Source organism: Lissotriton vulgaris, chromosome 2_1, assembly GCF_964263255.1.
Source record: "Lissotriton vulgaris chromosome 2_1, aLisVul1.2, whole genome shotgun sequence".
Classification (NCBI taxonomy): domain Eukaryota; kingdom Metazoa; phylum Chordata; class Amphibia; order Caudata; family Salamandridae; genus Lissotriton; species Lissotriton vulgaris.
The window spans coordinates 1,197,725,380-1,197,797,468 of record NC_141687.1 but is presented as its reverse complement, the minus strand read 5'-3'; positions in this window follow the sequence as shown (position 1 = coordinate 1,197,797,468).

Genomic DNA, 72,089 nt, shown 5'->3' with positions numbered 1-72,089 from the left:
CGTTTTTATCTACAATTAAAAATAAATACAGACAAGAAAATACTTGGTTTTCTGTCTGTATTTCTCTATAAAAACCAGTAAAAATGGAAAACAGTGAGCCTTAATTATATTAGATCAGGCTTCTCCAACATGTAGTTTATGAACTACGGGTAGCTTTCCAGCAACCAGTAAGTGCTCTATGCAGCCCAACTTATTACATTTTAAAACTTTTGTATATACATCCATGGAAACTTTGAACAAGCATTTACAATGCAATGGTTTCGCCTTTGGAAAAGTTAGAGCTATTGGCATTGTAAATGATGAAATTTGTATTTATGTGTTAGTTTTGAAAACAGATAAATAAATGGCATTGTCATTTACATTGCCATTAGCTTAATCTCTGCAGTCACTCTGCAGTCCCTAGCACTCCATAGCACTCCCTAGTCACTCTGCACTCCCTATCACTCTGCAGTCACTCTGCACTCCCTAGCACTCTGCAGTCACTCTGCACTCCCGAGCAATCCCTAGCACTCTGCAGTCACTCTGCACTCCCTATCACACCCTTGCACTCTGCAGTCACTCTGCAGTCACTCTGCTCTCCCTAGCTCTCCCTAGTCACTCTGCACTCCCTAGCACTCCCTAGGCACTCTGCACTCCCTAGCACTCTGCACTCCCTGGCACTCCCTAGTCACTCTGCACTCCCTAGTCACTCTGCACTCCCTAGCACTCCCTAGTTCTCCCTAGCACTCTGCAGTCACTCTGCACTCCCTAGCACTCCCTAGTCACTCTGCACTCCCTAGTACTCCCTAGTCACTCTGCACTCCCTAGCACTCCCTAGTCACTCTGCACTCCCTAGCACTCTGCAGTCACTCTGCAGTCACTCTGCACTCCCTAGCACTCTGCAGTCACTCTGCACTCCCTAGCACTCCCTAGCACTCTGCAGTCACTCTGCACTCCCTAGCACTCCCTAGTCACTCTGCACTCCCTAGTTCAAGTTCAAGTTCTGATATTTGTATAGCGCGCTACTCACCCAGAGGGTCTCAAGGCCCTTGAGGGTGGGTGGTGATTTACTTATCGAATATCCAGGTTTTTAGTTGCTTTCTGAAAGAGAGGTGGTTCTGAGTGAGGCGGAGGTGGGAGGGGAGAGAATTCCAGGTCTTAGCCGCCAAGTAGGAGAAGGATCTTCCCCCCATGGTGGATCTGTGGATGCGCAGAATTTCGGCGAGGGCTTGATTGGACGATCGTAGTTGGTGGGAGAGGGTGTAGAAGGATAGACGCGTGTTGAGGCATTCGGGTCCCAGGTCGTAGAGGGCTTTGTGTGCGTGGGTGAGGAGACGGAATGTTATTCTCTTGCTGACAGGGAGCCAGTGGAGGTCTTTCAGGTGGTCGGAGATGTGAGCTTGCCGAGGGATGTCTGAAATGAGTCTGGAAGAGGCGTTTTGGATGCGTTGAAGTTTTTTCTGTAGTTTGGCTGTGGTTCCGGCGTAAAGGGTGTTGCCGTAGTCCAATCGGCTTGTGACCAGCGCGTGGGTGACTGTCTTTCTTGTTTTGGTGGGGATCCAACTGAAGATTTTTTTGAGCATTCGTAGGATGTTGAAGCAGGATGATGAGACGGAGTTGACTTGTCTTGTCATCGAGAGGGAGGAGTCCAGCATGAAGCCCAGGTTGCGTGCGTGGTCTGTAGGTGTGGGTGCGGTTCCGAGGGCCGGTGGCCACCATGAGTCGTCCCAGGCGGAGGGGGAAGATCCTAAGATGAGGACCTCTGTTTTGTCTGAGTTTAGTTTTAGACGGCTGTTCTCCATCCATTCGGCTACTTCTTTCATTCCTTCGTGTAAGTTGGTTTTGGCGGTGTTTGGGTCTTTGGTGAGGGAGAGGATCAGCTGGGTGTCGTCTGCGTAGGAGATGATGTTGAGGTTGTGTTGGCGTGCGATGGATGCGAGGGGACTCATGTATACGTTGAAGAGGGTGGGACTGAGAGATGATCCTTGTGGTACACCGCAGATGACTTTGGTGGCCTCTGATTTGAATGGGGGGAGGCGGACTCTCTGGGTTCTTCCGGCGAGGAACGATATGATCCAGTCCAATGCCTTTCCTTGCACACCGGTGTTGCTGAGGCGTTGTATGAGGGTGCTATGACAGACAGTGTCGAAGGCTGCGGAGAGGTCAAGTAAGATGAGAGCAACTGCTTCTCCCTTGTCCAGTAGTGTTTGGATGTCGTCTGTAGCAGCGATGAGGGCGGTTTCGGTGCAGTGTTTGGCTCGGAAGCCTGATTGAGAGGAGTCGAGGGATTTGTTGGATTCGAGGAAGTTGGCGAGCTGACTGTTGACGGCTTTCTCGATGACTTTGGCGGGGAAAGGGAGGAGCGAGATGTGGCGGTAGTTCTTAAGCTCGGTTGGGTCAGCCGTGGGTTTCTTCAGAAGGGCGCTGAGTTCGGCATGTTTCCAGTTTTCCGGGAAGGTGGCGGAGTTGAGGTAAATGGTTGATGACGTCTCGGTGGTGGGGTGCGATGATGAAGTCTGCTTTGTTGAAGATGTAGTGGGTACAGGGGTCGGTTGGCGATCCTGAGTGGATGGAATTCATCAGGTGGATGGTGTCTTCAGTGGTGATTGGGTTCCAGGTGCGGAGGTTGATAGAGTGGAGTTTTGGTTCGGAGGTGGGCGGAGTGGGTTGGCCTTCGGACTGGTTTTGAAAGCTGTTATGTATATCGGCGATTTTGTTGTGGAAGAAAGAGGCTAGAGAGTCGCAGAGGTCGTGGGAGGGGGTGATGTTGTTAGTGCCTGCGGAGGGGTTAGTGAATTCTTTGACGATGTTGAATAGTTCCTTGCTGTTTTGGGCGTTGTTGTCAAGTCGATCCTTAAATGCTGATTTCTTGGTGGATCGGATGAGTTGGTGGTGTTTGCGGGTGGCGTTCTTGAAGGAGGTCAGGTTGTCAGTGGTAGGGTTTTTTCTCCAGGTTTTCTCGAGAGTGCGACAGAGCTTCTTGGATTTCTTGAGGTCATCGTTGAACCAGGGGGCTTTTTTGTTACCTTGCTTGATTTGATGGTTTTTCAAGGGTGCCAATTTGTCTGCGCTGTGTGTGATCCGTTGTGTGAGGTTGGTGGCTGCTTGGTTAGGGTCCGATGAATTGGTAGGGGGTTTTGTTGAAGCGACGAGAAGAGCTGGTCGGTGGTGATTTTGTTCCAGTTTCTTCGGGGAATTGGTTTTAGGGGGTTATGGGTCTTAAATTTTTTGTAGTGGAAGTGAACGCAGCTCTGGTCCGTCCAATGGAGAGTTGTGGTGTGATCGAAGGAGATGTACTTGCTGGAGGTGAAGATGGGGTCGAGCGTGTGTCTGGCAGAGTGGGTGGGGGTGTCAATGAGTTGTTTGAGTCCGAGATTGGCCAGGTTGTCCAGAAGGGTGGTGGTGTTGTTGTTGTTTTTTTTGTCCAGGTGGAAGTTGAGATCTTGTTGACTAAAGAATCGCGCTGGATCTATAATGAGAAAACTGATAGGGTTGGGCTCAACGAAATCATTGAATGGAACAGGATTAAACTGTGAACCTGGGTCTTATGTTGCTCCACACTGGGACCCCTTCCATGCTTTGGGGTCATGCATCCTGGCCATACTTGGGTTCACTATCTCCCAGTCGAATCAGGGAGTGGTTCCATGTACATTTGCCCTCCCTGTGCCCAGAACCTAGACTCCCCATATTGGATGCCCCTTGAGGGTCAGTTCCTATCCAGCTCAACTCTCCCTGACTCTGTGTTACTCTGGAGTGACTTTGGATCTCATTACATTACATTACTTTCAATGGGCTCAAGGGGGTGAATTTCATACAATTTGATCTATTGTGACAGGTCTATATCCATCATATCATTCACTGGCTTGATGACTATTTGAAGTAACCAGTGTGTCCTTTTTCACTTTTTACAGATGAGTGAGAAGTTCTGACATTTAGGAGCATTATGTCCCTGCCCTCCTAATTTTAATTTTAATACCTAGTACATCTGCCAGGGCAGCGTTGCAATGGTGAAGTAATCAGTGTGTCCCTTTTCACTTCTTACACATGGGGGTGAAGTTTTGACATCTAGGAATATTATGCCCCTACCCTCCTAGTTTTAATACCCAGTACAGTTATCAGGGCAGCGTTGCAGTGGTATAGCATCTTTCCCACTAGATAGGGCTGTATCAGTGTATATCGCTATTGTGATTCAAGCCCATTGACTAGGCTAAGATGGCCGCCACACATGGAGTCGCGATCACGTGATGTGACGCGAGGGGCGTGGTCGCACCGGCGCAGCGTTCTTCAGTGATCCTGGCGCGGGCGTCCGACACGGCTGAGGAAAGGCACCATCCCAGATCGTCACGGTGAGACGGATTTTAATCTAGCGCCAGGGAAGTATGCTATCGATTTTCACTCCTCGGGTTAAATGTCATTTGCTCGAGCCCGCCGGCCCCGCGTAGCCTCACAGGTTCAGATGGAAGTTGGTCACGATCGTGAATGTTAAGTCCCAGTTCGCTTTGGCTGCATTATTGTTGACGTGGGGGTCGCTGAGATGGGTGCGCTGCACAATGGTATTTACAACTGGCACCCTAGTGATGGAACTGCACTAGTTAGAACAACCCTTGTTAGCAGTGTGTAATAGCAGCGTTAAGCGTGTATGTCACTTGTTGCTCATTCTCGAGTATAGGTGTATTTCCAATCAGGTGCTACATGGCATAACAGCACAAGGAAAACTACAACTTTGTATTTGTTTCTTCCATTTTGCAGATATAATAGTTTTATTACAAATCAAGGGGCACACTCACGCTTGGAGTATCTAGGGTCCCAGTTTGATACCGGAGTGGCTGGTATGCAAAGCTTTGCTGCTCCTGGGTAAATATTCCTCACACTACCACTTGGTACATACCTTCAGAGTACACCTCTGGCCAGCCTGAGTCTACATGTTTTTAACTACGTACCTGTTCTCCATTGACAGCAGGTTACAGAACTGAGTGTCCAAAAAGAGTGAAGTGGCAGCACTTGAGTGCAGCCCTGATGAAACTGCTCTACGCTATACAGCAGTGAAACATGTCGGCACTGTAGGTAATGGTATGCATGACTAGCTACCAGCCTTTTTAATACTCAAGAGCACGCAATCACCACCCTACGAATAAAAGTGGATAAGGGATTGGTGTGTTGTGTGTGGTTTTAGGCACTCTATCATTATGTTTGTGTGTGTTTGCCACTAGCAGAATTTTCTGCACTTCACTGTAGCACTTTATATGTTGTTTGTTTTGGACACGTCTTCTTTTCTATCACCTTTATTTTCCCGAGGAGCGAGTGACCACCGATGATGAGACAGGGGCCTGTCTGGAAATTGCATACCAGTTACCCCGCTTGGTGGTGTTTCCGTGAGGGGTCACTTGCTTCTCGCACATTTTTCCTCTATTTAGAATAAGGTCCAATGTGTGGTGTGGACTGTTGTGAACAACCAAGATTGGGGTCACTCTGAGAGCTTTGCTCTGTTGGGTTGTCTTGGAGAACAGATATTTTAAACAAGGCAGAGCACAGTGCATATTCTCATTATAATGTGGATAAGAGAGTAGTGGGGAGTGGGATGTATTGGACCCCCCATATGTCACTGATAGATTTACTCGCCATTTGGATTGGGTCTCATTGTATATTATTGACTGTGAGTGGAGGGCGACCCTTTCCGTATTCCCTCTAAGCTCCATTGTTTTTTGAGAGGAAGTTGAGGTCTCCCAGTAGAATGTAGTTCTCGGATGGAAGGGCATGTGGGCTGATGAAGTCTGCGATGTCTTCACTGAATTGTGAGCATGATCCTGGGGGTCTGTCGATAAGGGTGCCTCTGAGTGTGGTTTTGGGGTCAGTGTGAATCTGGAAGTGAAGGTGTTCGGCGGTAGCGAGGTTATCGCCGGAACTGGTTGTGATGTGGATGGTGTTCTTATGGACGATGGCGATGCCTCCTCCAGTTTGGTTGATGCGGTCCTTTCTGATGATCTTGTAGGTGTCCGGGATGGCTATGGCGATGTCGGGGGCTGATGAGGCGTTCATCCATGTTTCTGTAAGGAAGGCGACGTCCGGCGATGTGGAATCGAGTAGGTTCCAGAGTTCGATGGAGTGTCTGTGGACTGAGCGGGTGTTGAGCAGTACGCACTTTAGGTGGTTGGATTCAGAGCTCTGTTTGGAAATTGTGGATTTGGTGTGGTTCCTGATGCAGTCGAATTTGCAGGATTGGCAGGTCAAGGGTCCATGGGTGTGTCCTGGAGCGGCTTGGTAGCAGTTTGGAAGTGGTCCGGGGTTAAGGGCTAAGAGCATTGAGGCGTCGTATGTTATACGGGTGGAATGGGATTTGCGAGGACCAGGGGGTCTGGCGCTGGGCGCGGTCCAGGCGCAGACGGGCGTAGACAGGCTTACCTTTGGCACACCTTCGGCGTGAATGGGGCGCGACCGCTGCGCGTAAATGCTGCGCGCAAAGGCATCAGTCATATGTAGATAGTGGAGGGGGAGGGGCGAGGCAGGGTCAGCTGGGAGGCGGGAGCGGGGTGGAGCTACGGGCTAAGAAGCACAATCACAGAATCACTCTGAACTCCCTAGCACTCTGCAGTCACCCTGCACTCCCTAGCACTCTGCAGTCACTCTGCACTCCCTAGCACTCTGCAGTCACTCTGCACTCCCTACTGTGCTCTCTGCACTCACTACTCTGCACTCTGCACTCACCACTCTGCACTCTGCACTCTGCACTCTGAACTCACCACTCTGCACTCACCACTCTGCACTCACCACCCTGCACTCTCTACTCGGCACTCTCTACTCTGCACTTTCTACTCTGCACTCTCTACTCTGCACACACACACACCCAGAGCCGCAAACACCCACCCAGAGCCACACACACTCAGGGGGGAAAAGTGCCGTCCTCATTACAGCACTTTGATGCTGCAGAAAGACTTGTTGCCAATGACAGCCGATTTTTTTTCAACCTATTCACAAAAACAGGTTTGACAGACGTCACTTTCCAACAAGCTCGATGTTTTGCTGCATTTCTTGGCTGTGGCGGCGTTGAAAGCTGCGCACGCACCTTGGTAGTTGTAAGAGGCGGACACCATTCGAAACATTCCTTAATTTACATTTATTAGAATAATTTGTAAATCGGTTTCAGTCTGCCATTTCATTTGAGTCTATGAAGCGTACTTTAAACAACGTGACATGGCAATTTTGCTGACTTTTTTGGGCCGATTATAACCCTCGTTTCATCGCACGCATAAGGTTGATTTACTAAGCCAGCTAGGGTTGATTCTAAGAGGTGATCGCAGAAATATCCGAAGCCCTCCCGCAGTGGGCTATCCTGTGGACACATTAGGTGCCCTCACCAATGCGTGCCAGGGATACTGGGGGGCGAGTTAGTCCGCAGCAGTGGCCTGCAGGACAGTAGGTGTTCACGCATCACTAGCACCTGGTGCTGCTCCCACCATCAGGAGCCTCTAGTAAGGGTGGTGTGAGCGCAGCCAGCAGGCTGCCACTCCTCGGAGTGGAAGCACCGGCCCACGAGCAAGCTTTGCGCTATGTTGTAATCTATACTGGACTACAAGTGTGATCCAGGGCAAGCCCCCCAAGGCTTGCCTGATCAGCAGACCGAACAAAATGAACTTCACAGCAGGATAGGAACCATGAGGCTTACAAAACTAAATATTCACACCTGGACACAACAAAACAAGTCTCCTATTCTCCAACAACTGTGAGGTCTTAGCCGCATATAAGGTGCGGCAGTAGATGCCATCTAAACAGTGGATGGGGGAGAAGTGTCCAGGAGCCTGCGTAGTGCCAGTCACGGTGGGAAAGGGCACTCCTGGCCCCATCCACCATCCCGCCGTCAGCTGGCTCAGATTCCCAAACATTTCTCGCATACTCGTCTCCCCCGCCTCCACCTGGCTCCTCTGCTACCAGGAGGGGGCGCTGTCGTCCAGCCAGAAACGTCTCAGCATATGTTGTTCCTCCTTGGGAAATACTTGCGTTATCTGCCGACTCTGCAGCTGGAAATGTTTTCCATTCAGGGGAGGGGACAAAATAGAGGTGCATCTTTTCCACTGGGTGAGAGGGAAGGCGACCACCACTTCCATTGGCACAGCAATCTCGATTCGTAAGAGGCAGCCAGTCTGGCAACCCGGGATCACGTGAAGAAACACGGACGTCAGTTACATCAAGTTGTAAAGTGTATATGTAAAGAGTTTCAAGTGCATTATTAGATCCACCGCCCTTCCTTCCAGCCAGAAGCAGGAAAAAGAATGAAATTGCAAATGTAACATCCCGGGCTCTTGGCATGCGTGGCTCACATACCGACACAGCTTTCTTCTCCTCCCGCCGCTGCAGTAGGATAAAACAAGCAGAGGCAGCATGGCCGCTGGAGAGGGAGGGAGGGGAGGGGTGGGGGCCCGGGGGAGCGGCAGAGTGGGACTGAGGAGGGCAGAGAGAAGGGGGGGGAGGCCAGCGGAGCCGAGCAGCTCCTGAAAGCAGCCACGCACAACATAACACAGAGACCACAGGCACAAAGACGACAGCCACGCACGAAAACCAGAGCAGACATACCGGGCAAAGACGTGCACAACATAACTCGGAGACCACAGGCACAAAGATGACAGCCACGCATGAAAACCGGAGCATACATACCGGGCAAAGACGGAAGACGGAGACCACAGCCACGAGCCAAGCATGACATAACACGGAGACCACAGGCAACAGAAATAGAGCAGCTCATCCGTGCAACAGACACCTACCAAATGACAAAAACATGGCTTGAGAAAAAAAAAAACAACGCCCACCGCCGCATGACGTAGGAAAAGGGGTGGGATGAATAAAAATCGCGGGAACGCCCACGAATCTGCTCCGGCAATGACGGGCAGATCGCTCTTCCAATGGCTAGCCTCTATTTATGGAGCTAGCCAATGGAAGAGCAGGCGGCACCAAAGCCAGTACTGTTCTAACATTAGATTTCGCCTGCACCAAAAAGCTGCGCGGCGCAGCTTTCGACGAGGCGAAACCTAAAAATGAGTGTATCTTCAGAACTAATAAGCTGATGTTTGGAGAAAAATTATTTAAATTTCAAAATGTATAAAAACAACATATTTGAACGTTAAATCAGACTGCACTCAGGATACTTATTACTAATATTATTACCTTGATGCCAGGCAATGTAGCGATGCCTGTTGTGTTACCAATATTTAAGAATTCCAAATCGATAAAGCATTTTTTGACATTACTACTAATGCTCCAAGGACCTCACTACTACTACTATTGCACAGAGTGACAACTAAGGCTATGTTGTTTCATGCGGTCACTATTATAACACCGATACTATTTGTTAGTAGCTCGGGATGGTTTTTATTACATATAGGTGCCTCCTATTAAAGAAAAGGTTAGAGACACTTGAATAAGATAATGAGCCTTGACTGCTGTTGCAAGTCTCTCTTCTTGTTCAAAGGCGCGCTATTAATCCTTTAGAACACTCTCGGAATTAATTTGAAGAGCTGTTTGGAAACAAGAAATGTGATTATATTTCACTTTGAGGACTTAATTTCATAACAGCAATGTACCACGAGCTTCCAGAAGCCGTGGCTACAAAATAAGCACATCTCAGATGTGGCGATGACAGAATGGACAATGCAAGGGCTAGAGTATTCAGTGCTTCTCATTGGGGGCCAGATCCATGACAGATTGTCAGAATAAGCACTGACATTGTAAAATCAAATTTTGATTATTAATCACACCCCATGCGGGAAAATCTGACTTTGATCAAACCCAGGGAACCAACCCCTGGTGAGGGACTGTAGTCAATTCCTTGCTGCTTATTTGTAATTATAATTGTAAATGTATTCATATAGCGCTTACTTATGTGACCTTTGGCAGGGTGCAGCGAAGCTGGGGTGTTTTAGCATAGCCTACATGGGGTGAGATGCACTGGGGAACCATTCTTCAATGGAAATTGTCTCCTTTGTACGGATGGATGTTCTAATAGAGCTACCAGGTGACTTTAATGACCCACAAGCATAGTGCTTCAGGTGCTGGGATTCTGTCAACAAACTGGGGCACTTCAAAGGGGTAGCTGGTCTTTTGGTTAATTTAAATTGCGAATCAAAGCAAAGGGCTGGAAAATTGTGTCTGGTGGCATTCACTCATCTAGAAACGTGGGGGCTGAAGATGGGGCTGAGAAAATATCTTAGTATCAAGAAAACAGTCTCTCAACAAAAACGGTGTATGTGTCTTTGCAGGTGTAGACAGAAGCCAAAAAGGATACTGATATCAGGAGAATATCTATTTGTTTTACAAACTATTTACATTAACAACGAGTGACGACTGTGGCAAGATTTTCCACCAGGGTCAGATTGGGAAGGCTGGCAGTGACCGATGAACCGGTGCCAAAGTGTCACTTGAGGACCATTTTTTAAGCACTCTGTCACCCGGTCCACAGAACCACACTATCTTCGCCAGCCCCCAAGTCAGGCCCCTAGATTGTAAGTCAGGCTGACTGTCAGGGCAAGGACCTGCGTCATGGGCCTGCCGTCGGAAACTTCAGCTTACCGCCTGTGGGGAAAGCAGTGTTCCTTCTCCCTTGCCGGGCTGTCAAACAGAGGCGGGGACGGGAAGAGTAAAGCAGCCTTGCCGGGGTATTCAGTGTCAGGTGATAAGACCATTGGCCCATCTCCACTTCAGCCCCCGTTGCCTCCCCCCACCGCCGGCCGGCCCAGAAGCTGTGTTCTTTGCTTCCTTCCACGTCTGCCAGGTCATAGCCCTGAGGCTATAAAGAGGGTCTGGGAGGAGGGAGTGGAAGCGGCCTCCCTGGGGCCCAGCTGTTGCTCTGTCTCCCACTTTGTTATTTATTTATTTATTTATGCGTTTTTATATAGAGCGGACTTTACCCGAAGACGTCAGAGCGCTTCACAATAGGAACAGGAAATTACAAGTAAGCAAATTACAAAAGCAGACGTTAACTTACATGAGGTAAAAGTGGAAATTGTGAGCAAACAAAATACATGAGGGAGCAAACAATGCATTACAGGAGGAAAGAATGACAAGTGTGCAGGTTACAAGAGAAAACAAAGTACAATTAGAGGTAAGATACTGCAATATATGCTAGACACTCAGGCACAAGAACAAACGTTACGTAGGCAATGGTGGCACTTGTGCAAGTATCAAAAGCAAACAAAATATGAGAGGTAGCAAACAGTGTGTTACAAGAGAAAAGTGGCGTGTGCATGTTACAAAAGAGTACCAAACACAGGTACAAGGATAATACTGCAATAAATGGCAAACACTCCAACCACAAGAACACACTGGGAAGGCACTTCCATAGTCATGGAGAATAGAGTTTTCAATAGGGAGTTTGAATTTGTATGGTATATGAAAACCCATTTTCAATCCGGATGGCTTGCAGCACCATAATAAAGATTGAGAGCTAGCAACCCTTACCATAAATCATTTTAATCCAGCTTAGGTTGCACTGTAAATATTGGTTTATTTAATTTTTTGGGGTTAGATGTGCACTGGTACACTTTTCTGTGTATTTTGGTATTAGCTAATTTTTACATACCACTATTTACACACTTGGTTGTTGTTATTTGTTGGTCATCTTTATACACTGCACACAGAGAGAGTGACCGATGATGAGAAGAGGGTATACTGGACTCTGCTAACCAGGAACCCCCTCGGGAGTTACGTCCGTGAGGCACTCTCTCTGTTTCCACACAATTTATCCTGGTGGTTGGGGGAACCTGTATCTATTCTTTCTTTAAAGCCACATCCTTGACCTATGAGATTAGTGTTATTTAACACATTTAGGATGATCTAGATGGCACATCAGATTATCCCTGTTGGTCTGTAATGGTGGATGTATTGATTATAGGTAAGGCGCATTTTGTTTACAGTGGTTTGAGTGGGGGGTGGCCTTACCTTTCTCTTTCCCCCATACTCCTATTGATTAATCTAGCTGTGAGACTACCTTGGCCAGAGCTGCCAACTTTGGAAATCAGGAACTATGTTGGAGTGCTTCGTTAGGTCAACATCTTGTGATTCTGGGAAAATCACTTAAACTCCTGAGGCAGAAAAATAAAAACACATTTGATCTCCTCTAACAGCAACTGGAGCTTATGTAAATAGATACAATGCCCTTGGGACCAATTCAACAAGGTTACACTATATAAAACTACATAAACCATTTTTTAAAAATAATCAGCCTTTGTTCATGTTTTGAAATTCTGCAAACGGCATAGATTGAAAATTAAAGACGAATTTTTATATGTAATAAAAACCTAATTCCTTTTTAACAAGGATTTTTCTGCCCTTGTTAATTTGACGATCAGTCACGGATCATTAAGGGAACTTTAGAAATCAATATAAAGTGCTTTTGCCTTATGTTTACTATTTAAAATACTGGATTTGTGTGATTTTTGGCATTTTCGTAGAGGCCAGAGTATTAAAATACCCATCAGAGTAGGTGTTGTGGCTTTTGGACCATTCTATTTCACCGTGATCCCTGGCCAAAACTCATTGCTTCATAATTTACCCACATTACTGGCTCTATAAGTTATAAAATGTTAAAATTACCAAACATTTCTTCAAACATGCGTCCTATGAGACTAATCAATTGGTGTGGGCCATTTTTTTTTAGGAATGCCCGGGCCTAATTGTGAAGCCAATCCGACCCCTTTTTCAACCCAAGTGGAGTGCTCTTATATCAAGAGTTATCACTAATAAATGTGTGTGCTACATCTTTTATGTAGCCAACAACCTCATGAGAATCTATTGCAGTGTGTCTGTGGGATGCTCCATTGAGGTTTGACTAAGCTTTTAAAGTCGAGGATAGTTTTGGCTAAGTGTTTAAACATCGATCGAAGTCAACAACCTGGCACAGCATAAGTCGAGTGGCATCCCTAGAAAACAAGATTAGGTATATGTTTATTTGCTGACCCGTACCTTGTAGGTGATAGGGTGTGTATGTTAAACTTTTAGTAAAATTCTAGACATCTAATGAAAAGTGGGTGGCATGTGTATTTATGGGCGCCATGTGCGCTTAGGTACAGTCTTACAATTTAGCTATAAATTTTACGGGCGTTATGCAGGGTTGCACCACCCCGAAAAAGAACTATAAGACCACTCCAAGATGGCGGCCTATTTCGGTATTGTTTTGGAAGCGGTAACATACTTCTGAAATTGTGATATGGCCAAGGGTGGGCGTTTAAACTCCAGATATAGAGGAATATACAGAGCTAATGCTGCAAGTGACTAATAGAAATAGAAATAGAACAATCTCTGTGGCAATAGCCAAAAGAACGATTCCTACCAAAATAGGTTGGGTTTTCAAGGTGATTTATAATATCAAATGTTGCCTTTTCCAACAGTATCGAGTGATCTCGAAAAACAGTATGACTCACCTGTAATTCAAAAAGTGAAGATAAGGCCCCTTTACGCACTTCTCGAAATATTTGCAGGTAAAAACTGAGCATATAGATATGTGATGTATAGTAGTTAATTGTACAACGGCTGAAAAAAACAAACAAAGAGAAGCAATGAGCCTCAGTTACGACTAATGTGCCATTATGTTTTGTAATAGACAGGTGCTGTGATAGGACGAAGAAAGGGCCTTTAAATTTGAAGAATTTAGCTCTCTACATTGGATTTTAAGGTTTTCTGATTCAGGTATATATCCTTGATGTAGCCATCTCTTGATTTGATCCGTGATGGATGGTATGTCAGAAGCCACTGATTGAAAATATCATTTGTTGTCGTGGCAGATACTGATTTTACCGAATACAGAACAGATTAAGCACCAAGTGGAACTACTGGCGTGGAGGCATTCATAAGCCCCAAAAATACAGGTATTACCTACTGGCGGTCGCGAGTTGGTAGCTATAGTTAGGACCTAGCTACCATAGGAAATCCGCAACTTTCTATTGGTAATATCTTTGGAGCTGGTTGAGGAATTTGCATGTAATTTTCCAGAATTTTGGCCAGCTTCGCTGCGCTCCTTCCCTGAAAGTTTCAGGTGGATTCGTGAAGTGGGGGCTGAGAAAAAAGGGGGGTCTCATAACGTGTGTTCGCCATGTTAATTTCCATAGGACGGTCTGACAAGTCTACAGCCCGAATCTCTGAACGGAATGGCACCAAACTTGGTAGAAAAGTAGGGACTGGTACGCAGATGTGCCTTTGCTATGTTTGGTGAAAATTGCTCAAGTGGTTTTAATGAAAATTATCTTCAAAAACACATATATATCTAAAGGCGCGCTCCGAGCGCTCACCGGTACGCGTACCGGGTCGCGCACTCGGCGCGCTACGGGAGTGCGCAAGCGGAAAGCTGATTGGCTGTCAGATGTCTGTCAACATTCTAAACAGTCCGGAGAGTCCGCCATCTTGTGTCTCGGTAAAATCGAGACATTTGAGGAGAAAATAAAAAGGGGGAAATGATTAAAAGAGGGCAGGGTAGACACCCCCTGACCCCCTAGGTATTGTGAGGGGGTCTAGAAGGACCCTGAAGGGCAAAAAAACGATAATTTTTTTTTTTAATTTTCGCGGGGTAAGCGCTGGGTGCGTTCTCAGGTGCGCTCTCCGGTATGCGCACCCTGAGCGCACCAAGGGGAAAACAGTGATAGAAAATAGTTTTAAAAAAGAGTTGGGGTGAGGGGCACTCTACCCTGCACTCTTTTCAAATTTTGAAGTATTACATTTCACTCTTTTCTGAAACTACACAAAATGGTGGCGATAGGGTGTATCAGAGACAGATAGTGAGAGAAAGGAGGCAGGAGATGAAGAAGAGATATCAAATATACATTGGTAAAAATATAGTGGGAGAAGGGCAGTAAATATGAGTAAACTTATATGTAACAAAAAATTGTGCACTCTATACTATAAGTATTTCATTATACTACAATCACTTCGCTTTTACCTCATAAATTAGAAATAAAAATGAATAATATGTAAACTAATTTTTAATTTGTAAATAATATTTTATTGTTCAGATTTCTCATAATTTAGTAGAACTTGTAGCATGTCCTCATCTGGTATTTCATAATTATTTATATATTTAATGTCCTCATGAAAATTGTTCATTGATTCTATTTCATCCAAACATTGAATTAATTCTTCATCTATTGAGGTTCCGTGACGATTGTAAGTGGTGTTTTCGACTCGTTTGAATATGGACGAGTTTGGTATCTATGAACCGCAAATGACGAGTTTAGTGGGTGTATGCGTTTTCGCTATACTGACCTAAACCGTTCGTCTGTTTCGTGGGTTTCTTCATCTGAACCCACGGGTTCCATTTTAGATACGGCATCCATTTTGTTTCTTGCCCTCAAGTAGCCAGCAAACGGACACTGTCCGCTTCGTGACCCTGGGACTCTCAAACTCTTACGGAAGACACGTGTTCCTTTGAGGATGTCTTTATGACGAGGGGGATGATACTGCAAAGGCAGATGGCCCCGCTTGAGGCTCATCTTGCCGTGCCGGTCTATTGTTTCAGCCGTGCATTCATTAGGCATGTCTTCTTTGATCCTGCAATCGTGTTTTCCGATATCACCCCCTTACACTCTTTTCAATCTGTTGACTATCTTTGTCTTCCTCTGCACCTGTTTCTGACTCTTCCTTAACTCGTTTACAGCCGGAATGGAATGCACTAATGATGGGAAGATGTACTTTTACAGTTGGGAACCGGCGATGTTACTGTAATTATGTTCCGGGACCCTGTATACATGAAAGCGACCCCCTATGAAATTTACTGTGGGAACTGGGTTGTAACCTTTTGTTTGCCATGTTGTTCTATGACGAAAAACTGTATAAAAGGAGCGATCCACAGATGCAATTTGAAGCAGTCTCCTAGAACCTACATACGTTGTACTTCTTGTGACTTCTGTGTTCCCTGCAGTAAATAAACCTCGATCTTTGACGCCGAAGGAAGTGTCCCGTGTCTCTGTCATTTGTACGCTGGAACAGGTAACCCACGAAGGTTTCAGGTGTTGTCCCCTGGCACCGCTGGGTCTTAGAAAAACCCAGTCCTTCACTATGGATGGATTCAAAAAATCTTTTAAGTCATCTTCAATTTGTGATGAAATGATGCCCTCATTGTCTATGGCATTTTCATTTTGAAGATGTGTTAATGTAATATTAAAAGAAAGTTCCTTGTTGTCCTCCATTTTAATATGAAATTTCTTGCTGTAAATTGCAGAAAAAAGTAATCACTTTCAATTATCGTTTTTAGTAATACATAACATAAAAGTAGCTTAATCAAGTATTAGTTCTTTAAAATTAATTGGGCAGTGTATAGTATCAGACAGGAACTAGAAATATAAAACACTGCATGTGATGAAGCCTATCTTAAACAATAATTATAACAGAAGGACTGTAAATTACTAATGGAAAGCATTTTCCAAATTCTCTTAAAGTGTACAACATAGTTCCCCTTACAAATTAACAACTCACCTTTTTGAAAATAGAAGAGTTAGTACTGTGTTATTCTAAGTCCAGCAATTGAGCACCCAAATTTTCTCTCAGAAGTACTCCAGACTGGGGTATTACAAAATGGCCGTGTTTGCCTCTCATTTAAGATATATACATAACCAATCAAACTTCATCACACACAAAAATTCCAAACTAAAGTAATGTTTGGATTGGTTCTAAATTTCAATACTTTCAAATGTGTTTTCCTCATGCAATTTTACATAGGACAATTTCACACACCTACAGCCTGAATGGATGAATGGAATTACACCAAAGTTGGTAAAATGATAGGTACTGGTATGTAGTAGGGCCTTTTCCATATTTCTTTGAAATTTCTTTTGTGGTTTTTATGAAAGGCAAGTTAAAAAAAAAAATATATATCAATAGGCGCGCTCCGAGCACTCACCGGTACGCGTACCGGGGAGCGCACACGCGCTCCCCACGCGCTACGGGAGTGCGCGAACGGAAAGCTGATTGGCTGTGTGATGTCTGTCAACATTCTAAACAGTCCGGAGAGTCCGCCATCTTGTGTCTCTGGAAAATCGAGACACCTCAGGTAAAAGAAAAGGGGGAAATGATTAAAAGGGGCAGGGTAGACACCCCCTGACCCCCTAGGTTTTCTGAGGGGGGCCTAGAAGGACCCTGAAGGGCACAAAAACTATTTTTTTTAAATTTCACGGGGTAAGCGCTGGGTGCGTTCCCGGGTACGCTCTCTGGTACGCGCACCCTGAGCGCACTACGGGGAAAAACAGTGTAAAAAAATAGAGTTAAAAAAATAATGTAGAGTGTTTAGAGGTAAGCTAGCTCTAAAAAGAGCTGTTGTGTTATGTGGGTGTTTTTTGTACCTACAAGTAGGTACCAATGCAGAGTCTTATATTCAAGAGGAAAACTCTATTCCCCTCGTCTGTAAAATGCACACCATCTCTCTTATAGATGTCTTGCATGTTGTAACGTAAATTGTTGTGGTAAATGGAACCCATACCATAGTCTCTGAGGAACGCAGAAACAGATTTATTCACATGTTTCCTTGCTTTCTCAATCTGTGGACAAAATTGGTTGGACCAGTTCCATTTTTGACTTTGGCATATATAAGAAAATACCAAGGCAGTTTTTGAAAAAAGTGACATTAATTGCCCAAAGATGTCCTTTAAAAGCATTTCCAGACCTACCCCAGTCAAAGTGCCTAGGTCATTTCCACCACAGTGCACAATTATATGGTCAGGGTGTGGTAAATGCATAAAGGATTTTACCAATTGTATCAATTGGTGACTTCTCAATCCTCTCTGTCCAATCCATACAATATCCACATTTGGTAAATCAAGGTTGTAAATACCTCTGTTAGCTGCGTATTTTTGACTACAGTGGACATAGCTATGACCCATAAACCAAATTTTTTGCATCTTGAAGGTGGATGTGCTTTTAGTCAGATGAGTTGTGGAAATGAAATGGCAGTTTGATTATGAAAAAAAGTGGTTGAGAATCAGTGTAGTTGAAAAACCAGAAATGATTGGTGCTTTCTTAAAAATCTCCACTGAAAATTAGGGTGTATGCTTTTTTTTTGTAAAAAGTCATTTCAATGGTTGAGAAAAAGTCATTTAAACAAACATTGCAGTTGATTAGCTAGTAGATTGAGAGGTCAAACACCCTTGATAGATTCTTTTGCAACATAGTATGATGAACTTGTGAACTGTGTGCTGGGTTAGGAGAGAGTTACTATGGTTACAGGGTGAATGAGCACTGGGGGGATGGGTGAATGTTATATGAGTTTCAAAGTCTAGAAATGTACAACCAATTAAAATGTGCAGTTTGGTTTTGAATTTTTGTAGGAACAATTTTGATTGGTTAGGTATGAGAATATGGATCTGAAATGAAAAAGAATCTGTGCCATTATTCTCAGGCTCAAGTGAAAGAAGCATTATTCAGAGATTCTGCCTACGAGTTTCTGTTGAGTGTGACTGACACTGTTTTACATCTTCAAAAGCATTTTTAAAGGTGAGTAATGATTATTTTATAAAAGATAGAGAGCTTAAAGATTTTTGACAAGTATCACAGTGAGTCTCTGTGTGAATTAAGGAATTATATTTTTACCTTTTTCCATAATGTTAGGTGTGTGTGCTTACAGTGTGTATTTTTAAGTTTATAAGGTAGACTTCTTTATAAATTGTTTTTTATTGTTGGATTCAATGCTGGTATAAAGATAGTGTAATGGTTTCATTGGACTTGTAAATATGCTCCTTTTTTAGAAGCGCCTTGTGCAACCTTTAACATGGGTGGAAGCAGTGAATGTTTGGAGAGAGATAGGAATACCAGATAGAAAACCATATGAAATGGTGTGGGAGATGCATAAAGTATTTCAGTAAGGGCATCAATTGAGATGGAAAATAAGATAAAGAGGGGCATATTTACAAGCCCCTTGTGCAATGTTTGAGATTAATGCTGGTACAGAGATAGTGTAATGGTTTCATTGGCATATTTACAAGCCCTTTGCGCAATGTTTGACATTAATGCTGGTATAGAGATTGTGTCATGGTTTCATTGGCATATTTACAAGCCCTTTGCGCAATGTTTGACATTAATGCTGGTATAGAGATAGTGTCATGGTTTCGTTGGCATATTTACAAGCCCCTTGCTCAATGTTTGACATTAATGCTGGTATAGAGATAGTGTCATGGTTTCATTGGCATATTTACAAGCCCCTTGCGCAATGTTTGACATTAATGCTGGTATAGAGATAGTGTCATGGTTTCATTGGTATATTAACAAGCCCCTTGCGCAATGTTAGACATTAATGCTGGTATAGAGATAGTGTCATGGTTTCATTGGCATATTTACAAGCCCCTTGCGCAATGTTTGACAATAATGCTGGTATAGAGACAGTGTCATGGTTTCATTGGCATATTTAAAAGCCCCTTGCACAATGTTTGACATTAATGCTGGTATAGAGATAGTGTCATGGTTTCATTGGCATATTTACAAGCCCCTTGCGCAATGTTTGACATTAATGCTGGTATAGAGATAGTGTAATGGTTTCATTGGCATATTTACAAGCCCCTTGCGCAATATTTTACATTAATGCTGGTATAGAGATAGTGTAATGGTTTCATTGGCATATTTACAAGCCCCTTGCACAATGTTTGACATTAATGCTGGTATAGAGATAATGTAATGGTTTCATTGGCATATTTACAAGCCCCTTGTGCAATGTTTGACATTGCGCAAGGGGCTTGTAAATATGCCAATGAAACCATGACACTATCTCTATACCAGAATTAATGTCAAACATTGCGCAAGGGGCTTTTAAATATGCCAATAAAACCATTACACTATCGCTATACCAGCATTAATGTTAGATATAATGTACCATGTTTGACATTATTGCTGGTATAGAGATAGTGTAATGGTTTCATTGGCATATTTATAAGCCTCTTGTGCAATGTTTGACATTATAATGACTGAAGCTTGATTCACAGTGTGATCTTAGGCACATGATCAGAATGTTACATATAATGTACCATGTCTGTCTCTGGCAACAGTATGTGTGACTCTGCCTAGGATCACACTGATGGGTGAACCAAGCTTCAGTCACAGTGTGATCATCATCTAAGGCACATGATCAGAATGTTAGATATAATGTACTATGTCTGTCTCTGCCAACAGTATGTGTGACTCTGCCTAAGATCACACTGATGGGTGAATCAAGCTTCAGTCATAGTGTAATCTTAGGCACGTGATAAGAATGTTAGATAAAATGTACCATGTCTGTCTCTGCCAACAGTATGTGTGACTCTGCCTAAGATCAGAGTGATGGGTGAATCAAGCTTCAGTCACAATGTGATCTTAGGCACATGATCAGAATGTTAGATATAATGTACCATGTCTGTCTCTGCCAACAGTATGTGTGTTTCTGCTCATATTATTTCACTGTCTCTACAGACCAAAAACAGGCCACCTATATATAAGTAACACATAACATTAATTTCTCATTACATGTAACATCCTGCTAATCTGCCTAAGATCACACTCTGAGTAAAGCTTAATTCACCCATCAGTGTGATCTTAGGCACCTGTCCACAATATTACATGTAATCTACCATCTCTGTGTCTGCAAGCAGTATGTGTGTCTCTGCTCATATTATTTCACTCTATCTACAGGTGAAAAACAGGCCTCCTATATATGGAGCAAGACATAACATTAATTAGTAAATCGTTTTTGACACAGAGCAAAGCAGATGCAATGTAAATCAGCCTATTGTTGTATACTAGTGTTTATATTGTTTACTTATTGTAATTGCTATGTAATATGTTTGTAGTGGTCTATAATATGTTATTTTTTGTTTGCCAACGATTATCTATACAAACAAAGAAAAAAATGCCTTCGAAAGCAAGACATGAAAAAGTTTATAAAAGAAAATTAAGGCCTAAGGAAAAAGAAAATCAAGAACCAACCAAAATAAAATCTTCAGAGAAAAAAAATGCTCCTGGTAAGCAAACTAAATATTTTCTCAGGAACTTATTGAAATGTCAAGAAAAAAAACTTTTTTTGCAAACAAGAATGAAACATCTGTAATTAGAAACAAAACAGGATGTCCTTCTAAAAATGTTAGACCTGTACAAGGAGATGATATTCTGTATAACAAAAGAAGGAGCAACCAATTTACTGACATTTGTAGACGAATGTTTTACAACAGAATAGTATCAAATTTATAAAAAAAAAGTAAAGAGGTATCAAAAAAAGACTGCTTTTTACAAGAAAAAAAACCATAGTTAAGATTGTGGATGAAGCATTTAAAGTGAAAAATAAATTGTTTAGTTTAGTAATGAATTGAATTCGTACACTTGATAAGGTAATCAATGTGTTCAAATCAAAATGTAAGTGGAGGAGAGTAATTAATCAGACTAATTTCTGTGATGTTTTTTCTGGAGAATGGAAGCATAGTTCAAGTTGTGAGCCATTTTTTAATGAAGAAAGTTACTTTCAGGATAATGATTTGGTGCATGCAGTTGACATCAGTGGTCGAGCATATGAGGTGAAGGACGGTTGTCCGGTTGAAAAAGAAGAGATTGTGCCTAGAAATACAGAAGAGGTGTTAGCTGATGAAGTTTTAGGGAGATGTCCTAAGGCTCCAGTGTATACATGGAATTGTAGTAGTATTTGTAGTGTGCTACAGGAATCAATTGATTTGTTTCGCACTTTCTTATGGACATATACTAAGAAAAGTGTGAAACAAAAATTGAAAATTTTGCAAGAGTTAGATCCTTGTAGAGTGAGAGAAAAAACAGGTTTGCAAGGGCATTCACTGGCTTGTCTTTCAAGAAAAGTATGTCAGAGTGTTTTTCACCATTTTAAGATGTTAGCAGTGCATCATAATAAAGTGAGGACATTAGTGAGAAGGTTGTATTATGCAAAAAGTCCAGCACTTAAACTAAAACAGTTAAACAGTGCTCTTTTGCATGGAACTGAATTAGATGTCAAAAACATTTGTGATGAAATTGAGTTTTGTTACTTTGGTGAAAAAGAGGTCAGTGCAGAAATTGATACAGTAATAGAAGGTAATGTAGAAGAGAATATAGAGATTTTAAGTACAGAAAAAATTGAAAATGAAATTACAAAGTTTAAGGTCAATTCAAGTGAAAGGCCTAATTTTTCTTGTGTTTGTTGTCGACAAACTCATTATAAGCATCAGACTAGATTCGTTGATTTATATGTAAAAAGAGAAAAGATAAATAATAATGAGTGGAGGGATTTTGCAACTTATTTGTTGGTTCAAAATTGTTTTGATTTGGGCTTTGATCAACGTATTTGTAAATATTGTTATAATAAATTAAATGAAAACAGAGTGCCTGCTAGAGCTGTTCATAATAATCTGGAGTTGGTAGACATTCCTTCTATATTGATGGATTTAAATACCTATGAATGTATTCTGATTCAATGTGTACATCCTTTTCAGGCTATTGTTCGCATGGAGCCTAAGACAGGGAAATTGTATCCTTCAGATCTACAGAGAGGATTAAAGGGAAGAGTTGTTTATTTGCCTCTAGATTTTAAGAAAAATATTGATACAATTGGTGTCGAAAAAAGTAGAAGAGGAACCTCTGGTTATTCTATTTAATGGCGTTCCGAGAAAAAGTAAGAAAATCTGGCAAGAATTAGTGGATGTTAGGAAAGTCAAAAAGGCAACATTGTATTTGGTAAAAAATAATCATTACTATAGAAATGTGTATGTTGGAGACGAAGAAACAACTGTAGAAGAGGACACTGATTTCTCAGCTGGGCAAATAGAAAAAGTTGATATCTCTAGAAGTGAAGAGATTTATGAACCATATAGTGTTCATCCATTGCATTCCAAAGAAGTAATGGGGAATGCTATTGACTTGTTTCAGATGAAAAAAGCCAAAGGAAGTCCCATTAGTGTATGGGAAGAAAGTTTGGAAGCTTGTTGTTTTCCACAGTTATTTCCAACAGGTGAAGGTGGACGATATGACGACCGACCTGTTCAAATTCCTGCATCTGAATACCGGACTTCAAGATTATATGCAGAAGATCCAAGGTTTCATCAATGCATTCCATATTTGTTCCATCTACTGTTTGAGAGTGACTTGTCTGGACTTTCCTATGCAGTAATCCATATACTGAAAAGTGGAACACATCTACAAAATGTATCGGCAAGGGATTTTATGGATAAAGTGAAACTACAAGACAGTGCTTTGGAATCTCAGCTAATTAATCTCATGGCATGTCAGCGTGGTACTAACGAGTATTGGTACCGTCGTCATGGGGAATTGAAATGTATGCTACGAAACTTAGGAACTCCTACATGGTTCCTCACTCTTAGCTGTGCTGAGTATGCTTGGGAAGACTTACTTTAATTTCTACGAGAGGCAAATAAAACATTGAAAATATTGAATACAAGACACCTGAAGAACTGTGCTCTTTGGATCCAGTTAATGTATGCAGGTATTTCAATCATAGGTTTGAAGCTATGATGTCTTTTATTACAAACCAAAAAAATCCTCTGCTTGGAGAGGTGTTGGATTTCTTTTGGAGAAAGGAGTATCAAGCAAGAGGTGCTCCTCATATACATATGCTGCTATGGATTAAAGATGCACCAAAATTTGGAACAGATTCAGATGAGAAAGTGATGAGTTTCATTGAGCAGTATTCTACATGTGCTGTTCCAAAAAGTACAGAAAAAAAACAAATTAAGACATCAAGTTTTACGCTTTCAAAGCCATCGTTGTTGGAAATACTGTCGTTGAAAATACAAAACCAAGGACAAGTTCTACACGAAATGTCATTTTGCATTTCCACGTCCATTAACATCGAAAGGAAGAGTCAAAAATGTTATGTCTTCTCTGCGTCAAACTGTGACAAGAAAATCACCCAAAAATACATACAACCTAAGAAGAATTGAGGAATCCAAATTCATAAATGACTACAACCCAGTCATTTTGTCCATGTGGAATGTTAACATGGATATTCAATATGTGGCTGACAACTCTATTGCTGTGGCTCGATATGTGACATCTTACATCACAAAATCAGAAAAGACGGAACTGAAAGAAATGTGGGAGGAAATTTCACATAAAAAGAGTCTAAGCAAGAAATTATACAGTTACAGTCTGAAGATGTTGTCGCATCGAGAAATTGGAGCATATGAATGTTCTGATCGTTTGTCATCAGCAAGTCTATATGCCAAATCTAGAACCATCATTTGGGTGAGTCTAGGTCTTGCTGCAACACGAAACCGAGTTTTGAAATCTGTACAAGAAATAGAGTATTTGGGGGAGAAAGAACCGGACCGTACAGATATGTTGGATTCATACTATCCAAATAGAAGTACTCACCTTGAGAATGTTTGTTTCTATGAAGTTCTGCAAACCTATATTTTTTGAAAGAACGTCACAGAAGACATCAATAAAGGTGTATATGCTGTAATTGAATGTGAAGGCTGTCTAGTGAAACAAAGAAAAGGCCATTTGATTAATCATCGAAAAATAAGTTGTGATTCTCCAGATAAAAGGGAATTTTACTACTTAGCTCTTTTGCAACTCTTTAAGCCTTGGCGTACAGAAGAGGAACTACTTGGAGATTTTCTTACTAATGAAGATTCATTCAATGCAACCAAGGATACGATAGAATGTCCTGTTTTTTCAAATTATCTGCAAATGTGGAACGAGGAAATACAGCAAGAAGCTACAATTGCAGCCGAGATTGCTAGAGAAAGTTCTCAAGATAGAGTTCTGCATCATTGAGTCAGGATCCACTAGGAGGACCAATTATACAAAATGAAGCTGCTACTGCCATGGATGAAGTTGAAAGAGCCATGGAACAAGCTCAGGAGAATGGAATAAACTTAGAAGATTTGGGAAAAGAACTAAACGTTGAGCAGAGACAAATATATGACAAAGTCACAGAACACATTGAGCATGGTTTATCTCATGAGAAAAAAGAGTGCTCATGTACATCATTTGTACCTGTCCGACTATATGTGAGTGGAGAAGCAGGAACTGGGAAACGTTTCCTGATTAAAGCAATTGCAACATATTTGCAGAAAACAACGGAGTCATCGCTCTCTTGTGTTGTTACTGCTCCAACTAGGTTGGCAGCACACAACATTAAAGGGATTACTTTACATCGCTTATTGATTCTGCCAGTGGAGCATGATAACAAATGACAATACTACAAGCTTGTTGTGAAGTTTCAAGAGTCCTAAAGAAAATGAAACTTCTTATCATTGATGAAGTAAGCATGGTATCAAATGTAATGCTTGCTTTTGTGCATTTAAGAATGCAAGAAATTCTTAAAACAGACTATGATGTGTTATTTGGAGGCAAACACATCATTGTTTATGGAGATTTACTGCAACTAACTCCAGTGAAAGGACAGCCAGTGTTTAAAATGCTTACGCATGAAGATACCAGGAAGTGCTTAGGAAGCATTGGAAATGTGAATATCTGGTTATATTTCAAATATGCAGAACTGCTTCAAAATATGCGACAGGCAAAGGATGAAGATTATAAAAATATTCTACAAGATGTAAGAATTGGAAAACTAACTGAGCATGGCAAAGAAGCTTTACATGGACGATTAATTTCAAATTTGTTTCCAAATGAAAATATTCTCCCAGAGAATATTTTTAAGAAAATTCCTGAAAACAAATCTGTCATATGCTTGATGCCAACTTTTCAAGAATGTTCAATCTTCAACAACAAAATGTTAAAGTTAGAAAATCAAGAGATTGTGAAACTGGAAGCTATTGATAACATTGAACATGAACGAGCAACTATTATTTTGTCAGAAAAGTTGAAATCAAAATTGGATTCTTTAGAGAAGACAATATCTAAAACTGCTGGTATGGAAAAGACTCTGTATGCATCTTTAAATTGTCGTATAATTTTACGACGTAATTTACATGTGGAAAGAGGTTTAGTAAATGGAGCAATGGGTCATGTTGTGGATTTTGTGAATTACCGAAATAGAGATGGAATTGAATTTATAAATATTAAATTTGATGGTATTGAAGAAGTACAACAAATCAGTCATTGTTCTGCACGTTTTTTGCTTGTGAAAGATTTATATGTCCACCGAAAACAGTTTCCTGTTTCTTTGGCATATGCAGTAACTATTCATAAATCTTAAAGTTTAAGTGTTGATACTGCTTTGGTGATTATTGGAAATTCTGTGTTCAAGGAGGGTATGGCATATGTTGCTATATCTCGAGTCAGGACTTTATCAGGATTGTACTTGATTGATTTTGATGAGACAAAGATTAATGCAGATCTAAATTGTGTAAAAGAATATAATAGGTTAAGAAGAGAGTATGCTCCAAATTTACCTCAATATCCTCTGTTTGAAAAGCGTGTGGTAGGCCGAAAAAGAAGAAATGACAACAATTGTAGTGAAGTTGTAGCAAAAAGAAAAAAGGTAGATGAACCAGTAATTGTAAGCAGAAAGGAAAAGGATTCAGGTAAAGATGTTGCTGGATTTCAGTTTGAAAACAGTTCTGGTGTCAACTGCTATGCTAATGTAGTGGGTAATGTTGTTTTTTTTCTCCAAACTGTAGAAGAACAGATTGCTGAAAATCGTGATCAAACATTTTGTTCTTTATTAAATTCTGTGTTTGACAAATGTAGCAGTGATAGAACAAAAATACAAAGTGTTTCTGAAATTCGAAATGTTTTAGACATATGTTCTGGTCAAACACAATTTTCACAGAATATTCAGCAAGATTGTCAGGAATTTCTAATGTATATGCTTGTTGTATTGCAAAATGAAGGTGTAGATGTAGAAAATCTTTTTGGCCTTTCTTATAAATGGCAACATGACTGCGACAATTGCTCCTTTTTAAGTAGTACTACAGTAGACACTGAAAGATTTATATATTTGACTTTACCAGACTGCAAATCAGTGTCTTTTAACAATCTAGTTAGAGAAGCAAATCACAACATGGTCTGTACTCAATGTAAATCTGCAATGCTATCAACTTTATTTTTACGAAGATATGGACAGTATGTTATTTTAATGTTCCAACGATGTAGAACTGATGGAACTAAATTGACAACATTATTTAAAAATGTTGTGGCTTCTCAATCATCAATTTCAGGAAGAACCTTTACAACTGCAGCAATTATTTACCATGATGGTCCTTCAACAACATCAGGACATTTCACAGCCTATTTAAAATGTGAAAAAGGCTGGCAGCACTGTAATGATACTCAATTGACTTTCAAACAACGTTTGCCTTCTGACTTACTAAATTCTTACCTAGTGTTCTTACAACCGAAATTTTAGGGAAGGAAATTAGCCTATGAAGATTGCAGCAGTTAATATAACTTAGTTTGCTGTTCAAAATTATTTTCTAAATGAGAGTGATGAAGATAATAAAAAACATGGAGCTGTCATAGAGATAGTATATGTATATCATATAGTGTGTGCTGTGAGTATTATACAAATTATTTATAAAAAGTAAGCTAGAGGTGGAAATAAAACTCTTGTTTCATAATGTAAAAGATGTTGCAGCTTTTCTTTCAGAAAGTCGGGTAAATGAGAAATTAAGAATACTGTGGACTAATTTGCAAACTAAAGGACTTTCCATATACTATTTGGCCTCGTGGAAAAGTGGATGGATCAAAAGAGAGTTTAGATATGTTTTTTCAAAATTTTACATTACTTAAGAAAAGATTTTATGGTTTTTTTAAACACAATCATTTTGATTTTGTTTTTTTTTGCCTGCTGTTATATGATAAGTACTATTGAAGTCACTGTTTTAAGTGAAATTCAATATATTCTGAGAACAGCAAAAATAAGCCAATATAACATGTTGAAATTATTTTGTATTTTCTATTATTAAATATATATTACTTTCCCATTTTCTTTTGCTCACTTACCTATTTCCACCCTTTATTACTCCTCTTAACTCACCCTCACTGGCCTTTTTTCACTCTCCCTTATCTTATTCTCATTAACCACTCCTTCACTGCCCTTTCTCTCTCTCCCATCCACTACTTTCCAGCTGTCAGTCACTCTACTTCACTCCCCTACCCCTTGTTGTCTTTCTTTGTCCCTTCAATAATTCTCCTTCTCTCACTCACCTTATTACACTTCACTCACTCCTTCTCTCACTTCCTCTGTCCTGTCACATTCTCATTCCCTTTCGCTTACTCTCTGTCTCTTAGCTTCAGTCCTCTTACTCTCTCACTCTTCTTCCGTCATCCTTACTCCCTAAAACTCACCCACACTCCCTTACTTATCTTTCTTTGCTCTGTTACTCAGTTTCTGTCTGCCAGTCTTTCCTTCACTACCTCTATGTTCTCACTCTTTCACTTCCTTTGTCACAAGCTCATTTGCTTTTATCCTCTTTTTATTTTCCTTTTTTATCAACCTCACTCTCCTGCACTCACCCTCCCTCACCCTTGTTTCCTTACTTCAGTTCCTTCAGTTATCCTCAATCATCATCTTTAACTACCCTTCTTCTTTCTTTCGTCACATACTCACCTTTTCCCAGTCAGTTTGCTTCACTTTTTTTCCCTTTCTTCCCTTCCTTTGCTCTCTCAGTCATTCTCCTTCCCTTACTCACCTTACTGCCTTTTACTCACTGTTTGTCTTACTCCCTGTATTTTCTCATATTCTCACTTGTCTTCCCTCACTCCCTCTCTGTTACCTTCACTCCCATTGTGTCCTCATTGTCTTACAAGCCTGCATTCACCCTCACTCAAATTCCATGCCTCATTGTCATTAACCCACGGTTATTCACTCCTGCTTCTTTGTTACTCAATCCCCTTTCTTTACTCCCCTTTCTGCCTTTAGTTTTCGTAATGCATATTCCTTTAGGATTTTACACACCTTCAGTTTATTTCTCTCTCCTGCTCTTGTTCACTGTCACTGAATGTATCTATGTCATTATCCTTTTAGCAATTTGCTCTCTCTCTGTTTCTTTTTAACTCTCTCTGACCTTTACCATTCCTTGGTTTTTCGTTCTGATTACTTCACTTCTACTTTATCTCTTACTAACCTTTTATGACTTTTAATGTCCTACTTTGTCTTTTGTATTGTAAAATATATATTATAAGTATTCTAACTTTTTTTGTCTTTCACAGATATAAATTTTAATGGAAATATGAAATTAAGTTTACATTACTTATAAGGTAAGTTTGATGTACAAAATGTATTTTCCCTATACTCTTTTACTTAACCTCACTACTCTTCTTTGATGCTCCCACACCTCTGTTCCCTTATTGCACTTGCCTCACTTATTCTGAATACCCACGTTTACTCCCCTTTTTCACACTCCTCTCTTACACTCACCTTCTTTTAGACCTTATCCTTTACTTTCTTTCCTCTCTCTTCTCTTACTTCATTGTTTTACCCTTTTCCCTTCCCTCACTCTCCTTACTCCACTTTACTTACTCCTTCTCTTTCTTCCTCTGTCCTCTTAGTTCTACACTCCCCTTCCCTCATTCTCGCTCTGTTAGCCTCATTTTCACCGTCCATTTAGTCTCTCACTCCTCTTCTGTCACGCTCCCTCCCTATAACTCTGCCATACTCCCACACTCACCTTCATTCAGACCTTCTCCTTTACTTCCCTTTCTCTCGCTTCCCTTCCTTTACTCCTTCACTGTTTTCCCTTCGCTTACTCTCCTTACTCCACTTCACTAATTCCTTCTCTAACTCCCTCTGTCCTCTTACTTCTACACTCCCCTTTCCTCATTCTCTCTCTGTTAGCCTCATTCTCACCGTCCCTTTAGTCTCTCACTACTCTTCTGTCACGCTCACTCCCTATAACTCTGCCATACTCCCACACTCACCTTCATTCAAACCTTAACCTTTACTTTCCTTCCTCTCTCTTCCCATCCTTCGCTCCTTCACTCTTTTCCCTTCCCTTACTCCTGTTACTCCACTTCAGTAACTCCTTCTCTCAATCCCTCTGTCCTCTAACTTACTCACTCCCCTTTTCTCACTCACTCTCTGTTACTCCCATTCTCTCTGTCCTCTTAGTCTCTCACTTCTATTCTATCACGTCCACTCCCTATAACTGAGCCATACCCCCACACTCACCTTCTTTCAGACCTTCTCCTTTACTTCCCTTCCTCTCACTTCCCTTCCTTTACTCCTTCACTATTTTTCCTTCCCGTACTCTCCTTAATCCACTTCACTAATTCTTTCTCTTACTCCCTCTGTCCTCTTACTTCTACACTCCCCTTCCCTCATTCTCTTTCTGTTAGCCTCATTCTCACCGTCCCTTTAGTCTCTCACTCCTCTTCTGTCATGCTCCCTCCCTATAACTCTGCCATACTCCTACACTCACCTTCAATCAGACCTTCTCCATTACTTCCCTTCCTCTCTCTTCCCATCCTTTGCTCCTTCACTCTTTTCCCTTCCCTTACTCCTGTTACTCCACTTCAGTAACTCCTTCTCTCATTCCCTCTGTCCTCTAACTTACTCACTCCTCTTTTCTCACTCTCTCTCTGTTACTCCCATTCTCTCCATCCTCTTAGTCTCTCACTCCTATTCTATCACGCTCACTCCCTATAACTGAGCCATACTCCCACACTCACCTTCTTTCAGACCTTTTCCTTTACTTTCCTTCCTCTCACTTCCCTTCCTTTACTCCTTCAATGTTTTCCCTTCCCTTACTCTCCTTACTCCACTTCACTAATTCCTTCTCTTACTCCCTCTGTCCTCTTACTTCTACACTCCCCTTTCCTCATTCTCTCTCCGTTAGCCTCAATCTCACCGTCCCTTTAGTCTCTCACTCCTCTTCTGTCACGCTCACTCCCTATAACTTTGCCATACTCCCATACTGACCTTCCTTCAAACCCTAACCTTTACTTTCCTTACTCTCTCTTCCCATCCTTCGATCCTTCACTCTTTTCCCTTCCCTTATTCCTGTTACTCCACTTCAGTAACTCCTTCTCTCAATCCCTCTGTCCTCTAACTTACTCGCTCCTCTTTTCTCACTCTCTCTCTGTTACTCCCATTCTCTCCGTCCTCTTAGTCTCTCACTCCTATTCTATAACGCTCACTCCCTATAACTGAGCCATACTCCCACACTCACCTTCTTTCAGACCTTTTCCTTTACTTCCCTTCCTCTCACTTCCCTTCGTTTACTCCTTCAATGTTTTCCCTTCCCTTACTATCCTTACTCCACTTCACTAATTCCTTCTCTTACTCCCTCTGTCCTCTTACTTTTACACTCCCCTTCCCTCTTTCTCTCTCCGTTAGCCTCATTCTCACCGTCTCTTTAGTCTCTCACTCCTCTTTTGTCACGCTCACTCCATATAACACATCCACACTCCCTCACTTATGTATCTTTCCTCCCTCACTCAGTCTTCTACTCTCACTTGTTCTTTCACTTTCTCTGTCTCTTCACTCCCTTACTCACCTTGTCTCACACTCACTTGCCTTTATCCAGTCTGTATCTCCACTCTTTCCTAAACATCACTGCTCTTTTCTTACCCTTCCACACCCCTGTTCCTTTACTACATTTTCTTCACTCATCCTCATTCCCCATGTTCACTCTCCTTCTCTTCACTCACCTCCCACACTCACCTTCTTTCAGTCCCCCTACTTCACTTTTCTTCCCCTCTCGTCCCTCTTTGCTTTTTCACTCATTTTCCTCTCCTCTCTCACTGCACTCTACTTCAGTTACTCTTTTTGATTTTTTTAACAATACAGCTCTTTTTTGAGAATTGGAGGTAGTTCTAAAAAAACTTTTTTTTCTTCTTTTTTCTTTTTTTCTCAACAAAAACAAAAACAGGGAATGCAAAACTGCTCAACAGGAGCCAAAAAAAAGAATCAAAATTGGGGCTGGGGACGGCAGCGGTGATTTTCTCTGGTGCGGACAATGTTCATAATACTTTGTTCACCATAACAAAGTAATTCATCACAATCTTTGCATTTGATTGTGATTCCGTCGAAAAGTGGCTGAATGTTTGGAATCAGCTGTGCTGGTCGCCCCCTCACCGATGATAGTTGCTCCTCCAGTTGAAGTAGAAGCACCATCTCTTGGAGCATCTCGTGTCAGAGCCCTGACACTCTCCCGGGCATAGTTCTGGGGTTGCCTCCTCTCAACGTGCCGAATCATGGTTGAATTACCAAAACAGTATTTCCTGTTAGGGTCACCCCGTGACAGGACAGTATTACAAATTCGGCACTCCACCTTTGGAGCATTTACTTTTTTTTGATCTTTTGGTATTGAGAAAAACTTCCAAATGAAGTGTTCCTTTACCTTGCGCTGAGGAACCTCTTCATCTATAAAGTAATTCTCATCCTCACTACTACTGGAGGATCTAGCAGCCATTATAATTCCAAAAAGGATGAGCAGCAAAAAACAGGTCTTTCAGTCACAAAAGTGAAAGAAGAAGTGAAGGAAATGGGTGTGGTTTTCATTCTTTAAAAAAAACTGTTAGCAACCAATGAAAAGTGTTAACTTAAGGTCACATGACTTGACACGCTTACACTGCGCGCACCGGAGCACTTCCGGGGTCGCTTACACGGCGCAAACGTAGGCCCTTCCGGGGGTGTTTACGCGGCACGAACGTGGGCGCTGGAGTTCTGGACTTTTATTAAGGTCCAGAGGTGTCAGGGACAACACCCGAAGACCCCTGAGTTCTACCTGTCTCGGTGCACAAATAAACAGAAACACGGGCTTCTCGATGGTGGCGTCAAAGACCAAAGGTTTATTACTGCAGGGACACAGAAGTCACAGAAACTACACACGGGCAGATTCTAGGAGCCTGTTCAATTTGCACTAAGTTGGTTGCTCCTTAAATACAAAATTTTTAGCTGGGGGCAACATTCTCCACATACTAGTGCGTTTCTTAAACTTTATGTCCTAAACAATAAATATTTGGCGTTAAACAGGGATCGTCAACAAATTTCTGATGTCAAAACATTACGAATGAGAGGTTCCCACTGTTCGATCATAATCTCATGTCATCTTTTCATTCAAGAGCCGGACCGCCTCATCGTAAATTTCGTTACCTCCCCCTAATAAAGGCCCAGAAGGAAAGGAGCAGAGCCAGGTGCAGAAGATAGAAAAACAGGATAAGAGATGTTTGTGGGTCGTAAATGGGCAAGGCTACCAGCTTCGGCCGCCTAATCATGATCAGGCCAACGAACACGAGAACCAGTAAAGCAGAACTGGCCTCAGACAGAGGAGGCAGCTTTTGCCGAGTCATGCTGCCACAGCGTTTCTGTCCTAAGGTGCACGTGTCACTAGCAAGGTGAATCGCCGGCTAAAACCTACGTGTCCTTAAGTGAAATGAGGTGATCAGAGGTCACTGCGTGTCCATTGACTATGTGAGGGCAAGAATACAAGATGGATGCCATGATCTAAAATGGATGCCATCGGTGTTTCGGAAATATGGTTATAACAGGAGTGCTCTTGCTCGTAGGATAGCGAAAACACCAGGATATACTAAATGGATCATTTGCGGTTCACCGGTACCAAAATTATGAGTTTACGACAATGTCGAAAACACAGGTTCGAATCGCCACGGAACCTCAGACCCTCCTTTTGCCCTTACATAGGCAATTACTCAGTCTATGTCAGAGTCTATCTCGATGTTCATTAGGCCAGTGATATGTTGTTGCAGCATCATCTTTTCTCGTACTTGGTCTCCGAACACAGGCGGTTTTCTAAAACAGGTTGCAGCACAGAGGCTACACAAAGCAGGACCACATTGGATAATGAGGCAGCACGAGCATAGGAATACTAAGATAATACCAACGACCATCAGAACCTTCCATCCCCACGCTGATAGTAGAGTCCCAAGCCATTCCATTAAGGACCAATTTCCCTTGTCTACATGAATAGATTCGGAAATCTTGTGTAGCTTAGAAATTGCTTCGTATAGGGTCGGAGCATTATTGGGGATATAAACACAGCAGCTCGATTGGATCATTCTGCATACCCCACCTCGATCTGCAAGTATTACATCAAGAACCATACGGTTCTGTAACGTCATGAGACGATCCGCCTGGAGCTCAGCTGTTAAATTACTAAGTTTGAATAACAAAAGAGGGTCTTGACTCAAAACTCAGCAAGGCTGAGCCAACAATGAACTAAGGAAACAACAAACCTGCCTATACTGAGCAGCTATTTTTTAGAGAACAACAATTGTTGAAATGTACATGAAAAAATAGCATGAACACTTGCTTTTAGAATTGCAACATTTACTTTAATTCTTTTTTGGAGACTATTATGATTTTTAGTCTTTTTTTGTTTTTTTAGTGCATGAGAATACAAAAGACATGAAGAAAATATTATACATTTATATACAAGCAAAAAACAAACATTGGTATGTACATAATTCAGACAAACTCACACTCAACACATTCTTGGCCATCCAATCATACCAAAACCACATTCATACTGGTCCCAGTGTCATAAAACAGTTGTGTAAATAAAAAAAAAACAAAAAAAAACAATATCATTTGCTGATTTTTACACGTTAATCAAACTTTTTCAAAATTTTAGGAAAAAGATTACATTTCCCTACACCCCTTGGGGCGAAGCCACACCCATAAGCTACACCGCAGTGAGGCCTCAGTAACCCGCCATTGACTGCAGGGTGAGGAGCGAGGACTTCGAATAATGCTTTGACTTCTAAAAACAAAACCACGGTAAGCACACCTAGGCGCCAGTAAGCGCCGATAACCAGCAATCGGCAATGCGATTACCCTCGCGTGACGGTAACTTACGATCTCCGCCTTTTCATTCCCCAGCCTCAGTGACGCCGGATCCGAACCCCAGGACCGAGCGCCACCCGACTGGGAAGCATCCTTTTGAGCACACACGCGCTGCTTTTAAGGTAAGCGCGCAGACCCACTTTGACTAAAACCAGCCTAGGCACAGTTTGGTGTGAAATGCACAGCGAGATTGAGTATACCTCCTTTCTCTTGCAGCACCTTTCGCTCCCTCTCCACTGGGAATGCATATGTCTCCTTTCGCTTTCTGTGGAGCCTTGACCCACTTGTTGAGGTAGGCTGAGGGGATCTGTACATTGGTTGAGACGTTAATCTCGCAGGTTTCGGTTAGTGACGATTGTTTTCCTCTTTCTTTATAGTTAAACTGTGGTCCTGAAGAGAACCCTCAGAATTATAGGGTTCGAAACGCGTCGACCCGACCCGGTCCCTTGTCATTCTCTTCTATATGGAATGTGTCAATTAACTGAAAGATCACTTTCTTCTTTTTCCTAAAATTTTGAAAAAGTTTGATTAACGTGTAAAAATCAGCACATGATATTGTTTTTTTATTTACACAACTGTTTTATGACACTGGGACCAGTATGAATGTGGTTTTGGTATGATTGGATGGCCAAGAATGTGTTGAGTGTGAGTTTGTCTGAATTATGTACATACCAATGTTTGTTTTTTGCTTGTATATAAATGTATAATATTTTCTTCATGTCTTTTGTATTCTCATGCACTAAAAAAACAAAAAAAGACTAAAAATCATAATAGTCTCCAAAAAAGAATTAAAGTAAATGTTGCAATTCTAAAAGCAAGTGTTCATGCTATTTTTTCATGTACATTTCAACAATTGTTGTTCTCTAAAAAATAGCTGCTCAGTATAGGCAGGTTTGTTGTTTCCTTAGTTAAATTACTAAGGGCACCAGCAGTTTCTGTAATAGTAGACTCAACTACCCGTGTTAGCTGACGTAGATTTCTACTATTGGCCATAGGCCCCCAGAACGGAAGAAAATCTTTGAAAAAGTCTCCGGCTTCCTGACCAGCGGTATCTTCTTTGCTGAAAACACCTCTTGCTACTCTGGTCTTGTGATAATCTGGGGAAGCAGTGTATGTTGGAGGCAACAGTCGAGCAATATAGCATGAACCTGAAAAGTCAGCAGGCAACCATGTATATGCCCTATCTTGACAAATGAAGTAGGTACCCTTAGCAGTTAGGAAGGCAGGGGAAGAGTTTGACGGATACACGTAAGTCTCAACACAGTCACTCTTCCCTAGCCGAGCTCTTGGATTTCTCCCATTACCTTGCAAACAGACTTGACCTCGGTGAGATACGACCCAAACTGGAGTGGAGCTCTTACGCTTGCTTTCACCCACACTAATGCTATACTCCGTAGAATTCCAACTCAGATAGACCCGTAGCTCATCCTTAGGATAAGATGGGGTGTTATTGACGTCTTTAATCATGTCAATGATACCCTTGATCAAGGCTTTATTAGCGGAGTTGTACTTGGTGGAACGTGGAGGACGCGGGGGATAGGTCTCGAGGGCATAAACAAATATAGTCTGAAAGGCCCGAAATGATCCATTATAGCTGAAAGGCAAGACCAGATAGGGAATGCCTTTATCCATAGTGTGTGGTATCAAACCACATACCCAGCAGTCTGTTGTGTTAACTACCAGTTGGTGTTGATGCAAGAGTTGTACAAAAGTGTTATTTATGAATTCTGAGCGTCGAGCTTGCTCATGTTCGGGGAATGAATAAAAGGAATGAAAAGAAGCAACAGTAGGAGTAACAAGATCAGGAGGAGGTACTGTAGTCATTATTGGTGCAAAAATTAAGTGAATCCCAAAGCCTATTCCACCCACCAACGTTATTAAAACAATCAAAAACGTAATTGCACATTGTATCAGAAAACATTTGTTATGTAGAATTTTGGATAATCTGTTTCTGCGAACGTAAATTACATTCTCTCAGTGCAGCTCAGGAAGTTCCATCTTCTACAACCGCTCGCGACCACTGATGATATGTACGTAGTTGAAAATGCCTCTATCAGCCCTGGGAGTTCCCAGAACTAACAGAAAGACCGACCTTGTGTCTGGCCCCCGCAGATTCAACTAGGCACAAAGCCACGACCCTACGGCGACCCAGACGGCAAGGCAATAGGAACAACAAATATACACAGGGGAATACAAAACATGAATAGCAAACTTCCTGGCTGGAGGTAATGTGACAGATCAAATTATAAAAATAGGCAGTTTCCTGCTTTATTTGTCCTTGGAATGAGATCGAAGGTTGTATCTCAATTTTCCTGGCGTAGTTTGATCCGGGAATAGTCTGTTTTCAGCAGGAGTAACAATGTTTGAGTTCGCAGAGGGCAAATGTTCGTTTGATGCAGTTTTCTGGTCAGAGAGCAAAGAAGCAGCTTCAGAAAGAGAGTCAGAGTTCGGTGAATCAGTTATCAGTTCTGCATCACTGAATGGAATGTATTTAGGAACCGGTTCTGTGTCAGAGGCACCAATTCCTTGTCTAACCCAATTATCATAAGGGAGTGGAAGGGGTACGCGCTTAGTATGTGTCGCGTGGACCCAGTTTTTTCTTCCAGCTACACGTACAGCAGTCCTTGTTGCCAACAGCACTTGGAAGGGACCCACGAATTTGGGTTTGAGGTTCCTTGTTCGTCCAAAATTCCTTATGACGATGTAGTCACCGGGTTTCAGCTGATGACCTGGACTTTCCGGAGGCTTTGGCAATGCATCGAAAACTTGTTGGTGAATGAGACTCAATTTAGCAGTCAAGTCAAAAAGGTAATGAATTAGCATTGGGTATTCCAGCTGCTTAAACTCCTTAGGTCTAGGTACCCCCCAAACATTAGCAGGGCGACCAAACACAATCTCGTAGGGGCTGAGCCCTACTCGGGAATACACAGTCGCCCTTGTAGATAACAGGGCCAAAGGTAGTGCGTCTGGCCAGGACAAGCCCGTGGAGGCTTGTATCTTGGCTAGTTTCAGCTTGAGGGTACCATTGTACCCTTCAACCAAACATGCTGACTGGGGGTGATTCGCACTATGAAACTTTTGCTTGATACTCAAGCCTGCACACACACTCTGCATAACTTTCCCTACGAATTCACTTCCATTGTCCGACCATACAATCCGTGGCATACCATACCTGGGGAAGTATTCTTTTAGGAGGATTTTGGCAGTGGACAAGGCTGTATTATCTTTTAGTGGATATGCTTCAATCCATCTTGAAAAAGCACAGACTACCACTAGGACATATTTAAGGTTGTTACATCGATCCATGTGAATGAAATCCAACTGAATCACTTCGAAGGGGCAAGAAGGAGGAGCGAAGTGACCAGCAGGTGTGGGGGTTCCCTTGCCAGGATTATGCATCAGGCATATCATGCAATTTTTCACCACTCTTTCTGCACACTTACTAATTCCATCATTCTTCCAGACTGGAGCCAACATCTTACAAATCCCTTTAGAACTGATGTGCGCTGCTCCATGCGGCATCGTTACCACAGCAAGCACATACGCATCAGGCAACATCCAACGCTGCTGTTCCGACAAATCGATCCAACATCCACTCGAGTCCAATTTACCCGTTTTCTCTTTCCATGCAAGCTTTTCCTCTTCAGTCGCTTCATCCTGAATCATTTTCACACTTTCTACTGTGTCCTCACACATTCCCGATTCAGTAACCCATCTTGCAGACGTTGCAACATACATCCCACTCATCGTATTCCTAGCTGTCTGTTTAGCTATCTCATCAGCAAAGGCATTTCCACGACCAACATCATCCGTGATTGCTCGATGAGCACTGCACTTCACAATCGCAACTTCCATTGGTAAGGTTAGAGCTTCCAACAAGTCATTGACTAGCTGACCATGATGGATCTTAGTCCCATGGGACGTAATAAAACCTCTTTCCTTCCACAATCGGTCAAAACTATGGGCTACGCCGAACGCGTACTGACTATCTGTGAACACATTCACTCTCTTTCCCTTAGCTAAAACACACGCTCTAGTCAATGCAATTAATTCTGCAGCTTGGGCAGAATTCTGACTCACTCTTGCAGTCTCCACAATCGTACTCAAAGTCGTTACTGCATAGGCAGCTGTTACATCACCATTCTCCAATTTAAAACAAGACCCGTCAACATACAACGTGCCATCTGGATCTGACAATGGAGTGTCTTTAAGATCAATCCGTCCTTTTGTCTCTTCCTCAGTTCTAAAACAACAGTCATGTGGTTCAGAATCACTCGACTCCTGACTAGTCGGCAACAATGTTGCTGGATTCAATACATTGCATCTTTTTATCTGAATATGACTTGCTAGCAGTGTCAACTCATAGCCTGATAATCTAGCACTGGTGAGATGCTGTGTCTTTGTTCGGTTCATGAGCGTATCCACGGCATGTGGAACCATGACCACTAGCATGTTGTTCATAACCAAACCAGCAGATTGTCGAATGGACGCTGCAGCTGATGCTGTAGCTCTCAAGCAACTAGGCAACGCTCTGGCTACCGGGTCTAATGTTGATGAAAAATACGCACAAGGGCGTTGTTTATCACCAAATCGTTGCGTCAAGACACTCAACGCGCAACCTTCTCTCTCGTGAACATAGAGTGTAAATGGCTAACTGTAGTCAGGTGTTCCCAACACCGGAGCTGAACATAGTGCATTTCGTAACTCAGAAAAGCTCTGCTGACATTCGTCAGACCATGGCACCGGACTCGGAACACCTTTCCCAGTCAAAGCCACCAACGGTTTTGCCAAAAGTGAAAAATTTGGGATCCATTGCCTACAGTATGAGGTGATACCTAAAAACGCACGCACTTCTCTCTGTGTGTTAGGAACATTCATCTGCGTAATTGCTTTTATTCTCTCTGGGGTCAACCTTCTTCCCTCCTTTGACAAGAGATGACCTAGGTAGGTCACTTCTTGACAACAATATTGCATTTTGGAAGGTGACACCTTGTGATTTAAGTCAGACAAATGACGCAATAGGGAAATTGTAGCTGCTTTGCAAGTCTCCTTGTCATCGGCAGCCACTAGAAGATCATCTACATATTGCACCAAGGCAGAACCAGGAGGAAGTACAAAAGAATCTAACTGACTGTTTTAATGCCTGACTGTAAATGGATGGGCTTTCACAATAGCCTTGTGGACCACGTTTAAACGTGAAGCTTCGGCCTCCTAGAGAGAAGCCGAAAATATCTCTGCTTTCTTCGGCTATCGGAATGCTGAAAAAGGCATTCTTCAAGTCGATCACGGAAAACCATGTTGCTGTGGCAGGAATCAACGTTAACAATGCAGTAATGTCTGGAACCACAGGAAACTGTGGAACCACAATTTTGTTAACCTCTCTAAGGTCACTTACAAATCTGTAGACTGGAGGTTTTGAAGGGTCAGTGCGTTTTAGAATTGGTAGTACAGGACTGTTACAGACGTTTCCTCTAGTTTCTTCTATTACGTCTTTTTGAATCAAATCTTGCACTATCAATAAGAGCGCACGTTCGCCTTCACTAGAGATGTTATATTGTGGGATTCGTGGGAATTTGACATTTGCCTTCAAAGTTACTACATAAGGAGGAATTTCCAAAAGACCTACATCGTTAGGACCAGTTGCCCAAAGAGTATCAGGGAGAGAACGCAGCTCCAGTGGGAGCGCATCCATTGACAAGTACATCGGGGAGATGATTCTCTTACCTAATGTAAGCTGTACTCCTGAAGGAGAACAGTACAATGTCGCATACAGGCGTTTTAACAAGTCGAAACCAAGCAGATTTTCATTACAACCGGTCGTCAAAATCAAAGGTGCTTTCAATTTACAAGGCCCAACAGAAATAGACAAAGGACCGGAAACAGGATTGTGAACAGGGGCGCCTGAAAAACCTACTGAAACATTTGTTAAGCCAGTCAAAGGTGCGCCAGGGAGTTTCGCATGTATGATAGAACTTTTTGCTGCACCAGTATCCAACAGAAATGGTTCGACTACACCTGATGTGGCTACTGCGACATAAGGCCCACTCTGATCTACTGGAACTGATACTACTCCCTCTCTTTGTCCATGGCTGTCCTATTACTCATTTTGCTGAAATTCCTCACCAACTTCACAATAATCCTCAACGTGATACTGTTGAGATCTAGTTGGCTGTACAGATTGTCCATTTCGCTGATCAAAATAATTAGAAGGGCGATCATTCGTTTGGGGAGGCATAGCACCTCGTCCTCGACCTCTAGAATTTTGCGTAGAACCACCACGACCTCTCTGAGCTGCAGCAGCATTATTTTGTGCCAGTACCGGACACTCATTCTTATAATGACCTTCCTTTTTGCAATAAGCACACTGATTCCATTGGTACTGCGGTCTCTGTGAACCATAGTCGGTTCTCTGGTATGGCCCTTGCTGTGAGTTTGTCTGATTCGTGCGGGGCGGATATGCCTGTTGCAAAAGGACTTTAGTTTTTAAATCTTTTGTTTTCTTTTCTGATTTTTCTTTCTCTTCTTTATCCCTATTTTCATAGTACTGGGCAGTTGCAAGTATCTGTGCAGTCGTAGAGACAGCCCACGCACTTTCAGAATCTTTTAATTTATTACTAAGCTCTGGTAGCAAATTGTGCACAAATTTATCAACAAATAATCTCTGACCTCCTTCCGTGCTCATATCCTGACCACTGTGATCTACGAAAGTTTCCTCAAATCTAGTGAAAAAGTCGGAAACGCTTTCGTCTTTCTTCTGCCGGCACGCGGACAATTTGTCCCAATTAACGCGCAATGCTGGCATCAGAGTTTTCATTAAATCGATTATCCTACCAGGCAAATTAGCAATTAGAGGTTCGGGTTTAGAACCACCAATTTGTTGACCATCTGCCGCTATAATAGCCGGCCAATCACCACCTAGAGCAACTGGATGATTTTCTCTGCGAATTTTAGTCCAGATTGGTTGCGGTACTACATTGCCAAATAACATGTCAATGTCCGCTAAATTCATTACGCAAGCTTGAACCGTCTGAGTCAGCTCTTTGTAATATCCAGCGGGATTTTTACGTGGATCTGGCAAGGCCTGTTTTACTGCTAACACTTCAGCTCGTTTCCACGGAATGTGTATCCACACCCTTTGGAATTGCGCTGGAGCGGCCGCAATACCACGCCCTGCATCAGCTTGAACGGCTTCGCGCCATATTGGCGGAACCTCCCTCATAGGATATTGACGACCTTTATTTGCGCTACCTTTCTCTAAGTCCCTTGGTGAACGGAGGGAAGGATCAACCCTAAAACCTAAAATCAATTCCATTGCTTCTTTTATCTCTTGATCGACTATCATACCTGCAGCAAATTTTTGTTGAACATGAATTAATTCATCCGGAACTTGTTCAGATTCGTTCTCCTCCCACTCCTCACGTAAAAGGGAACACATAACATCAAACACATATCGTTGTGTCGGTTCATTCCATTGCATAAATGTATCTAATACATCTTGTACTTCATACCTCCCAACTTTCGAAATCCATCTAAGAGCTGTAGAATCTAATATTCCTCGTTCCTCAACACTAGGAAGCTGACTACGTCTCTGAACGGACCCAGAGGCGGGACTCCTAATCAGAGTTTTGTAAAAGGGAGATAGAATATTAGAGACAGATTCAGTGATTCTCCGACGAACAGAAAGCGGAGTCATATAGCTTGAGGAAGTTTGAAGCAGAGTAGTAGTTGGGACGGAAGAAACAGCGAGAGTAGGAGTAGCAGGCAAAGTAATTTGTGAAACAACAGGTATAAGCGGAGCAGGTAGAGGCAGAGGAGCTGGCAACCCTGGAAGAGGGGGTGCCGGAGGAACATTGTTAACCACAGGGAGTGCAGGAGCTTGATTTAGGGGAGCAGGAGCAGGTATACCAGGCTGTCCAGCAACCGGTAACACAACATTAGGCAAAGGGGGAGCTGTAGCACCCTGTGCATACGGTGGAGGTGACCTTAACAAGTAAGACAACAGGGGATCCTTTTCAGGGTCCTCCACTGTCTTAGCATTACTTGATGGCAAGGCAGGGTAGCACTTGTCTATCGCTAAATTACGCTCTCTATCGGCTACCTCTATCGCTTTCTCAGATTCATTGAGTTGCAGCTGCTTAGCAGACTGTTCTAAAGTCAACTCTTGTTCTTTTTGCTCTTTCTTCAACTTTTTAGTCTCTCTCTGTTTGTATTCTTTTCGCCAACAACGGAAAGAATCAAACATTGCCGGCCGGGCTTTCTTCTTAAACAACTTTATTTCTAAATTATAGAGAATTGCAGGTTCAAAACTACCATGTAGTGGCCAACTAAGGACACCATCTTTCTCCGTGTAACGGATCCATACCTCGTTATAAGATATAGGACCCACACCGTACTTGCAATAAAGATCATAAAGAGGAGTTCCAATCGGAGGAACCGGACACGAGTCCTCCAACTGGGAATCCTTTTTGCAACCAAAACATGAAAACATACAGCTTTTCCGACTTACCATTTTATAAACTGGAACACAGAACAAACACAAACAAAGGTGCGCACTCGAACTAAGAACTTAGGCCTACCAAAGTGAATCGATACCCAAACCAAACCAAAAGATTATCGTAACAAGAACAACCAGTGATAATCTTATGAAACCAAACCAAACCAAGGAACTAAAAGGTTTATCCAAACAGGAGCAAACCCTTACGAAGTAACCAAACAACTAGCAACCACTTAATACTTAACTGAGGCACTGAAGACGTCACCAAGGAGAAACCCGTCACGTCTCGCCGTACTAAGGTCTGCACCTCGGGTCCAAGACAGGGCGACGGTCAAGGCAGCGGACCACTGCAGCCGTCCGAACAGGAACCCTCGTGGAAGAGAACGTCGGGCCACTTTTGCGATATGCCGGGATCGATGAAGTGGGGCGCCTCCCTCTGGAATCTTCACACGAAGCTTCTCGAACTCTTCAGGCTTTTGGACCGGTACCGAATGACGTCGCCCCACATGGGCGCCAATTGGAGTTCTGGACTTTTATTAAGGTCCAGAGGTGTCAGGGACAACACCCGAAGACCCCTGAGTTCTACCTGTCTCGGTGCACAAATAAACAGAAACACGGGCTTCCCGATGGTGGCGTCAAAGACCAAAGGTTTATTACTGCAGGGACACAGAAGTCACAGAAACTACACACGGGCAGATTCTAGGAGCCTGTTCAATTTGCACTAAGTTGGTTGCTCCTTAAATACAAAATTTTTAGCTGGGGGCAACATTCTCCACATACTAGTGCGTTTCTTAAACTTTATGTCCTAAACAATAAATATTTGGCGTTAAACAGGGATCGTCAACAAATTTCTGATGTCAAAACATTACGAATGAGAGGTTCCCACTGTTCGATCATAATCCCATGTCATCTTTTCATTCAAGAGCCGGACCGCCTCATCGTAAATTTCGTTACCTCCCCCTAATAAAGGCCCAGAAGGAAAGGAGCAGAGCCAGGTGCAGAAGATAGAAAAACAGGATAAGAGATGTTTGTGGGTCGTAAATGGGCAAGGCTACCAGCTTCGGCCGCCTAATCATGATCAGGCCAACGAACACGAGAACCAGTAAAGCAGGACTGGCCTCAGGCAGAGGAGGCAGCTTTTGCCGAGTCATGCGGCCACAGCGTTTCTGTCCTAAGGTGCACGTGTCACTAGCAAGGTGAATCGCCGGCTAAAACCTACGTGTCCTTAAGTGAAATGAGGTGATCAGAGGTCACTGCGTGTCCATTGACTATGTGAGGGCAAGAATACAAGATGGATGCCATGATCTAAAATGGATGCCATCGGTGTTTCGGAAATATGGTTATAACAGGAGTGCTCTTGCTCGTAGGATAGCGAAAACACCAGGATGTACTAAATGGATCATTTGCGGTTCACCGGTACCAAAATTATGAGTTTACGACAATGTCGAAAACACGGGTTCGAATCGCCACGGAACCTCAGCGCTTACGCGGCATGTCTAAGTGACGTTTTGATAGCTTTACGGAAATGCAAAATCATATCTATTCTGAAAATCAAAAATACTACTTTTATAAGTCTAGTACTGATTGTCTTTCATTATTATTTAGTTTTCATACATATTTTTTTTTATGAACGCAGAAATAGCGCTCTCGCTGCGCTCTCGGGAGAGCTTACCGGTGCGCGCACCCGGAGCGCTCCAAGGCAAAATGATACGGGTAAGCTCACCGGTGCGCGCACCCTGAGCGCACCAGAAAAAAATTATTACAAAAAAAACATTGAAAAAAATATTTAAAAAAAATAAATTATTAATAATTAATACTTACACAAAACAGCAAATAAAAAAAAACACTAAAAATCGTTGGTTACAAACTCGATATAGAAAGGAATTAGCTTTTAAAAAACCTTTGAAATTCAGTGAAAAAAACATAGTCAGTGATGTCACTGACCATGTCATGAATGATGTAATATGTGACATCATCAGCAGTGGATTGCGGGCGCGCGAGTTATAGTGAGTCCAACTAACTATAACGTGAGAATTTCAATGGTTTTGTATGAGTAAAATCTTCAGCTAACTATAACTGGTGTGAAACCTATGGGTTTTTCTGTGAATTTATATATATGTATACAAATGGATCCCCCATCAAAACAAGCTCTTATTAAACAACAAGATTAGCTGTGAAGAGGGTTCAGTAGCAGGGAGGGGGAGGAGTAACTTTATTAGGATAATCCTTGAAACTCTAGTTTTTATTAAAAAAAAAAATTAAAACTGTAAATATTAAGAAATAAGGAAGAAACTTTTTTTATAAGATTCTGGATGTTGATGCTCTCTATGGGCAATTTATCCAGTTAATGAGGTTTGGTTCAGTGAGTATATGAGTGCCTCAAGGTTTATCACCAGAAGACTGAGATTTTGGACATATAGATGATGTATTGAATGTATGTAATTGTAATTGTGGGTATGTGCAATGTCTTATTTTTTTATTTTTTTTACAGACTTTTTATTGTGATTGGGACATATGTAATTTCCTGAAGAAGGTCATGGCCGTTCATTTATAGGCCCACCGAAATGCGTTGATGCTTTGTGAAGAGGATACTACTTAAAATCTGTTGGGACAATTATATTGTATGATCAATATTGAATTCTTACCCATTGTGGACACAATTGATTACTGACTAGATTTAGTAGTTTCCCTCTAGAATTAGGAACGAGTGTTCTTTTCCCTTGTTCCCAATTTACTGTTTTTGGTCATCAATATTTTGATTTTAATATTTGTGGTGGTTTTTTTATTCTCATGTTTTTAAATTAGCGATATATGTTGTCGTTTAGTCAACTGGAATATAATTTTGTATATATTTTAATAAAATGAATTACTATGTTTAGTTTAGACTTCTGTGGATTCTACTCTTCATGTCCCCTCTCTCAGCACAGGTGTGAGGTAGTGTGGAAGCCTATATGGTTGGTGTACTAGTAGCCACTGGGGCATTTTTTCATGACATAAGTCTATAACGGTACCCCTCCCTTGTGGCTGGTGGGTCTTCTCTTTTTATTTGAAGATGACGGTATAACAGGCACCATTTGCTGACTTTGCATTAGGTCAAGAGGCCCAGGCAAAATTTCAATTATTCCAATATAAATTAGTGAATTTCTCATTACCCTTGTAATGCAAAATTCCCAAATTACGCCATTATAACATTATTACATAATTATTATAGCACAGGAGCATGGGAATTGAGATCGTCAGTGGCTTTTTGCAGCACTTATGTTGTTGGTGATATTATTACTTTACCATTAAAAGCATCCTTGCATTTAAAATTAACATAAGAGTGCATTTTGCACTAAAATATGACTGGCCCTAACAGATGGGTTTGCATTTTGCCCAATTACATGTAATTTAATTTCCAAAATGTTGTAGTGAACGAATTTTGCAGACCCCTATTCGAGTTAAATCCAACTGAAGTAATAAGCTGCATATAGAAATGGCACATGCAGCTGCCACAAGCCATCCCTACATAGTTAAATGTGAAATGAGTAGAGCAGAAGCGATCAATATGGAAGAAGTGGGCAAGAGCTGCCCAAAAGGCTGGGGACAATTCACCGTTATGCAGCAGGCAGGGTAGAGGGGAGGCTGTACTGAAGACTTTATGCACTAGAAAGGCCTGGGGCAGGGCGATGGCGATTGCGCAGAGTGAAGGCATCTTAGGACCCATGCTGCTCATGCTGCACGGTTCCTATAATGCTACCATCTGATCTGATGGAGCTGAAGGCGGCTGGCTCCTTGTGCTTGCAGGTGATGAGATGGGGCCGGCGGGATTGGTGTAATGTCAGGGCTTTAAGTGGGATGAAAAAACTGGGGGGGGGGGGGGTGACTCTCAAAGGGGCATGGCCAATGTAATTAAGGTGCATGGCTTAAAGACACGTAAGCTAAATATCTAGGCTTAGCATAGTGTGCCGCCCAACTTGTATTTTGCTTTTTCTGTCATTGCATCCAGATATATGATACAACAAGTAACATCATACCTACAACAAGTCAGGACTATTGACTTTGTCAATGGTTGTTAGTTGCATAAGCAAATATGGCGTGTATATAATATTGAAAAAGCTTCCACTTAAAGCCCTGGTGACACCACGACGATGTTGCTGCTCAAAGTTTCAAAAAGGGAAGGGAAATCCAGTGAAAAAATAACTCTCTTTAAAGGATTTCCCTTCCCCTACAACGCTCACCTGGCATGACGTCATGTTGTAACTTCTCCACTTGGGCAAGCTAGTAATAGGAGATGCTATGTACATTTTCTACCGTCCCTTGATCTTTCTGGCGTGACAGGCTTATTTTTCGCGTGAATATTGTCAACTCATAATTGATGGCATTTTAGGATGAGCGGAGAGGATCTAGCATATTTTAGGTTCCTCTAACAACCAGATTAGGGCACTTTTTAACCCACTTTGACACCTCTCACAATGAAACGGGTGTAGTCTGTGGCTGTTGGGGCGACGTCATTGGTAAAACTGATCTGCCCGAGTGAGTATCCTTTCTGATTTGTATTTTACAGTAACATACAATTTATTATTTATTTTTTTACAGAGTTTTATATAGCGGGAACTTGACCCAAATCAGGTATCAGAGCACTTTAAATAGCACCAGTTGCATTTCACGAGGACACATTCATTTTTGTTAGGCACAGGTAGATTAATTGATTTGCCCAGAATCACATGATGTTCAGCGCCATTGCTGAGACTCAAACCCAGTTCCCCAGATTCAAGGTCGACCACCCTAGCCATTAGGCCAACTCCTCTCACCTTGCTGTCAGATGAACAGCAGCTGACCTATTCCATCCACATATCTCACACTCTGCTCTTGATATTTAACACTAATCCTTACGGGTGCCAGAGTAGTGTGCTACTCGACAAAAAAGCGCTTCAAAACCCCATCAGGGGTAGCAAGCGCTATATAAATACAAACCTCTTTCCCTCTTCTATCCCGCAGCCTACCCTTCTCTTTCCAAATAACGGAATAACATATCCACCACTCAAAGTACTTCATATTTCACTATAATAATTGTCAACACTAATCCTTTATGGGTTCCGGAGCAGAGCACTACTTGTCAGAAAAGCGCTTCAACACTCATCAGGGGTAACAGGTGCAATATGAATGTAAAACTTCTTTCCCCTTCTATCCCTCCTCTATCCTTCTCACTCCAAATAACTGACTAATATCCACCACTCAAATTACTTTCACATTTCACCATACTAATTTGCCACTAATCCTTCATGGGTTTCTGGAGTAGAGTGCTACTCACCAAAAAAAAAGCACTTTAACACCCTATCAGGGGTAACAAGCGCTATATAAATACAAACCTTTTTTCCTCCTCTATCCTTCTGCATCCAAATAACGGACTAACCTATCCACCACTTAAAATTCCTTTCATATTTCACTGTACTAATTCAACACTAATCCTCTATGGGTCCCGGAGTAGCATGCTACTCGCCAAAAAAGTGCTTCGACACCTCGTCAGGGGTAGTAAGCGCTATATAAATGCAATTAGAATACAACAAAATACAGTAATAGTGAGAAGTGAGCAGTGTGAGCACGGGCACATCGGTGTGCCTGCTGTCACTGCAGTCTGAAAAAATAACGGACCACCTGTGCTAGGGCACAAAACAGAGCCCGATAGAGACCCGTTTTGAGCCCTCCTTTAAAAAGCTGCCAGTGCCCAGCACCGGTGAGACCCGGCCCACTTAAAGCCTTGTGTAATTTTATCATACTGGGTCAACATTATGTTCCTGGAAGGGCTACGGCAATATCACACCAGGGAAGGTATTTATTTATTTATTTAGTTTTATATAGCGCTGGCTAGACCCAGAGGTATCAGAGCGCTTTACATGTGGAAGAAACATTGTTTCAGAACATGGTTACAAAGTTACATCAGTTACTGAGCATAGCTACAGGAATTACATGAGTACAAAAGCATAGCATAACCATGAGCAAAAAAATAGACAAGGGGAGAGAAAAATAGGGGAGAGAGGGAAGGAATAGGGGAGGTAGAGAATAATAATGGAGGGAGGTTGTGGGGGAAGGTATAGGAGGCACAACGGGGAGATGAGGAAAAACAGTGTCCAATGTCTGGCTGGGTAGGTGACGGCCAATGGATGAACCAGAGCCAAACTCCTCTATAGTTGTGTGGGACAGCTCCACCGGTCATCGGCCAGAGGTTGCTCGGGTACTGCAGTACATACAGAAAGGTTACAGTTTCCGCCTAGGGAGGCATAGTCAAAAAAGTTCCATCGAGCGCGGAGGTCACGGTGCACCGTGCTGTTCTCCCAGCGGTAATGGGATAAAATAAAACACAGGCCTCCACTGTGTGAGACTCCCTTGTCGCTGTGGACTCTCTCAGAGGGGTCTCTGAGACTCCAGGACAGAAAAGCTGGATCCCTCCCCAACATGGAGAGAAGGAGTGCTTTGGAAAGGGGCCCACTCATGGTGGCCATTATTAGAAAATTGGTGTGTCATATTAATGCTTACAAGGCAGGGGAGCATCGTCCATCGCAGCACAGTAATCACAGACGTCCAATAAGTGGGTCGATGGAGACATTTTGGAGCAGTCGAGGGGCTGCCATTTTGAGTAGGACAGAGCGGAGGACAAGATGCCGCGGCAGCAACAGGGCACGGCAATCAGGGCCTCGCCATTTTAAAGCTTACAAGACAGAGGAAAGTCAGCCATTGCAGTGCGGTGATTGTAGGGACAGATAATGGTTCATGCAGGCACGACATCTGAACGACAATTAAAAGTATCAGGATATGTGGGGGGTGTGCGGGCAAACAGAAGGTGCAAGCCCCCATCACTGCATTCAGTCAACAGCTATGAGAGGGGGGGACCAAAGCGTCCAGAGAGGTACCATAAAAAGCCAAATGGGGGCGTAAGTGGATTGGTGATCAATTGGCCCATACATCGACCCATTGCGGCAGAAGTTTGTTGTGAGTCATGCTTACCACAGGGTGGTTTAGTCATGCAGGAGAGCGGTGCGGATCATAAGCCCAGATGGCAGCGGCTCTCCAGAGAGAGGTGCTTTGTTCATCAGCTACTCAGGGAGCACCACGCTTGAGGCCCAGTCTTGCAGGGGAGCAGTGCGGCACAACAGCACACTTCGCTCCGGAATCTTCAAGTGCTGTGCTTCAAACCTCATGCACTCGGTGAGCCCTGCAACAGAGGTGTGGTGTGGGTCGGCAGGTTCCCAAGGACCATTTGAGAGGAGGGCAGCACCATGCCTTGGATCTTCAAATGAGGTGCATAGCAGAATCGCCACCCAGGGAGCACAGTCCTTGATGATGGGATCTGCAGGGGAGCAGCGTGATGAAGCAACACGTACCACTCAGGGCCATCCAGTTGGGTGCCTCATGTGGCAGCCACCCAGGAGATGCAGTCCTTGAGGCAAACAGGGAGAGAGATGTAGTGAGGCTCGTCAGGCTTCTGTAGACGTCTCTGCAGGCGCACAACAGCACTGCAATTATCGGAGGCGGGGAGAGATGTAGTGAGGCTTGTAGGGCTCCCATAGACAGACGGCACACCACAGCACCTCAATTATTGGAAGGTGGAGATAGATGGTGTTAGGCTCGTCAGGCCCCCTTTAGACCATTATTGCAGGCACAGCACTGCAATTATCGGAGGCGGAGAGAGATAAAGTGAGGCTCATTATGCTCCAGTAGACCGTCTCTGCAGGTGCATCACAGAGCCGCATTTATCAGAGGCGGAGGGGCTAGTGATCGTCGTGTCGAGATCTCGAGGCGTTTGATCCAAGCGGGGCAGCGGAGCATCAGGAGTCCTCTTCGCAGGTAAGTCAAAAGTGGGCCCATGTGATCCATTGTCATATGGTAAATGATGCCAGAGAGAGAGAAGGGCAGATGGTGGGGTTAACCAGGGGAAATAGACCGATAAGGTAATCCCCCAACCTGGGAGACCCTGCAGGAGCTCCTACTTGGTGACCATCTTAGGGATGACGGGACGATGTGGGTGTTCTTTGGAGGGGTGTTCTGGAAATGATTTTGGGCACGATAGTGGAGGCAGAGTCAGACCAATATACTATCCCTATTCAAGAAGGCACTTCATGTTTCTTTTCGAAATCAATTAGGGAGCTGTGCGTCTAGCCACTGTTTTTTCTGTGTTTCCAGTTTTCTATGTGTGTATTTAGGCATTGTTACTTAGGCGCCGTTATAGTCAACGCTGCATGCCCCGTTGGGATTGTTGTCCACTTGTCATGTGATTTGCATCGTTGTGATTATTACTCTCCTTTTCCAATTGTTTGCTGCAGAACATTGGAATGTTTTCACTCCTAGTTTCCAGTTGCCTTTACCACTGCCTTATACTCAGGGCCACTGGAGTTATGCAGCAGAAGGGGGCCAAATTACGCAGCAGGGTTGAGTAAATTGTGCGGCAAGAAAAGTCAAATTATGCAGCTTAATGCAGAAGATTTTGCGGTACTAATACCCAAATACAGCAACAAGAAACACAAATTTGACCAGTCAACCTTTGCAAATGCCCTTCCACTGCACTGCAACACGTGTCTCTTCAATGTAACTTTTGAACCGTTTGATCTCGAAACAAAGGAGCATATTCTCAAGGATTTATCACCAAGTTATCAGCACTTTATTGCAGCCAAAGTGGTGATACAATTTTCGCCCCATTCACAAGCTGGTGCTAACAGCCAACATCACCAGTTTTCCAGCGATAGAAGCCTCGAAAAAACATTGCCACAGATGACCCCGGCAACTATCGCTAATGAGATGCAGAGTAGGCCTTCCCGTGCAAAAAGCAGCGACAACACCACTCCACAATATTCTCAACAACCAGCCAGATCGGCGATAAGACCACAAAACAGGCGATAAGGCGCGTTAGCAGCAGGAAATTAACACCTGCTCTGACCTGGTGTAAAGTCGGATGACAACCTGTACCAGAAAAGGGAGCCCAGCCCAGAGCCACACCTGAAGAACAACAGATGCCATGGAGCTACTGATCATGCAGCCCGGAGCCCCAAGAGGGCCACAACACCCACCGCCACTACATCCAGGAACGCCACCCCCCCTGGGTCCCCCCAGACTACCACAGAGGCAGCGCAGTCCAAGACAGTGGACATTCAGAAAACACACAAGCCCCACAGAACCAAAACAAGAGGACGGCATTGCCCAATACAGGCTCAAAAGGACACCAATCCTCCGCATCCTGAACATCATTGCCCACAGGCTGACGATACCCATATAGCGGACAACCAACATCCCTCCGCAGACAAAGACGCTGGCTGTGCTGCATCTGTTGGCCTCAGCTGCCTTCCAACCAACAACTGCCAGAGTCGGAGGAGTCTCACAGCCAGCCCTATCAAAGTTCATCACAACTGTCTTGGATGCCTTCATCAGCTTGGTACCCCAGTACCTTCACTTCCCCTACTCTGCACAGGAACAGCTGGAGACCAAGCAAGGCTTCTACGCTATAGCTGGCTTCCGCCATGTGTTGGGGGCATCGACTGCACACATGTCCTACTTGTGCCCCCTGCCGACACTGCACACAATAACCGCGGCAGAAAGCACAGGCATTCCATCAATGTGCAGGCAATGGAGGACCCCTGGGGACTCTTCACCAATGTCATCGCCAACTACCCAGGCAGTGTGCATGATACCTATATCTCCAGACAGTCCAACATCAACAGGCGCTTCCCAGATGGCACATACGGAAATGCTCTGCACGTTGGTAAGTACCAAATGAACACACCTCACACCCCAACTCCACAATCAGGCAACTCACAACTCTGGGAATACACATGTTACAAACTCATGCGCAAAATTCCAAACAACATGCCCACCCTCCAGACATGACAGCAGAACTTACTGTGGTAACCTGGGCTAGTCATCTACATGAGCCAACAATGGCATTGCACCCCAGCCACACAATAGCAGACTGTGGGGAGAGGTGGGAACCAGGCATGTACGAAGGAGGCAAGTGACCAATGAATGACAATGTACAGAATGTCAAGTGGGGTGTGGATGTGCTAGACAGACTGCAGTATGCAGACCACAGACATATCCATGTCGACATACACTGCTGCTGTTTGGAGTGTAGTGGAAAGTGGACGCAACCATGTCACCCCAGCCAGTGGAGAAGATCACGGAAATGTAGCTTGTTACGTCCCCCCTGGAAGCGTGAGCGGAGTGGGCTGGCCAAGGTAGCGTAGGGGTGTAAATAAAAAGTGCATAGCTCTGGGTGTGGTTCTCTTCCGGAATGTCCGACGTGTCTGCCAGGGCGGCGCCTCTTACCCCACCATGAGGCCGACTCCATCACCGTGAGCGATGTTGCATGCGATCCTGTGTGCCTGCTGCACCCCGGGCCACTGGTCCCCAAACCCGCCTTGGCCGCCCCTATGCACCCAGGCCTCACTGCTCATCTGCCGATACTGGCGTGTCTCCAAGAGGGCCCACCACATGCCGGAGACAGCTCCAAGCCTGAGCCCCACAAGCTTGGAGACCTCCTCCGACCATCACGGCCTTCACAACACAGGCCCGCAATATTCGTTTATCGTTGACGCACTCCACTGCTGTCTCCGGCCAACACTATGGTCAAGTAGGTCACACATTTGGAACTGAGTCTTGATATCCTGACGGGTGAGTTCATATGTTCATGGGACATTTGATATCACTGTACTCCCTTCGATGTGGTGCCACCAAGTCTGTGTATAGCATTCAAACCACATGTGTCTGTGGTCCCTTGCTGACTATTGCCTTCAGCCCACACTGTGGTTCAATAGGTTACACATTTGGAACTGAGTCTTGATTTCCCTATTGCAGAGTTCATATCATTGCACACAAGGAGAGGTGTAAGAGGAAGACGCTTTTGAGTCTGGAGGAAAAAAGGCTCATCATTATGGAGGTGGTCGAACACTGTCAACAACTGCTCTGGTGTCACTAACTCTGTGCATCGCGTGCCAACGACACATGGCTGGTGACCCCTGCTGCCCGCAGCCTCAGGCCTACACTGCGGTCGAGTAGGTCACACGTTTAGAACTTAGTTTTGATTTATTTATAGCAGAGTTTATATCATTGTACAGGCCTCATCGCACACTGTATCCCCTTTAAGCTCCGGTGCCAATAAACCTGTCCACCAACATTCATGGACACTTTATGGTTGAACTTTGGTGGTGACTGAGTCTATGGACTGGGGGTAGTTTTCATCATCATGTTGATGATACTGACTTGATGGTAAAAACGAGGCTGTAGCATTCCACTCCTCCATTTGCCACTTCTGGCAGGCTTCTGCCCTCTGCATCATGCCCTGGAGGACACCTTCCACTGTCCCCCGCAACCCTCTGCTTCATTCACCTTCAACATGGACGAGGACCCGCTCAGCTAGCGTGGCCCTACTTCAGTGCACGCAAGTCACAGTCCCGTGGCGGTGTGCCTGTGCCGGTTGCAGTGCATCCGGGGCCTGTGCAGCTCAAGTCATGGACCCTGTCTGAAAGAATATTGGATGGCACTGTGTCGATGGGCTGGGGGGTCATCAACAACATGTGTCTGTGGCGCTGGCTGTCCACTGCCTCCGGCCTCAGCTGCGGTCCACCTGGTCTCATACATCTCCACAGTGTGCGTTGCCTAACTGCTCGAGGTGGAACGGAATTCACCAGTAATCACCATAAACTCAAAATAGGACCTGCAGAGCAAATTCTAGCTGCCACGCCCTGAACACGCCTTAGCTGTCATTCACCCTTCCTCCATCAAACTGCCTAGCACAGTGACCCAAAACGCCGTAAGAGCACCCCTCTGGCCCTCACACAGAACACCAAGACTCTCCTGACATAGGCTCACAGCAAGCAACATACTTCTGCACAGCGCTTCTATAATGCATGTTAGTCTCCGCAATAGAGTATGAAGCACTTATGTAAATACAGGCAGGCATGCAACGCCCATAGGGCTAAAAGGGCTTCAGCTCCCCAGTTGTGTGTGTCAGCCTGGGATGCTGCAGCTTGAGCTGCTGTGGGCTTGGCTGGGAAGTGTCTGCATTCTTATCTCCGGCACGCCTTAGTTTTTCACAGGTTTTTAAAGACCATTTGCATATTTAAATACCTTTGTAAACTGGTTACTGTGGATTAGTTTTTTTTTTGGTTCCAGTACCACCTGGTCCCCCACTCACTCTGCCTATTCCTTACATTTGTATTTTACATTTACTGCCATAGTGTGAGAATGCACTTCACAAAAAGGAATATAAAGTAGGGTGGCCAAAAGAAAAATGCCAGCCATGTGTTGTTTAAAGAGCCTGCTAAGACCTCGTCTTGACACTAAATAGGGTTATAAATAAAAAAGTATGTATTCATTGGTAATGTGACTTTTCTGTCTTTGTTCCCTTTAATTATCAGTCATGGATCAATCAGGGAGCCCTACAACACAATTAAAAGTGCTTTCTATTTATATTTGCTGTTCAAAGTACGCACAGATAAGTGCTGAAAATACCGCTTTAGGTGACTGCTTATTTCGTACCGTCTAGGACATCAAAATAATGAGCTGGCAACCCTAATCATAAGACTGGAAGTTTGTTGCACGATCAGCACAATACTTATTTCCTCCACCCTCCTCGATCCCTGGACCCTGAATAATGCCACAATAGCAATAGTTTAACGTATATCTGAAACCCTATGTCCCTGTCAATAGCATGCTGAATTACTTCAAGTGTCTGGGAATGCACTCTGCCTTCAGACAACTCTGTAGAATAGAAAACGTTATTGCATGATTCAAAAAACCTTTGCAAGTTACAAAAGATTAAAATGTATGTATTAAAAGACAGTAGAACCCCAATTCCTTATAGTAAAAGACCCCCGGTCCCCTCCAATTGTCAGAGGTCTCTTGTGGCTGCCCTGCCGCCAATACATTGAAGGTGACCCCAATCATGTCCCAGTTTAAAGAATTTTGAGTGCCAGAGTAAGCCAACCTGTGTGCTCAGCCCCTTTAGTTAGTTAGTTTGATGACTAACAGTTTATCCTTTGTCTGGATGTCTGCGAGGAGGACCTGCCAGTTATTTTTCTGATGGAGGATGCTGTTCATGAATCCCCTCCGCTAGTTTTTTTGCAGCACAATCCATTAACCTTACTAGTGCACAGTTTAAATTGGTGTTCCGTGGGTCAAAGCAGGCCAGTACTTTGGCTCTGTATGATCTGACCTCATTGATGATCCAGCCTTTCAATAAAAGGGACCGTCTTTCCTTCAGCAAGTTTGGACAGATCATAGGATGTGTATTATGTCTTCCCTATGATTACCACAAAGTCGACAGCGTTCCTGGACATGATCTCTTTTCCATTTGGGCAGATGGCACAACAAGTTGATCACTCCTGCCTTCAGACAACTCACTCCTCATTCTCACCCTTCACTTTCATGCGCACTATGCACTCATATCGATCACAATGCACTCACACTGATCACCATACACTCACACCATTCACCCGCTCACCCTTCACTCACAGTGATCACTCTGCACTCACAATGCACTTGTGTTGTTCACCCTGTACCTCGCCCTGCAGTCACACGAGCACACTACTCATCCTGCACTCATGTGACACTTCACTCACCCGTCCCCCTCACTGCTCAATCTGCAGTCTCACTCAAATAGGCCCATCACTATCCACGCATTCATTCGTCCCACTATGGACTTACATACACACCTAAATTCATATGGGCACCTCACTCACCCTGCAGTCACTCCTCTTACCCTACTCTCACACTGTCACATCGCTCACTGTGTACTCATATGGGCAATTCTGCCACCCACACAGCGCAGAGGGTTAATATGCCTGCTACAAAGAACGTGTACCATACAGATCACAGAACTGAGTGTGAGTAAACTATGAGTAGCGCTATTAAAAAATGAAATGTTTGTCAGAAAGGTGCTATAGAGAGAGGAAGTGCATTTTTGGTGAGTGGTAGTGAGGGAATACATGGTGAAGGGGGAAATAGGAGAGGGGGGCAAACAAGAAGGTTGCACCATGTGCGCCCAGTGCTAGGGCCAGCCCTGGCTGGGACTGTTTGCCTCCCCCGAAATTCGGGTCTAGTTGCGCCCGTGTACAGCCATGGTACAACTATCACTTTAATGCCTTTGCACAGACTACATTCCTCAGAAGCGGGAACCTCTCGTTCTCGTTAAAAGGGCCTCCTGGGCCGCACATCCTTCGAAGTTCACCATCTCTTGAATTAATGGCACGCCATTCGAGCATTCTGAGAATCATGGGCAGTATATTTTCTGAGGAAGAACTGCAACAACTCTAAAATACATTCCATGTCTGAGACACCGCATTATTTGATGATTTCTGGAGCCGTTCCCAGGACATCACCCCCACGGACACTCGCGCTCTCATGCGGACAGCAGTCCTCTCTTCTCCTGGGGGCTGGGGGGAGGTGGGGGGGGGGGGAGAAACAGGTGTTGGCGTCGAAGAGCCCTCCTTTAGATGTCGGAATGTCGCATTAGCGCGTGCAGCCAGGGTCTTAGATCTCCCACAGAGCGGGCCCGTCACCCAGTCCTCATACCTAGCTGTGAGGGCAGGGGAAGCCCGATAAGGGGGGAATGCCGTCCCTCGCTTTCGCCTCACAGCCCTGGAGGGCAGGCATCTGGAGCGAAGGGACCGTAATTAAAAAAAAAAAAAAAAAAAACTTCAAAAGACTGGGAGAGAAAGGGAGGGGGTACAGCGGCTGCGACGAGCCAGTGGTTGATGAGGCAATGGGAAGTAGATCATTTTGAAGAAGGAAAAATATCCCTATAAAGTACATTATTGATTACTATCTGCCTTTCACAGTGGCTCTAAACCCTGCCTATCGTGGGACTGTCTTCACTGCATGGCATTCTCGTTGCAGTTTACGTTGATTTTTGTATAATGCCCCGTGGAACACTTTGTTCACTTGTCCAATAATGACGAATACAGCATTATATGTCTTTACAAAGCACTCTCTTTGGTGACAGATAACACAGCTGGGGCAGAAGAGATGATGTTAGTATTCTTAAAAGTACTCATGAAAAGAACAGTAACATTCATAATAGCTGAGGTGATTTGCCCAGGTTCACACAATGTGTTCAAGTGAGGGAACACGTATTAGAACTCTGGTCTCCTAGCACCATAGATGACACTTGAGCGTCGGTGAAACGGCAGTAAAGAAAGTGAGAAAATGACCCCCAAAGAATTATTCCAACGCAGAGTAAATGGTTCAGAAAGGCTTCCTGGAATGCTAGTACACATCTGCATACGTCGTATCTACACACGACTGCCCAAATGCTCAAGTATTTACATTTGAACAGGTGTGCAATGTTATAAAAAAAAGCCATATAAATGTTCATTTGCACTTTCTTTTCACACAGAGGAAAATATTTTCCGCGTGAGTAAACCCATCCTGATCTAACACATCAGTTTTGGGGTGTTTGTTTTCCATTTCCACCCTGAAAAGGCGCATGCTCTTGCTTTGAATGGAAGTACATTTGTGAGGGTTCAGAGAATGGGAAACAACTTGCAGTTGTATGGTGAATAGGTACAAACCTATGAGTTTGTAGGTGTTCAACAACCTACACAGGTGTACTTAATCATCAACGGCCACTAACTCATCCTGCGACGTGATCTCTAACCTGAGAAATGGTTCACTACTGCTGGAGTTTGTTTGTGTGCAATTCCCTCTCGTGAAAGTAAAAATAATGCTTCCTAAGATTGTGAGTCACGGTTTAAAGTTTTCCCTCGCCAATAATGATTGGTTTGCCTAATTGAAAAACAGGAACACAAGCATGCTCACGGGTCTGGCGCTTAGTGACTGTCCTGTCCAGGACAAGGGCACTAGGACCCTGGGACAGCGCAGGGGCGAGGGGACACCGGACACCATATCCGGTCAAGGGGCGGGGAGAGGAAACATTCTGAAGCTGGACCTCGAGGAAGGAGGTTGTGATACAGGCATGATGTAAGCCAACCAATAAAGAGAATACCTGTAATATCCACATCGTGTCCCGTGTGAGTTCCTGGGCGGTAGGACACGACATCTGGCGACGAAGGTGGGATGGACTGCATGCTGTGCCCATCGGAACATCGCGATTGAAACCAGGAGCCCACCCTGGATTGCGTCGTGGTCAAAAGGAAGAGGGAAGAGTGAAGCGCCATCCAGAAGAAAGCAGCGACGTGGGAGCCCACCCCGACCGCCGCGAACGAAGAAGAAACGAATCCGGTAAGCGCCAGCCAAAGAGCGCGAGTTTCAAGGAATAAAAGAAAAGCCAGTGCGAGCTCTCGCGAGAGTCTTGGCGGCCATATTGGGGCCAGGCGTGAGGGCCAACAGGGACGAAGAACAAGCGCGGCGGCCATTTTGAGGTCAGGCTGCATCACGATTAGCCGCGAAGTCCCGCGAGAAGACGGCGGCCATCTTAGAATCAGGCTGTACAAGCCAATAGGAACAGAGAACCAGCGCGGCGGCCATCTTAAAGTCAGGCAAAGGGCGAAAAACATCAGAAAGTGCAGATCAAAGAGGAGAAAAGGCACAAAGAAGGACAAATAACGACAACAAGTGGGCATAAATACATAAATACATGTACATAAGAGAAACACCAGAAGAAAGGGGCAAATAAAAGGACAAAAGAAAGAAAAGAAAGGAAATTAAGAAAAAGGCACAAACAAGCATATGCAAAGGCAAAAAGAGGCAAATTAAGAAAATAAGGGTTGAACAAGCAGCAATAGAGCAAAGAACAGAAAAGAAGGTGACAGCACAACGAACAGGTGCAAATAAAGAAGATACAAGAGAACAAAGCACAGACAAAGAAGAAAATAAAGAAAGAACAAAGGGTGACAAGGACGAATAAGAGAATAGAACTAAAGGAATTGAGCGCTAATAAAGAACAAGCAAAGACAAAAACAGTAAATAAGAAAAAAAGACAACAAATAAAAAGAAAGAAAGGAAAATAAAGACACATAAGAGAAAATAAAGAAGAGTGCAAAGTTGAGCACCAGGAAAAGAAACAAGCACAGGAGATAAAGAAAAGAGGACAAAAGAAAGAAGATAACAGAAGAAATAACAAAACAGTGCCAGGAAGAGCACAGAGAATAGAAGAGTGCCGGAAGAGCACGGAGAATAGAAGAGTAGAAAAGAGGACAAAAGAAAAAGATAACAGAAGAAATAACAAAAGAGTGCCAGGAAGAGCACAGAGAATAGAAGAGTGCCGGAAGAGCACGGAGAATAGAAGAGTGCCAAGAAGAACACAGAAAACAGAAGAGTGCCAGAAAGAGCACCTAGAAATAAAGAAAAGGAGAAGACAAAGAAATAAAACAAAGAGACAAAGAAATAATACAAGTGCATACCAGAAAAAAAAGGAGAATATAAGGAAAAAGGACTAAGAAACCCCAGAAGAGGCCAAATAAAGTAAAACAAAGGAAAAAAAGGGACAAAAGATCACAAAGAGAAAAGGAGAAAAGGAGAATATAAGAAAAAAGGACTAAGAAAGCCCAGAAGAGGCGAAATAAAGTAAAACAAAGGAAGAAAATAAGTGCCAAAAGGACAAAATAAATGACAGAAAGCATGAAGAGTCAGTGAACAAGTGCTAGAAATAGAAAAGAAGAACAGGTGGGGCCCCACAAAGCGAGGCTCGTGCTCGACAGCGGCGCCACGAACATCACAAGAGAACATCAGAAACAAATAAGAGGACTAGGAAAGCTGAAAGGGAGAAAATCACTAATGAGTCAAGAAATCATCGAGTAGGCAGACGGACCGACAGCCTGGGTAACACCAATGGTAGATCACCTGGAGTACAAAGCAGAAAAAGAATCACCAAGATCACCAGTAGTGACGGACCACCAATCGCTAAGAAAGATTTATGGCAACCGAAAAGCAAATATACCACCAAGGACAGAAAGGTGGGGAAGAAGGTTGATGGACTACGAAGTGAAAATAATTAACAAGCATGAAAGAGAACAGAATCTAGCAGACTAAATGTCCAGACATCCACAGCCATACAAAAAAAGACGCAAGAATAAGGGCAGAAGATCACCTAAACTACATCCTAGAGAACAACGCACCGATATCAGCAACTATGTCAGAGCTAGAACAAGAGACAAAGAAAGACACCACCATGGAAGAGGCATGGATAGTAACACCCGACAGCTGAACAAGACGAGACGGCCACCAGTGGAAGACAAAATAAGTGCAGACCGAAGAGACTTACCAATAAAAGAAAGGAGAAATCGCGATGGTCAAAGAAGGACAAGCGAGGAAATGTGGCAACGAGATCCCGGAGGCAAATTGAAGATGACAAAAGCAAAAGAACGGATGGCAAAGGCGGCAGCTTGGCCAGTGTCACGTCACAGGGCACCTGTCGTATGTCAGCAAGGCAGAAGCAAGAGAAGCGGAAAGGTCAAAGCAAGAACTGTAGAAAGACACACAAAAGGAAGAAGCTCAAGCGGACATCAGAAAACAGCGATCAAGAAGGAAACAAATGGAACAAAAGAGACTAATTGAGGAGGTGTAAATGAAGAGGCCTATGGGCCATCGAGCAACATCTCTATATCTCTCTCTCTCTCTCTCTCTCTCTCTCTCTCTCTCTCTCTCTCTATCTCTCTCTATCTCTCTCTTTCCTCTTTCAAAAAGAAAATGTTTGTTTTGCAACAAGGGGGGAGATGTCCTGTCCAGGACAAGGGCACTAGGACCCTGGGACAGCGCAGGGGCGAGGGGACACCGGACACCACATCCGGTCAAGGGGTGGGGAGAGGAAACATTCTGAAGCTGGACCTCGAGGAAGGAGGTCGTGATACAGGCATGATGTAAGCCAACCAATAAAGAGAATACCTGTAATATCCACATCGTGTCCCGTGTGAGTTCCTGGGCGGTAGGACACGGCAGTGACCAAATCATGTGCACAATGCCAAGGTTCTGCAGACTACATGAATCAACCAGAGAGCAATGCTGCCATGGCCGTGAATCAAGTCGTGCGGCTCTTGCAGATCAACCCTCACAGCGGAAACTTTCCGAGGGATGACTTTTTAATGTTGGATACCACATTCCATGTTTGGGAAGAGAGGGTGCTGACCTCTTTCCTGGAAGCTGCAGCTTGTGGAGGACGGACATAGAGAAGAGTGTGGCTTGGCACAGCTGCCCTTTCATGGGCGTCACTTTTAATTAGATCACTCGTGCTATTCAGTTTCTTCATAGAACTGTTGGGTGTCTTACTGTCAGATTTGGAAAACCTGAAACTATAACACACCGGGATACTGTGAGGATCAGGGTGTATTATATGATATGGCTAGGTAACCTTATCATGGAGTACACTCACAAAACCTTTATTGGGTCCAGTCAGCCTCCTTTGTAAACCTTAAACTCAACCATGGGTAGCTGTAACTTCGAGCAGCAAGGCTTAGATAAAGGAATTTAGCGTCAAACACATAATAAGAAAGCCACACAACACGAAAGAAACACAACACTAATTTATAAAAACCAAGTATATTTTATACTAGCAGCCCGTCCCGACGATGTCCGGGAGCAAAAGGCTGCTTCAGGGCCGCAGCCCGTCCCGACGTTGTCCGGGGGTCCCCTGGAGCGCAACCACCACCTTCAGGGCCCCCAATCAGCCGAACCGCCACCTTCATGGCCCCAATCATCCGCACTCAGTTCACCGCTCCTCCCCGCGCTAACTGGCCACTCCTCCCCGTGCTTCCCTTAGCCGCACACGTTTGCCTACTCCCAGCACTTCACTAAGCCGCACACGTTCCGCCTCCTCCCAGCTCTCCCGCGCTTCACCTACCTCAGCCCGACTTCACCGCTCCTCGTTCTGCCTCCTCCCATTGCTTCAGTCAGCCGCACACGTTCCGCACCTACCTCAGCCCGACTTCACCGCTCCTCGTTCCGCCTCCTCCCATAGCTTCAGTCAGCCGCACACGTTCCGCTCATCCCCGCGCTTCATCTATCTCAGCCCAACTTCACCGCTGCTGTCCGCTGCTCCTCCCCGCGCTAGATGTCAGCACGCACGTCCACGTTGTTTGCTCATACGGCCGACGCTACTTCTTAGGGACTACTTTCTTTTTATTGTTTATTTTTTAAATATCGTTTTTTTTTTATAGCCTATGTCTATCTACATGACCCCATTGGTTGTGTACTTTTCGAGTTTACCTGGCTCAAAGGACACAGTTCTCTCTTTATAATAGTAGTATAGATGAGTTTATGGAGTCCTTAATGAGCAAATGAGACCGGAGGGTTCCAGAGAAACAGAATTGTAAAGGTTTTATCACTTTTAATTCTAATTGCAAACAAGCGTTGAGCAAGAAAAATGTTGTAAACTTTTTAACAGTGTAAAACGGTTAGGCTACACTTGCCCTACTTGGACAAAGAAATCTGACAGGGAGCCAGTGGGGTAAATTTGTATAGTTACCTGACCACCAGAGCTTATTCCAGTCCAGTTCCAGCCTTTACAGCACAACCACCATAGTTAGTAATTGAGTGGTCCTGATGCTGGGGATGCAGAATGATAAGATGCTCAAAGATGACCTGGTTTCTGTGCTCTTGATGGGGGGAAGGGGGCTCTGGGGTGATTCTTCGGTCCACAGGTACTGTGGGACAACTTCGGCCACAGATGTTGGGGTACCATAAAGTCCTCTTCAAGACAGTAGAAGGTCAGCTGCTGCTGGGCTACCAGTCCCTAGGGACAATGGTTGGAGTGAAATCCTTTATTGGGGACTAGAGTCCCTCTAGGGCAGAGGTCTTCAAACTTTTTGATGCCAGGACCCCCTTGTAAAACCTTTTTAGGCGTAAGGACCCCCTTCCGACAAAAGATTTTAGAAACTGGTACTCCTCATCGTCAACAACTATCTACAACCATAAATGCGCCTGTTAGACCTCATCCATCCATCCATCCATCCATCCATCCATCCATCCATCCATCCATCCATCCATCATTCATCCATCATTCATCCACCCACACTTCCACACATCCATCCATCCTTCACCCATCCACCCTTTCATCCTTCCTTCCATCCATACATCCATCATCCATCCATCCTTTCATCCTTCCATCCATGCATCCATCCTTTACCTATCCACCCGTCCATCCATCCACCCATTATTCATCCACCGCCTTTTCACACATCCATCCATCATTCATCCATGCAACCTTTTATCCATCCATACATCCATCCACCCTTTCATCCTTCCATCCATACATCCATCCTTTACCTATCCACCCATCCATCCACCCACCTTTTCACACATCCATCCATCATTCATCCGTGCAACCTTTTATCCATCCTTCATCCATCCACCCTTTTATCCATCCTTCGTTCATCCACCCTTTCATCCTTCCACCCATACATCATTCATCCATCCTTTCATTATTCCATCCATACATCCATCCACCCTTTCATCCATACATCCATCCTTCATCCATCCACCCTTTCATCCATCCATCCATCCATCCTCCATCCACCTTTTCACACATCCATCCATCCTTCATCCATCCATCCACCCTTTCATCTTTACATCATCATCTTTACATCCATCCACTCATCTTTACATCCATCCACTCATCTTTACATCCATCCACTCATCTTTACATCCATCCACTCATCATTCATCCATCCACTCATCATTCATCCATCCACTCATCATTCATCCACCCACCTTTTCACACATCCATCCTTTCATCCTTACATCCATCCATCCTTTCTTCATCCTTCCTTGCTTCCATCCATCCATCTACCCTTTCATCCTTCCATCCATCCTTCATCCATCCACCCTTTCATCCATCCACCCTTTCATCCATCCATCCATCCTCAATCCACCTTTTCACACATCCATCCATCCTTCATCCATCCACCCTTTCATCTTTACATCCATCCACTCATCATTCATCCACCCACCTTTTCACACATCCATCCATCCTTTCATCCTTCCATCCATCCTTCATTCCATCCATACATCCATCCATCCACCCTTTCATCCTTCAATCCTTACATACATTCATCCTTCATCCATCCACCCTTTCATCCATCCATCCACCCACCATTCATCCCCCACCTTTTCACACATCCATCCATGCAACCTTTTATCCATCCATCCTTCATCCATCCACCCTTTCATCCATCCATTCATTCTCCACCCACCCACCTTTTCACACATCTATCCATATATATATATATATTCACTGAAAAAACCATAGGTTTCACACCAGTTATAGTTAGCTGGAAATTTTACTGATATAAAACCATTGAAATTCCCACGTTATAGTTAGATGGACTCACTATAACTTGCGCGTGCAATGCACTGCTGATGACATCACATATTACATCACTCATGACATGGTCAGTGACATCACTCATGACATCACTGATGACACCATCCAGTGAATGTGTGTCTTTCTGAAAAATAAATATATTTTATATATGTATATGTAAAAGTTGATGGAAGAATAAATGTTTAAATAAATGTCTAAATGGATGGTTTTTAAAAATTGATTGGTTAACTGGCTTAATAAGACATCATCAGCAGTGCATTGCACGCGCAAGTTATAGTGAGTCCATCTAACTATAACGTGGGAATTTCAATGGTTTTATATCAGTAAAATTTCCAGCTAACTATAACTGGTGTGAAACCTATGGTTTTTTCAGTGAATTTAATAGGTTTTTTAAATGCTAATTCCTAACTATAACTGGTGTGAAACCTATGGTTTTTTCAGTGAATTTCATAGGTTTTTTAAATGCTAATTCCTTTGTATATCGAGTTTCTAACCTTTTTTTTTTTTTACAATTTGCTGTTTTTTTTTGAGTATTCATTTTTTTTATATAATTTTTTTCTTTTGCGCTCTGGGTGCGCGCTCCGGGAAGCTTTCAGCTAAGCTCTCCGGTAAGCTTTTCCGAGAGCTCATCTGAAAGCGCACCCAGAGCGCAACTGTCGTTCGTGAAAAAAAATATGAATGAAAAGTTAATAATAATGCAAAACATTTCGTACCATACAAATAAAATTAGTTTTTTTTAATAAGGAAAATGATTATGCATTTCTATAAAAGATTGATGACGTCACTTCGGCGCGCAACGTAAGTGCCCTCGGAAGCGCCTACGTTCGCGGCGCATAAACGCACGCAAAAGCGCCTACGATCGCGCCACGTTTGCGCCCCGGAAGCGCCTACGATCGCGCTGCGTAAACGCACCGGAAGTGCTCCGGAGCGCGCAGCGTAAACGCGTCGGGTCATGTGACCCTAAAATAACACTTTTCATTGGTTGCTAACAGTTTTTTTTTACAATGAATGAAATCCCCACCCATTTCCTTCACTTCTTCTTTCACTTTTGTGACTGAAAGCCCTGCCTTTTTTGCTGTTCCATATTCCTTGATTAATCATGGCTGCCAGACCATCCAGCAGTGAAGATGACTCCAATGATTTCATTGATGAAGAGCCTCCTCAGCCGAAGGTCAAAGAACATTTCATCTGGAAATTTTTTAAGTTTCCAGCAGACCAGAAGAAGGTGAATGCACCAAAAGTAGAGTGCAGGATCTGCAAACAGGTCCTGTCACGGGGTAACCCCCCAAAAAAATACTCTTTTGGCAACTTCACCATGATTCGCCATGTGGAGAGGAGGCACCCCCAGAATTTTGCCCGGGAAAGTGTCAGGGCTCTGGCACAAGAGGTTCCCAGAGATGGGGCCTCTACATCAACAGGAGGAGCAACTTCTTCTGGAAGAGAACAATCACAGGAGCAGGTAGCAAACATACAACCTGCATTTAACCATGGGGTCGTCAGATGCAGATACTGCAATCAACTCCTCACCTATGGGGAGCAAAGTGTCCTGCTCATGGTTCGAGCATTGGAGAACCATCGCTGCCCTTCCCACCCCTAATTTTTTTCTTTTCTTTTTGCTCCTGTTGAGCAGTTTCCATTCCCTGTTTTTGTTCCTGTTCAGTTAAAAGAAGAAAACCAAAAGTTCTTTTCAGAACTACCTCCAATTCTCATCAAAGAGCTATATTCTTAAAAAATGAAGAGTAAGTGAAATATAGTGCATTGATAATTGAAAGGAGAATGAGTAAGGAAGAACAGAAAGGTATGAGAGGTGAAAGGAAGTGAAGTAGGAGGAATGAAAGAAGGTGAGTGTTAGAAAAGAAAGTTATGACACAGTGAATAAACTGGAGGCCTCATTTCTGAAAAGTGACGCATCGCTACGTGAAAACAGCGATGCGTCACTTTTCTGGACGCACTCCTTATGACATTCAAGATATGTCATATTTAATATATGACTAATCAATTCGCAAGGAGTTACAGATATGTCAGTATTTCTGACATATCTGTAAACACAAAAGTAACGCATTGCAGGAGTGCGTCACAAAAGTGACGCAACTCCAGTAATGTGTCCTTTCACATGGAAAAAGCACCATGTGAAAGGTTTGCTGTGAAGCAGGCGCAAGATTTTGGCGCAACAGCATCCTAAAAGTGACGTACTGCGTCATTATTACCAAGCTTTTTGCAAGGAACACCCCCTCTGCATGCATTATACCTGACACTATTTTTTAAAAAGTGACGCATCTAGGTACATGGGTCACTTTTTAAAACTCTGCGCCACATTGTATCTGCATCAGGTATAATGTATGCAGAGGGGGCAATCCCTCGCAAAAAGCTTGGTAATAACGACGTACTGAAATCTATGAGATTTCTCTGCGTCACTTTTAGGATGCTGTTGCGTCAAAATCTTGCGCCTGCCTCGCGTCACTTTCATGTTTACAGATATGTGAGAAATACTGACGTATCTGTAACTCCTTGCAACATGATTCGTCATACATTAAATATGACACATCTGGAATGTCATAAGGACTGTGGACAGAAAAGTGACGCATCACACCAGCAGTGTAATAAAATGTGCCTCGTTGCACTATATTTAAAGGATGCAACAGCATCCTAAAAGTGACGCAGTGAAATCTCAAACATTTCACTGCTTCGCTATTACAAAGCTTTTTGTGGGGGAACACCCCCTCTGCATGCATTATACCTCACGCAGATATAATGTGGCGCTTGATTTTAAAAAGTGACCCATCTACCTAGATACGTCACTTTTTAAATATAACGCAACGAGGCACATTTTTTTACACCACTGGTGCGATGCGTCACTTTTCTGTGCGCACTCCTTATGACATTCCAAGTAACGCATTGCTGGAGTGCGTCACAAAAGTGACGCAACTCCAGTAATGTGTCCTTTCAAATGGGGAAAGCAGCATGTGAAAGGTCTTGCCTCAGTCTAACACCTGCTGTAAAGCAGGCACAAGATTTTGACGCAACAGCATCCTAAAACTGACGCAGTGAAATCTCAAAGATTTCACTGCGTCGCTATTACAAAGCTTTTTGCGGGAGAACACCCCCTCTGCATGCATTATACCTGACGCTATTTTTAAAAAGTGACGCATCTAGGTACATGGGTCACTTTTTAAAACTCTGCGCCACATTATATCTGCGTCAGGTATAATGTATGCAAAGGGGGCATTCCCCCGCAAAAAGCTTGGTAATAACGACGTACTGAAATCTATAAGATTTCTCTGCGTCACTTTTAGGATGCTGTTGCGTCAAAATCTTGCACCTGCCTCGCATCACTTTTATGTTTACAGATATGTCAGAAATACTGACGTATCTGTAACTCCTTGCAACATGATTCGTCATACATTAAATATGACACATCTGGAATGTCATAAGTAGTGCGCACAGAAAAGTGATGCATAACACCAGCAGTGTAATAAAATGTTCCTCGTTGCACTATATTTAAAAAGTGACGCATCTAGATAGATGCGTCACTTTTTAAATATTGCATAACAATGCGTATTTTTTTACACCGCTGGTGCGTCACAAAAATTGACGCACAGGAGGCGCAAAACTAACAGCGCAAGGCCTTCATAAATATGGTCCTGGATTTTCCCCGTGCTTCGCCGGTGCGCGTACCATGCGCTTCCCCCGCGCAAAACGAAAATTTTTTTTTAATGCCCTGCAGGACCCTATTTTAGTCCCTACATCAAACCTAGGGGGTCAGAGGGGGTCTACTCTTCCCCCTTATGGTCATTTGCCCCCTTTTTTTTCAAACCCCTTGTGTCTCGATTTTACCGAGATACAAGATGGCGGCCGCTCCAGACTGTTTAGAATGTTTACAGACACCCAAGAGCCAATCAGCTTTCTGCGCGCAAGTCGCGTGTCGCGCCAGGAGCGCACTCAAGTGCGCGCACCGGAGAGCGCCTATAGATATATATATTTTTTTGAACCTAAATTACTCAAAATCCACTGCAGCACATATCTTGAGACATAGCAAAGGCACATCGGGCTACCAGTCCCTACAATTTTGCCAAGTTTGGTGTAAATCCATTCAGCCGTTCGGGCTAAAAGTGAAATTGACCGCCCTATGGAAATTAACATGGGGAAAATGCGTTTTGGGACCCCCCTTTTATCTCGGCCCCCGCTTGACGTATCCCCCCCAAACTTTCAGGGAAGGACCGGAGCTCGACGAGGCCATTTTCAGGAAATTTTCAGGCAGATTCGTCAACCGGTGCCAAAGTTATTCCAAATAGAATTTTGAGATTTAACATTGAAAAAAATCCTAACTATAACTACCTACTGGCGACCGCCAGTAGGTAATATATATATATATATATATATATATATATATATATATATATATATATATATATATTCACACTCCTCGGTTGCTCCAAAGGGTTGCGGTCGGCCCCGCGGGAAGTGGCGTGAGCGCCGGCAGAGCACGCCGGTAAATTCAAATGCCAACACCTCGTCGCAAAATGTATCACGCTCTCAGACACTCAATAAACGCCAGAAATCAGCAAGGTCCAAGGGTGTTTATTGACCCCTTACTAAGTAAGGGGTCAATAAACACCCTTGGACCTTGCTGATTGACCCCTTACTAAGTAAGGGGTCAATAAACACCCTTGGACCTTGCTGATTTCTGGCGTTTATTGAGTGTCTGAGAGCGTGATACATTTTGCGACGAGGTGTTGGCATATATATATATATATATATATATATATTTATATATACATACATACATACATACATACATACACACACATGTACACACACACACACATGTATGCATGTGAACAACCCGAATGACAGAGTGCGGGCAGCTAATGTTCGTGTTTATTTAAGACTTTTTTATGCACAAAATGCATCTTCCTGTCTAAAGCTACAAACATCATCAAATGCCAGTTTTGAATTCCGAACACAATTGCTGAAATTTTGCATAATTGTGCAAAGGAAGTTAAGCAGACTTTGAACACCCCCAGTTATAATGCGGAGAGGCTTGCAAAAGGACCACACATGTTTCACTCACCCCTTTTCCAGGTAATGTCATGCAACAGACAATCCAAAGGATGATTGAAAGGTTTTCTCCTTGTCTGTTTGTTTCAAACGAGTGTTGTCATTCTCACACAGAAATCCCAATTATCATGCGGGCGGGGAGGTGGGGGGCAAAAAATCACGGACAGCAGAGTGCTGGCAGGGGGAGGGCGGTGCGAAATCCATCCAAGGACAGCAGAATGCGGGCAGGGGTGTGCGAAAATGCACAGACAACGGAGTGCGAGGGGGGGGTGGGACCCAGGAGAGGTGGCAGAAAGCAGACAAGACCAACAGCCACCATTCCACTGGCACACTAAGATACCTACAGGTTAAACTAGCGCTATATAAAACGTTACAAATAAAAATAAACTCCACAGCGAAGTCCATTGAACTCAAAGGGCTACAGCCTCCTCCCCCAGCCCCCCCCAGCTCCTGTATGTGAGCCCTGCTGAAACAGCCTCAGGGACATATACAAAGGCACACCAGAGTGCTTCACAGGTCTTCAAAAGACCTTTACTTGTTAATGAGGCTTTAATGTTTTTCACACCTTGGTGTGAATAAGGCCTCCGCCGTGAGCACCCTCAATCAGCCCGACGCCAGGAACTGCACTCTGACAGAATCGGCGACCCCCTTCACAGGACTCCACGACCCCCCTGGGGGTCGCGCCCCACAGATTGAAGACCTCTGCTCTAGGGCATGGCTACTCACAAACTTTTTTCGGGGGCCAAATTTACACTGTGGATTGTGGCCGAGGGATGCACCGATAGGGGCGGGGTCAGTAGGGGCGAACCTAGAATAAAAAATAAAATCACTACAGTTGCAAAACATTACTAGACAATGCTGTATTTCCAAAGCACGGGGTGAGAGTCTGCATATCTTGTCATAGTCTAATATAATAGAATCGGTCTAAAGGGTGGGGGATGAGGTACCGAAAAATTAATTGCTAGAACAGAATGTCCCCTTAACGTAGAGTTGTCCCCAGGTATGAATAGATAGTGTGCGTAGCAGGCGACGGCAGCCACCTTCTTGTGTGACCAGGAGGTTGTGCCTCCCTTGAAGTGGAAGTAAGGGTCAATATAACAGGGGACATTGAGTTCGGCTGGCCAGGTCTTTCCAGGCACTGGTTGTGCATTGTGCTGTAGTGGAAGCATGATGTTGTGGAATCGCCAGGGTGCTCAAATATGCTGAGCATGGTTTAAGGGTCATGTATCTATTGGCAGATGATGTATGTATGGATATGGATTCATCCAATAAGCCACAAAGTGGGCCTGAGTACAGATGAAGTAGAGTTCTAGGTCTGGTATCTCGAATCCTCCGGCTCCAAAGGGTCGCGTAAGGGTATCCCAATTTAATCTGGCCTGTTTTCCTCCCCACGTGATACGAATCAATAGGGTTCTAATGTCTTTAAAAAAATGGCGCCTAGGAGCATAGGGAATGTTCATTAAGAGATAAAGCAGTTTGGGTAGTACCACCATTTTGATCAGTGAAGTTCTGCTGACCATGTAAAGGGGTATTGCTATCCATCTGGTTATTTTGTCTGTGAGGAGGTCGAGCACTCTTCCATAGTTGGATAGCATCAGTTCGTCGCGACTCCGGGAAATGACCATCCCAAGGTATGTCAATGTATCTGTACACCGTGTGAGGGG